The 72089-nt window shown below is 34.3% G+C and overlaps 1 protein-coding gene across 1 annotated transcript; it reads right to left on the bottom strand.

Annotated features, from left to right (window-relative positions):
* Positions 1-29347: 29347 nt before the first annotated feature.
* LOC139870852 (uncharacterized) lies at positions 29348-29891 on the bottom strand. The gene is made up of 2 exons (XM_071858621.1): positions 29835-29891; positions 29348-29665 (listed from the first exon to the last, which is right to left on the bottom strand). Exons 1-2 carry the CDS (start codon positions 29889-29891, stop codon positions 29348-29350), a joined length of 375 nt encoding a protein of 124 aa, XP_071714722.1.
* Between the last annotated feature and the right edge of the window lie 42198 nt (positions 29892-72089).

Genomic DNA, 72089 nt, shown 5'->3' with positions numbered 1-72089 from the left:
AAGACACACAGTTCTGCTTTTTGGATGACCAACAAACCAGCCTATTCCCTAACATCTGAATTGATCCAGATGTGCTTTTTCTATCAACATGGCAACCGCCATGATCCGCATCAGTATAAGCAGTGAGATTGAAATTGGATCCATGAGGATACCAGATTCCAAGGTTAGGTGTACCTTTAAGGTACTGGAAAATCCTAACAACCGCTTTGGAGTGGGATTTCTTAGGGTTTAAAGAGCCAACCATGCTTTGATAAAACGTAACGTCAAAGGGTTCCCCATTAGCATCCGCATCCAGTAAAATTCTCATTGGGGTTGTCACTGGTTTTAAAGCAGTCATTTTAAAACGTTTTAGCATATCATTGATATACTTTGTTTGACTGATAAAAATCCCATTTGGCAATTGTTTTACTTGTAACCCCAGAAGAAATTAAGCTGGTCAAGCATGCTCATTTCAAATTTGTTGGCCATAAGGTCACCAAATTCTTTGCATAAGGCCGGGGACGTGGAACCAAAAATAATATCATCAACGTAAATTTGAACTAAGAGAATGTGACCGTGGTTTTTACGGATGAATAGCGTTGTATCAATTGTTCTACGAGAGAAGCCATTATCCAGCAAATACTTTGTTAAGGTCTCGTACCATGCACGCGGTGCTTGCTTCAGACTATACAAAGCTTTCTCCAAGTAATAGACGTGGTTGATCAACATAAACTTCCACTAGAAGATGACCATTCAGAAAAGCAGTTTTGACATCCATTTGAAACACCGTGAACTTTATATGAGAAGCAAATGCAAGGAAAAGATGAATAGCCTCAATCCTAGCAACCGGAGCAAACATTTCGTCATAATCAATATCCTCTTGTTGTCGATATCCCTTGGCCACAAGATGTGCCTTATTTCGAACCACAATTTCATCAGAATCCTTCTTGTTCTTAAAAATCCACTTAACCCCTATTGGTCATTGACCTGTTGGTCTTGGAACTAAAAGCCATACTTTCAAACGATCAAACTGATTGATCTCTTCTTGCATTGCTACCACCCAGTTCGGATCTAGTAAAGCTTGAGCAACCATTGTTAGTTCAATCTTACTAAAAAAGGCAGTGTATAGACACATATTCCGAGTAGCCCTTTGAGTTGAGACTGGAGCAGATGCATCACCAATAATAAGATCTATTGGATGACTTTTAGTCCATCAGTTATTATATGGAAGAGGTTGTACATCAGTGGTATCCATGGAAATATCAACCGTTGTTGACGTTGAGACTTGATCCGCTTGTGCTGATGTAACACTTTCTAATGGATTCATTTGAGTATCTGGATAAACAACTGGAGTTGTATTAACAGATGTATCTTGAGTTGGTTCAAGATTATCATCAGGAGGTGGGAGGGAGGATGAAGAAGCAACAGGTGAATCAGTTGGTGTTGTATCTTCATCAAAGAGACTTGGTTGAGTCTCCACAGTAGTTGACTGTGATGGTGTAACCGGTACGGTTTAAACATTTAAATTCTGTTGAGGAGCATAAAAACTATCAAACAAGATATCCAGTTCCTCTATTGTAACCGTCGGAACACCCTTCTTCAAGAAAATTGAATTATGTGCAGAAGAAGTAGTAGCCAGGTTAGGATCGGGTTTTGAACTGAGTTGTTCAAAAGCCATTCCCGAAAATTCATCGAACTTGACATTGATGCTTTCCTTGATCGTCTTTGTCCGTTTGAGATAGACACGATAGGCAACTTTGTTCGAAGAATAACCGAGAAGTATAGCCTGATCGCCATGAGGATCAAATTTTCCGATGCTGTCAAAATCGTTAGGCACATAGCGTATACAACCAAATACACGGAAATATTTGACATTCAGACGTCTACCATGTAGTAACTCATCAGGAGTTTTATCAAAGCGTTTATTAATGATGCAGCAATTTTGGGTATAACATGCACTTGAAATGGCCTCCCCCACATTTTTAGAGGTAGTTTGGAGTAGGTAAGCATCGTTCGAGCTGCCTCGCACAATGTACTATTACATCATTCAACTACTCCATTCTGTTGAGGGGTTTGTGCAGCAGAGAACTGATGTTTAATGCCTTGGTCTTTCAAATAACTATCAAGCAGGTTATTCTTAAATTTCGTCCCATTATCAGTTCGGATGCTCTTAACATATTTGTTAAAGTAGCGTTGAGTCTTTTTGATGAACTCAATGATAATGGCGGGGGTTTCAGATTTGGTCCTCAAAAGAAAAATACATGTAAATCGTGTATAGTCATCTACAATGACAAGCACATGTTTCCGGCCACCGAGGCTAGAAATTCTCATGGGTCCACATAAGTCCATGTGTAATAGTTGCAAAGACGATGAAGTACTAGGGTTTTGCTTAAGTGGATGATTAGTCCGTTTCAGCTTACCCATCGCACATGATGGACACACATGATGCTTATCATACTGAAAGCTAGGAATACCATCAACTAAGTCTTTGGAGACCAGCCGATTAATACCCTTATAATTCAGGTGTGACATCCGGTGATGCCATAACCATGAATTTTCCTTCGTGGAACGAGTAGCCAAATACATGGTTTCATGTGATGGTGCATCATTGAGGTCAATAGTATAAAGTGAAGCACAACGTTTACCAACAAGGAGATCATTTCCATCGGTGGATTGCACCGAGCATTGACGACGTTCAAACAAAACTTTGAGATCTCCGTCACAAAATTGGCTGACACTAAATAAACTGCACCACAAACCCTTAACATATGAGACCCGTTTGATTGTTATGCCATTCTTCACAAAATCTCCATAACCCGTTATTGCTGCAATCTCATCATTTCTGAACCTAACCGTTCCTAGGAATTTGTCAACGAAATTGACAAGCAAGGATTTATCGCCGGTCATGTGTCATGAGCAACCGGAATCGATATACCAAACACATACGTCGAAACCCTATAAACGTTAATTTCCTAGTGTTTAGGTACCCAAAGTTTCTTGGGTCCTCTGCGGTTAGTACCAACAATAAACTTTAGATCAGCAATGAGATAATCACTAACAGCATCATGTAATTTAGACAATAAAGCATCATTTAAAACCACATTACATGAAGCATCATATGCAATATCAAGTTTTACATCATTATCAGAAGTCTTAACACACAACTTATTCCATGTAGATGTTTTGTTCACATAAGAAAATTGAAATACATGTGATGACTTCCTAGGTCGACTAGCAGATTTCTTTGGTTTGTTTGCTACTTTCTTAGTCAGTGACTTAGGAACCCATACAGATTTGTAATTCAAGTTTGAATTATGACCTGTGACACGAAAAACACCTTTGTTAGTTAGACGCCCAAACTTTTCAGTTGACACATGAGATGATTGATTTTGCAAAATTTCTAATTTGATTTTACGTTCTTTTGCATCATGCTCACTCAAATCAGATTTAGGACTTATGTGTTGTTTAGACTTAACTGATCTTGTTAAAAGACTCTCCTTTGATTTTTTTGACATTGGAATAACAAGAATCTTTTCAGTTGACACAGACCAATCTTGAGAATGAACCTTTTTGACAACAAATTGTGTTGAAGGTGCAATTTTTGAAACACGTTTACCAAATTGAGAACGTAGAGGATTTTTAAGAATGGTAATGGGTTTAGCATCATTAGATGTTGTTGTTCCCTTCCCCATCTTAGTAATCCCACCAACACATTCATATGCACTGGTTTCAACAGAAGATGATTACTTAAGTGTGTTAGCCTGTTTCAGTTGAATTATCTTTTGTTTTAAGCTTCTAATCTCAAGACATAATTCCTCAGCAGAAACTATCACTTCACCTTCCTTAAAATCATAAGTACATTCTTTCTTAGGAAGTGGAGGCAATTTATCACACAAAGCAAGCATTTGTTCTAATGATTGACACTTAAGTTGAGAATCAACATTTTTCCTTTTCCAGTATAGCTACTATACATTTCAAGTTTTGTATAGCAGGTATGTTTGTATAAAATTCATTCATAGGATCAATTGTTGCATTTAAGTCTATCAAATTTTCAACAAATGGTTCTTCTCGAGGTTCTACCTTTACATCTAAAGAAGTTTGACCTAGGGATTCTGTCTCAAAGAAGACAGTTAATTCATGTGCTAGGTCTTCACAGAAAACATCATCAGAAAATGAAAGTAAGGCCGGTAGAATTGGTTTCACATCAAAAGTTGGTTCATCAAACACCTCATCTATGGTAATAATGCTAGAACTAGGTTTGTTAAACACTTCATTCTCAAGCATTAAAATGTATTTCTCTAGCATGAGTGTAGGGATATAAACCAGTCTACGCTTAGGCATATATTTTTCATGTTGCATATTCTTTTTAGTTTCAACAAGTTCCTTTCAGAAATCAGGATTTGATTTACCCATTTTAGCATTGATTTTCTCATACATTAAGCTAATTTGATGGTATTTTCTAGATTTGCGATTAACAATAATATCATCAAAATCAGCATCATAAGCATGCACAAAATGAGATGGTAAACCAGCTTAAAAGTAATCAGAATGATATAATCCTGGAATCATTTTGGAAGCATTATCTAAAATCTTAGGATCTTCATAACCCAACCCCCACTTTTCACCATGAATCGTTTTTGGTCTATTCATGAAAATTGTTTGTTTTGAAAGTTCCATATCAATGATAGCTTTAGATTGCTCTGTACGATAGAGTTTTTCCTCATATCGAGCAAGTTGAGCTTTCCTTTGAAGAGACTCTTTTGACAATGAAGAAATTTTAGTGTTCTTCTCAATTATGGTGTTTTCCAATTGAATAATTTTCTTGTTTAGCTTTGAAAGTGTGGGTTCATGTTGAGTTTTCAAGTAAGAAAGATCTTTTTCTAAAAATTGAACTTTTTCTTCAAGTCATTCCAATTTTAGAGGATAATCAGTCCTTTCGACTTTAATCGGATGAATTGTCTTTTTGAGATCTTCCGACTCAGTTTCTGAAGAGCTGAGTTGGACTTTCAGTCTTTGCAACTCCGATTGTAATTTAGATGAAGAAGGTTTGGTCTCATTTAGTTTGATTTTATCTTTCAAAACCTTGTTTTCAGATTTTAAACATTTAACTTCTTTTGACATTGAGACCAAGTTCTTCATCAGGTCATTTTACATTTTGATAAAATCAGTTGAGATTTCATTTGATTGTACCTCATCATCATCAGATGTTGAGTCAGAATTCTCCATTGCTTCCTTTGCTTTGATGAGCTTGGTCACCTTGCAAACATTTGCATATTCCACCTCTGAATCTGAATCATTAGTCCAGTTAAACCAAGTATCATCAACCGATTTCAGCTCTCCTCCAGTTTCCACAATCTTTGCCATCAACATTTTCTTCTTGTAGTAAGCTGCATCCTTTTTCTTAGGCATCTTGCACTCACGAGAGTAATGACCAGCTTTGTCACAATTGAAACAGATTGAATTATCCTTCTTGGAATCATTAACACGTTGTTGTTTTGATTGATCAGGTTTCTTGTAGTAGGATGATGAAGATGAGTTCTTAAGTTGATTGCTTGATTTTCCTTTGAACTTGTATTTGTTCAAGGCTTTGGTGAACATGGCTGCCATCTTGACTAATTCAAGGTGAGAATCATCAATATCAGAAAGATTCAACTCTTCAGAATCAGTTGATTCGTCAACAAGCACTTTCTTGATCAAGCTTTTGGAAGTTATAAATGATTTGCTCTTCTTTTTGGCAATGAGAGCAAGAGGATCACTTGGAGATGACTCTTTCCTTCTCTCTTGAAGTTCAGACACCTCTGGTTGATAATGCATAAGAACTCCAACAAGCTCATGAATAGTCATCTTATCAATCTCTTTGGTAGATCGAACAATGGTTCCATAAGGAAGCCAATCATCATTGAGTTTTTTGAGGAAATTCATGTTGACTTCAGCATTCACTTTTATGATCTTGCACCTTTTCAACTCATTGAGAACACCATTGAAATGACGATAGGTATCCTTGAGTTGTTCTTCGGGTTCCTGCTTAAAATCTTCATAAAATCCAAGAGCCTTATTCAGTTTAGTAACATCTGACATGTCATAACCTTCTTGTCGTCGTTTGATCTCATCCCATATGTCTTTTTCTGTAGTGTTGCTATCAACATTTTCAAACAACTCATACGGGATGGCTTGCAAAACAATGTTCTTTGCCTCTATGTCACCCTGAGCTCTCTCACGTCTATCACCAGAAAGTTCATAGACTGGAATTGGCATACCAGTATCTGGATGATACTCTACAACTAGACCATCTCTCAGAGAAGCCCATATGTACTTTTCTTTCTCACCCTTGTAGTCTATGTACTGAGTGATACAATGAAGCCACTGAGTGTACTTGCCATCAAACAACACTGGAGGTCGGGAATCTGATCCAATGATCAAAGTATCTTGTGTAGACATCTTGAAATTGAAATAGATTCGGTAAAGATTCGGTATTACACAAATCTAGAATAAAGATTCACAAAAATCTAACAAAATGTCAGATTCGGTATCTGGTTTGGTACTGTAGCAGATTCGGTAAACCAGATTCTGTATCAGAAACTGATCAGTAACACAAGTAACACACCCAGATTCGGTAAAGATTCGGTAACCACAAGATTTGAAGCCTTAGAACACTTAAAACCAATGAATTAAGTGATACCGAGACTCTGGTTTGGTATTTGACTCGGTAGTCAAATTCTGTAAACTTATGAATGCAAACACAATCCAATTCCTTTGAATTAGATTCGGTAACCTTGCTGCACAAGGAAACAAGTTAGTAATGTGATGACCCAGGAATTTCCGACCAAATTTAAACTTAATCTTTATATGTCTACGGCACGATAAGTAAAGTCTGTTAAACTAAATCTCAAAAACTTTGAACTGTGTTCATGTATACATTTGACCTTTGACCATGTCCGATGATTCACGACCAATTGTGTGTAATTAAATATGTAAAAAATAATATAAATGTATATTTTAAATTGAATGAAAATAATACCATTCAATCATCTGAATTAAATGAGTAAAGTAATATACAAAATAAATAAGATATTATTAAATATATATATATATATATATATATATATATATATATATATATATATATATATATATATATATATATATATATATATATATATATATATATATATAAATATTAAATATGTTATCATATAATAATAAGTATTATATAATTAATACTATGTAATATTATTATGTTAAATTTAATTACAAGTTAAAATGTAGTTATTATATTACTTTTATTATTATTATTATTGATTTCAGAATTTTTAATATTATCAATACAATATATATCTATATACATGAGATTTGATAAGCATAATTAGTTATATCAATCTCATTACAATTATTAATAGTAATATTATTATTATAGATATAAAAATTTAAACATGTAAATTGATATTACTAGTATTATTATTAAGTATTATCTTGAGAATCAATATTTTTAATCTAATTATTGTTATTATTAATATTAATATTTTTATTATTAATAACATTATCAAAATTATTAATATTATTAACTATTATTATCAATAATATAATTACCAATTTTATTATTAATATTATTAGTAATATCATTATTACTAAATTTATTATTATTTTTTTTATAAAATTGTTATTGTTATTACAATACAAATAATTATCATTATCCCTAATAAAAATTATTACTACGTATTATTATTATTAATATATCAGTATTTTTATTATAATTATTAGTATTAATAGTATTATTATTATTAACATATTTATAATTGTTAATTATTAATATTAATTCAATATATATAATCAGACAAGTGTGTGAACTGTTTTAAAATCCCATCAGCTTTATTTTTTTTCCTGCTTTCTGTTTTGTTCGTGACTCTGTGTCGACAACACTATATATATATATATATATATATATATATATATATATATATATATATATATATATATATATATATATATATATATATATATAACAACACACCTTCCTTATCAAACGATCAGTTCATGGTATTGCTAAGAAAAGGTTTCTTCGATTTTCCATTGTATATATTAAATTTAATTACTTTGTATTATCTGTTTTATTTAATTAAAAGATTAGGAACATGTCTGCTCTTCTGTACCGTCGGGTGTTGAACAATGAATCGATTTTGGATGAGTTTTAAAAATTTAAAAGTGCAGATAGGTTAGAAATCAACTAGTCAGTCTTTCTGTAAAGTCTCGTCTTTCAATTCTTCAAATCAAAGACAAATTTCGAAGTCAAAGTTATTGTTTAAAAAGTTAAACATTATGTTCATCAAGAAATTCGCGTTCATTGTTGTGTTTTAGATCAAATTAATGATGAGGAAAGTTTCTAGGAAGGATTTAACACCTAATTCATGTAGTAATTATGATGTGAAACTGTCCAAATTTTTAAATTGAGGTTTGAGTTCATATGTCATCGTCGATACTATTTTTGCTGCAGTTATTTCCTTTTTTTTATCGCTCAATATAACCCACAAGTTGATCGTTTATATTTCATTTGAAATACCAAAAAAAAACACTCCCAACTACGTTCGTTATTGCTTTGAGGTCTGTTTGATTTTGTGAAGATGAAGAGTCAGAAACTCGGTTTAAATAAATTTAAGTTAATAGATAAAACAGAAAGACAGCAAACGGAGTGATGGTTAAGTTGTTAAGCGGGTGAGCGGGAGGTCGCGGGTTCGATCCCTGTCCATGGCATTTTTTTAAGAAGGCTTTTAAGGTAGTATTCATTTATATTTATTATTATTATTATTATTATTATTATTATTATTATTATTATTATTATTATTATTATTGTTGTTGTTGTTGTTGTTGTTGTTGTTATTATTACTATTATTATTAGTTATTGTTATTTTTACTAGTGTTATAATTATTATTATTATTATCATAACACTAGCTACAATAATGATTATGATTATTATTAATGTTATTACTAATATTATTATCAATAAAAGTATTATTACTAAGTAAAATGACTATTAATATTAACATTATTAATAAGATTTCTATTATTATTATTATAAGGACCAGTATTCACATAAATATCATTCTTAACACTATCATTATTAGTATTATCATTATCACTAATATATTTAGTAGTAAAATTATTATAGTTATTATTATTATCAATATTAGTATTATTAGTAATACCATTATTACTAAAAATAACATTATTCCCAAACCAGTCTTTTTTTTTTTTTTTTGTTAAAACTAATAGTTTCATTAAAAGTAACATCTTCACTATCATTATTTTTTTTTTATTATTATTATTAGTATCATTATTATCCACATTATAAGTAATATTAAAAATTATCATCTTATATAAAATTTTCATTAGTATTATTGTTATTAAAACTAATAGTATTATTATTCTTATCCTAATATTTTCATAACTAACAAATGATATTCATATAACAATATACTTAATACACATAAGTAAACTATATTAATATCTTATCTATTAAAATATATAAAATTAATATATGTAATAAAACAATGAAATATATATAAAAACTATATCACTAATAATAATAATATATATATATTTGTTCGATTACAAGAATATGTTTTAATATATAAATAAATGATATAGGTTCGTGAATCCGAGGCCAACCATGAATTGTTCAGTATCATCATATGTATTTTTACTACAAAATACAGTAGAGTGAGTTTCATTTGTCTTTTTACCCTTTATATTTTTGGGCTGAGAATACATGCGCAATTTTTATAAATGTTTTACGAAATAGACACAAGTAATCGAAACTACATTATATGGTTGAATGATCAAAGCCGAATATGCCCCTTTTTGCTTGGTAGCCTAAGAATTAGGGAACATCACTAATTTTGAGAATTAGTGCACGCCTAATTGACGCGAATCCTAAAGATAGATCTATTGGGCCTAACGAACCCACCGGATGCTTTAGTGCTTCGAATTCATTTTTATCATGTCCGAAGGATTTCCCGGAATGATAGGGGATATTCTTATATGCATCTTGTTAATGTCGGTTACCAGGTGTTCAATCCATATGAATGATTTTTGTCTCTATGCATGGGACGTATATTATGAGAAATGGAAATGAAAATCTTGTGGTCTATTAAAATGATGAAAATGATTGATTATGATAAACTAATGAAATCACCAACCTTTTGGTTGACACTTGAAAGCATGTTTATTCTCAGGTACGAAAGAAATCTTTCGCTGTGCATTTGCTCATTTTAGAGACATTACTTGGAGTCATTCATGACATATTTCAAAAGACGTTGCATTCGAGTCGTCGAGTTCATCAATATTATTACTAAGTCAATTATAGTTGGATATATTAGGAAATGGTATGCATGCCATCAAATTTCGATGTAATGAAAGTTTGTCTTTTAAAAACGAATGCAATGTTTGTAAAATGTATCATATAGAAGTCAAGTACCTAGCTATGTAACCAAATGTAATGTATTCGTTCGGATGGATTAGGACGGGTTGTTAGAGTTGGTATCAGAGCTGGTTTAAGCTGTATCATCGGCTTAATCGTAGAGGGGGTTCTCACAGTGTTACCTGACGAAGCATTGGCTCTTACTCCTCGCGGTTCGAATATGGTTGGTTTTGCCGAAAGGCAGGGCTGTAAAATCCATGTCTGAGGTACACTCAGTGGTCGCCAGGCAGTTAGCTGGGAAGGCACTGAGTGGGGTGCGTCCCCACTGTGTTAGAGTTGGTATCAGAGCGATGGTCTTAGCGAACCAGGTCTTGCATTAGTGTGTCTAACTGATAGTTGTTTAGATGCATTAGTGAGTCTGGACTTCGACCGTGTCTGCATGTCAAAAGTTTTGCTTATCATTTCTTGTCGAAAAGTATCTGCTTATAATTCTTAGAAAATTACCTACTTATCATTTTTAGTCTAGGCACTTCTTACTGCAGTTAGTGCATCGATAGTGTATAGACAAAATTCATATCTTAGCGTATCTGTTACTATAGACTTTACCTAACAGCTTCTGTAGATTCATCCGTAACTTATGGGATTTTAGTATTATATATGCATATGTAAATTAGGTATTGCTGGGTACTAATCTATATCCTATAATCTATTTCTTATCGAAAATCCTTCATCTGATCGTAAGAGATGAATCCCTCAACCAGTTAGAATTCCTCGGATTCCGAAAACTATTCCGATATGGAGTTTCACCTAAGCTCCGAAAGCAGTATCACCAGAATGAATCAACCAATCATCCATCCCCAATTCATCTGATGGGTTCGTAGTCGACTTAATCAATGGAGACACGAAGAAGGCGATCCCTTCCACCAACCGAATTCACCTCTTGACAATGAACCTGAAGCGTTTACCGGCGAACCGGTTCGAGACACCATTTTCTCTCTCATTTCCAGAATATCTCGCCACGATTATATTCTATCTAAAATTCTAAACCTTATTCATCCGCTCGTTCCAACCGACAATCATCCCGGAATAATAGAAGAAGTCAACGAATTTCGCGCTCGGGTAGTGACTTTGGAGAATATGATGCAAAATTTTCCAGCTTCAGCAACATCACCAGCACCAACATCAATACCAGTACCACCAACAACCCAAGTTCAACATCACACACCTTAACATCTCATTATGTACCTCGAGCATAATCATCAATATGTGAATCATTCTACATCATTTATCTTCGTTCGACATGGCGATTATGTAATCTCTAATATTTTAGAGATTATATATTCTTGTTCTAACGGTAAATCAAATGAGTTTAATTTCATATTGACTCATTAAATCCATGATTACATCTGAAGAAAATATATAAGTATATATTTTTTCATAAAGATTGTAATTAAAAATTCTTTCGTACAAACTGTTAATGGTGAAAATATTTTAACGGGTAGGTAATACCTGAGGAATATTTAGATTTCACATTAATAAGTACACTGTACATTCTTTCAAATCTAATTCAACAGTCATTTACACTCCCAGCTACGATCGTTATTGCTTTGAGGTCTGTTTGATTTTGTGAAGATGAAGAGTCAGAAACTCGGTTTAAATAAATTTAAGTTAATAGATAAAACAGAAAGACAGCAAACGGAGTGATGGTTAAGTTGTTAAACGGGTGAGCGGGAGGTCGCGGGTTCGATCCCGGTCCATGGCAATTTTTTAAGAAGGCTTTTTAAGGTAGTATTCATTTATATTTATTATTATTATTATTATTATTATTATTATTATTATTATTATTATTATTATTATTATTATTATTATTATTATTATTGTTGTTGTTGTTGTTGTTGTTGTTGTTGTTGTTGTTGTTGTTATTATTACTATTATTATTAGTTATTGTTATTTTTACAAGTATTATAATTATTATTATTATTATTATTATTATCATAACACTAGCTACAATAATGATTATGATTATTATTAATGTTATTACTAATATTATTATCAATAAAAGTATTATTACTAAGTAAAATGACTATTAATATTATCATTATTAATAAGATTTCTATTATTATTATTATAAGGACCAGTATTAACATAAATATCATTCTTAACAATATTATTACTATTATTAGTATTATCATTATCACTAATATATTTAGTAGTAAAATTATTATAGTTATTATTATTATTATCAATATTAGTATTATTAGTAATACCATTATTACTAAAAATAACATTATTCCCAAACCTGTCGGGTTTTTTTTTTTTTTTTTGTTAAAACTAATAGTATCATTAAAAGTAACATCTTTACTATCATTATTTTTTTTTATTATTATTATTAGTATCATTATTATCCACATTATAAGTAATATTAAAAATTATCATCTTATATAAAATTTTCATTAGTATTATTGTTATTAAAACTAATAGTATTATTATTCTTATCCTAATATTTTCATAACTAACAAATGATATTCATATAACAATATACTTAATACACATAAGTAAACTATATTAATATCTTATCTATTAAAATATATAAAATTAATATATGTAATAAAACAATGAAATATATATAAAAACTATATCACTAATAATAATATATATATGTGTTCGATTACAAGAATATGTTTTAATATATAAATAAATGATATAGGTTCGTGAATCTGAGGCCAACCCTGCATTGTTCAGTATCGTCATATGTACTTTTACTACAAAATACAGTAGAGTGAGTTTCATTTGTCTTTTTACCCTTTATATTTTTGGTCTGAGAATACATGCGCAATTTTTATAAATGTTTTACGAAATAGACACAAGTAATCGAAACTACATTATATGGTTGAATGATCGAAGCCGAATATGCCCCGTTTTACTTGGTAGCCTAAGAATTAGGGAACATCATTAATTTTGAGAATTAGTGCACGCCTAATTGACGTGAATCCTAAAGATAGATCTATTGGGCCTAACGAACCCCATCCAAAGTACCAGATGCTTTAGTACTTTGAATTCATTTTTATCATGTCCGAAGGATTTCTCAGAATGATAGGGGATATTCTTATATGCATCTTGTTAATGTCGGTTACCAGGTGTTCAATCCATATGAATGATTTTTGTCTCTATGCATGGGACGTATATTATGAGAAATGGAAATGAAAATCTTGTGGTCTATTAAAATGATGAAAATTATCGATTATGATAAACTAATGAACTCACCAACTTTTGGTTGACACTTGAAAGCATGTTTATTCTCAGGTACGAAAGAAATCTTTCACTGTGCATTTGCTCATTTTAGAGACATTACTTGGAGTCATTCATGACATATTTCAAAAGACGTTGCATTCGAGTCATCGAGTTCATCAAGATTATTACTAAGTCAATTATAGTTGGATATATTAGGAAATGATATGCATGCCGTCAACTTTCGATGTAATGAAAGTTTGTCTTTTAAAAATGAATGCAATGTTTCTAAAATGTATCATATAGAGGTCAAGTACCTCGCGATGTAACCAAATGTAATGTATTCATCCGGATGGATTAGGACAGGTCATTAGAAGTAACACACAGAATATCAAAGATACCGAATGTATAGGATACTGAATTTCAACTGTAGCAGTTGACAATATTGAGTCTAAGTATAGAATCTTAGAAAACAATCGAATCCTTTCTCAAACCACACCAATTAGCTGCGTATGATCAAACCGAATGTAATAAAATCACAAACACACCACAATCTGAAACACTTAATGAGAATTATTAACTTTGAAGCAGACTCGGTATGGCAGTTAAGATACCGAGAGTTGATCGAATCTTTAAAACTTGAAGAATTGATGAAATTGAACCTTCAAAACTTGATTAATCACCTCACGAACACAACTGAAACCTCAAATCTTTACTAAAATACAGAATCAAGCTTAAATTGATCAATACCGAGAGTTTTAGCCACGAACTCTAAAAATCAACTTGATTCTTCATAATTGTTGTTCAAAAGTTGTAATGATGATCGAAACTCTTTCTAATCAACCTAATACACCTTCGCTGAACTTATCACAAGAATCTGAAAGTCAGATTATCAGATTCGAATATATCGAATCTGATTCAATATACCGAGAGTGTACAGATTCTGTAATCTTCAATCTCTGGATCGATCTAGTGATGTAATATCACTCCCTGGAAGCTCTGATACCAAATGATAGGTCATATCATGTTGAGATTGGAAGATGAGACAAGTTAGAATGAGATTCGGTAAGTAAGAAGGAGACACGGTATGAGAGAGAATCGCTATAATTTACATTCCACAGCTTCTAGAACTCAGTTACAATACAATGGCTATCTTATTAGGACTACATAGGTTCCTTATATAGCCCTCTTCTAATGAACCTTCATTTATGCATGTTTCACATTATCACTATACAACTTCGGGGTCCTAACAAATTCGCTTCTGAAAAAATGGTAGATGAAACTCTTGAGAAAAGTTTATCTGACAATGAGCCCGTGGATGAATCAGCCCTGCTTCGATTTCAAATTCACATAAACGCCATGCAGCTGGTAACCTTTCTTTTCAATCCATAGCGGAAGAAAACCTATTTTGCTTTTTACGCATGCCCAGTAATGGTGGCTATTACTGTGACGACCCGGGAATTTCTGACCAAATTTAAACTTAATCTTAATATGAATCTGACACGATAAGCAAAGTCTGTAATATTGAGTCTCAAAAACTTTGAGCTGTGTTCCTGTATTCATTTGACCTTTGACTATGCCGACGATTCACGAACAATTGTTTGTAAATAAATATGTGTATAATTATATATAAATGTAAGTAGATATAATATATTGAAATTATAAAATATAATCTAAACATTTGAATTAGATATGTAAAATATGATACATAATAATTAAGGATTAATAAATGAATATATATGTATATATGTGAATTCAATACATAAGTAATATTATATATATTGTAATATATATAATTTATAAAGATTAAATATTCTTATTAGTAGTATTATTTTTATTGATATTATTATTATTATTGATGTTATTATTATAAATATTATTATTAGTAATTTTGTTATTTAATTATCAGTATTTTTATTAATAACATATTAATATTTATAAATTAGAATCAGATGGAAACAAATGGTTAGGAAGCAAATCGTACGAAATCTGTCATCCATTATTATCTGCCTTTTTATTTTCTTCCTCAAATTTCTTCTCTGATTGAAACTACCTGTACTTCCTGTCTTTAGTTTGTTACAAGTCGATTTCATACATCAATTATGAACCAATCTAGCTATTGATTTATTTACTCAACCACCTTATGCATATCTGTTATTGTATTCATGAAGAAAAACAGAAACAAAAGAAAACCCACTTTGATCACGCTAATATCAATCACCACCTTCATCATGTTATCAACCCAAAACCACCATAATCAAAACCTTTGAAAAGCAGTTTGTGATTTGCAGCCATCCATCGAACCAAAAATAACCAATACCCTCAATTGACTTCATGAAATCCAAGACTCAAACTTCTCTCTTCTTGTTCTTCCTTGTGAACCCGATCACCATCTATTATTTCTCATCTTCTTCTATATCTCTCTTGAAAACAACCACCATCAATCGAACACCCTATTTCCAAACCACCTTTCCTCTCTCTACTCTCTCTCTATACACCTTCTCCGTGAGCACCCATGAATAACCCGTCACTTAGATCACCACCATGACCCTTAAAACAACTGTTGCAAATTTTATCTTCTCGTTAATTCTTTATTTTCATAAATTATCATCTTCACCACCTCAACGACAATCATCACCAATATTATTGATAGATTACACGTTTATTCTCCTATTTCTGTCAAGCCCTTGATTACAACCAAACCCACCTTTTATACTCGATATTGCTATTTTTTTTTATTGGCCGACACTTATAAAGAAAAGAACACCAATTGATAAAGTTTATTAAGCTGTTGGTCACACTTGATTTATTTATCCCTCACCACCGAAATTTTTGTGCTTTTTCTTTTATTTTGGGGGCCGACATCTTTATTCAAATATAACTCCACTTGATTTTTTTTAGACATAAAGTAATAATGAACTGTATGATTTTGTTTTGGGGTCAACTTCTACTATCGTTCAAAGATTCCTTTGCCAACCTTTCCCACTTATTGCTTGTTAACTTGGAACTCCCCCTCGAACTGGTTTTTGAGTAACAGCAGCCACGAAAAATCTAAGTGGACATCCACAAACACATAAAATATGAAAAAGCACATGATATACATTGTATATTATTAGTTGTATTGGATGAAGCATGATACAAGGCTTTATCAATCAATATTAATCTTCAAACGGGTAATAGGTAATTTGTTGAGCTACTAGGCTATGTGGACTCATTTAATCTTTTGGGCTTGTGAGGAATATTGGGCCGAAATCCAAAGTGTAATAGGTATTGAGTGATGATGAAAATAGTTTTGGCGATTAAGTTATAAAGATGATGATACGATATGTTGATGCATACGATGATGATAAATAGATGATGATAGATGAGGTTATGATCATGAATTTATATGATACATGAAATTACGATGAGATTTAATGAGGTAATTATGATCATGAAACAATGATGATTTGATAAATGATGAATGGTCCTGGGTATCGGTTTTGATGAAGAAAAGGAAACAGATTTATAAGGTTTATATATAATTAGGATGGGATAAAAATCAAAAAAAATTGAAATGGCTGAATGGTTAAGGTTGTTTGCGGGTAAGCGGGAGGTCGCGGGTTCAAGCTCGGGCTGTGGCGTTTTATTTTTAGGGGCTTGTTTTCTTCAAAGGTTGTATTCTAAAAATTACTTTTATTATTATTATTATTAATATTATTATTATTATTATTATTATTATTATTATTATTATTATTATTATTATTATTATTATTGTTATTATTATCATCATTTACATTTAATACTATTAAATATTATTAATAACTATTATGAGTATTAAGAATTAGGATCAAAATTATATAAGTTTATTATTTATTATCTTTTTCATTAAAATTAATATTTTTATTATCATTATTAATATTTTATTATTAATATTAGTATTAACATTATTAATAATATTTTTATCATTTTTATTATTATTACTATCATGATTATTACTTTTACCATTATTATTATCACAACTATATTATTATTATTATTATTATCAATATTACTATTAATATTATTATTATTACAATAAAAGTTAGTTATATAAAGATACTCTTAAGAAAATTACCTTTTTATAAATTATTTATTTAAAGTATATTAAGTAAATATATTTTAGTTAATAATGAAACACATGAATTACTAAAAAAAATAACAGTTATATTAATAATAATACATAAATTTATTTAACTTCAATTATATGTGTTAATATATATATACATGATATAGGTTCGTGAATCCGAGGTCAACCCTACACTTGTTAAATGACGTCATATGTATTTTTACTACAAAATACAGTATGGTGAGTTCATTTAATCCCTTTTTACTCATTACATTTTTGGGCTGAGAATACATGCAAATGCTTTATTAACTGTTTTACAATATTTATATGTGTGAGTTTTATTTGCCCTTTTTTTTTACTCTTTATGTTTTTGAGCTGAGAATACATGCAAATGCTTTATTAACTGTTTTACAATATTTATATGCGTGAGTTTCATTATTCCCTTTTTAAATGCTTTCGCAATATATATTTTTGGGACTGAGAATATATGCGCTGTTTTTATAACTGTTTTACGAAATAGACACAAGTAATTGAAACTACATTATATGGATGAATGATTGAAATCGAATATGCCCCTTTTTATTAAGTCTGGTAATCTAAGAATTAGGGAACAGACACCCTAATTGACGCGAATCCTAAAGATAGATCTATCGGGCCCAACAAGCCCCATCCAAAGTACCGGATGCTTTAGTACTTCGAAATTTTATATCATGTCCGAAGGAGGATCCCGGAATGATGGGGATATTCTTATATGCATATTGTGAATGTCGGTTACCAGGTGTTCAATCCATATGAATGATATTTTTTTTGTCTCTATGCATGGGACGTATGTTTATGAAAAATGGAAATATGAAATCTTGTGGTCTATTAAAATTATGAATTGATTATTTATGATAAACTAATGAACTCACCAACCTTTTGGTTGATACTTTAAAGCATGTTTATTCTCAGGTTTGAAAGAAGTCTTCCGCTGTGCATTTGCTCATATTACATGGAGTCGTTCATGACATATAGAAGTCAGAACCTCGCAATGGGACCAACTGCTGAAGACTTCGTCCAGATGGATTAGGACGGGTCCTTTCAGTTGGTATCAGAGCTGTGGTCTTAGCGAACCAGGTCTTACATTAGTGTGTCTAACCAGTAGCCGTTAGGATGCATTAGTAAGTCTGGACTTCGACCGTGTCTGCATGTCAAAAGTTTTGCTTATCATTTCTTGTCGAAAATCATCTGCTTATCATTCTTAGGAAATTACCTGCTTATCATTATTAGTCTAGACACGTCTTGCTACATTAAATGCTTGAGTAGTGTATAGATAAAATTCATATCTTAGCGTATATGTTATTGTTACCTTTGCCTGACAGCTTCCATAGATTCCTCCATTACTTATGGGATTTTAGTATTATATATGCATATGTAAATTATGTATTGTAGAGTGCTAATCTACATCCTATAACCTATTTCTTATCGAAAATCCTTCATCTGATCGTACGAGATGAATCCCTCAACCAGTTCGAGTTCTCAGATTCCGATAGCTATTCCGATAGTTATTCCGGCAGCTATTCCGACATGGATGTTCACCTAAGCTCCGAAAGCAGTGTCACCAGAATGGATCAATCAGCCATCCCTAATTCATCTGATGAGTTTGTAGTCGACTTAACCAATGGAAATGAGAAGAAGCCGATACTTTCCATCAACCAAATTTCCTCTTAACGAAGAACCTGAAACTCTTACCGGCAAACCAATCCGAAACACCATTTTCACCCTTATTTCCCGAATATCTCGCTACGAATATATTCTATTTAAAATTCTAAACCTTATTCATCCGTTTGTTCCAATTGACAATTATCCCGGTGTAAAAGAAGTAGCCAACGAGCTTCGCACCCGAGTTGTAGCCTTGGAAAATATGGTGCAAAATTTACCAGCTTCATCAATATCACCAGCACCAACAGTACCATCAGTAACAGCACCAATACCATCAACAATCCATGCATCAACATCTCATTCTATACCTTAAAGTATAATCATCGTTCTACATCAATTATCTTCGTTCTTCATGACGATTATGTAATCTCTAATGTGATATAGATTATGTATTCTAGTTTTGACGGTAAACCAAATGAGTTTAATACTATATTAACTCATTAAATCCATAATTACATCTGAAGAAAATATATATGTATATATGTTTTCATAAAGATTGTAATTAAAAATTCCTTTGTATAAACTGTTAATGGTGAAAATATTTTAACGGGTAGGTAATACCCGAGGAATATTTAGAATTTCACATTAATAAATTACACTGTACATTATCCGAAGCTGATTCAACAGTCATTCACTATCCTACATACAACCACCAATATACGTATCCATTCACCGCAGAATAACCCATTTCATTCAATTTCATATTTGGATTTTGACCTATCAGAATCCGACAAGTGGTATAATGAAGAAAACATTGGACAAAATAAAATTTGTTAGAAACAAACAAATTAACTATGAGAAATTTTGTTAAGAATCCACGCAAACAAAATCCTAGCTAACTATTCCTAGCTAACTGTTAATTCCTTATTACATTTTATTATCGCAATTTATTTATCGCATTTTATTTATCGCAATTTATATTCTCGCAATTTTATTTATCATCATTTAATTTCTGTTATTTATTTTACGCACTTTAAATATCGGGACACGTATACAAGGTTTTGACATATCATATCGACGCATCTATATATATTATTTGGAATAACCATAGACACTCTATATGCAGTAATGCTGGAGCTAGCTATACAGGGTTGAGGTTGATTCTACAATAATATATATAGTTTGAGTTGTGATCGAGTCTGAGACATGTACACGGGTCACGATACTTGTTAATTAATTTGAATATTATATATTAAATTATATATGAATTATTGGACTGTTAAACTGTGGACTATCGACTGTGGACTAATGACATTGGACAATTAAAATGAATTAAAATATTGATTATAACATATGAAACTAAACATTTCTTCAAGTTTGCCACTTGATTTCATCTTAAACCTCATTTGTATCTCGACGATTACAATCTGCGTTCAAACCTTTCATGATTCTTGAAAACACCTCAATCGAGAGGATGAACCAATCACACTTCATCTACAGAAAGAAAGATTTATGCATATAGTTATACACCTGAAAAACTCTCGGAACCTGAGTAAACGTCTAACATTTATCTGTGTTAATTTCTTTGGCATTGTTATTACTGAAAATAACTTTGCATTTCCTTTTCAAATTAGCTAAATTTGTCACAGCTCCAGCAAGTCAACTTCGAATTTTCAGATGGACTAGCCTTACTATAACCTTGATATATATGCGTACTCTTTTATTGTTACCGGAGAACCATTTATATTCCAAAATATTACCAGCAGATGTACCAGCAACCTCGTCGCTCCTTGGTTTAAATCTCTTCGACAAATCACTATATTTATTTATTGAAGCCTCATCATGTACTCATCCGCATCTTGTAACAAGAATTGCCATACCAATTAACGGAAATCAACAAATCTGTATTGTGAGTCTTGCAACGTTTCCACAACAACAGATATATGTATCCATCTAACATTTATCTCTTAGAACTATGATCTTCCATACTGAAATTCTGAAAAGCACCCATTCTGCAAATTAATACTCTGAATTTTGAAAAGTTGAATGAATCAACAAAAACTGTAAACGACCTCAACAGCCAAAAGTTGATGATAAAGAGTTGTATGTTGGCAAAGCTCAGAAAAAGTTTGAAACTGAAAAACTGATTGAGCAAACTGCGAAGAAGTCTCTGAACGAATCACAAGGACTAAACTTGTACATTAAGAATCCCGATGATTCTGTTTCTGATGAAATCTTTAGCGAATACCTTGCTTCTTACTCCAAACTCTTGCGGGCAAATTTTCTTCACCATCCTTCGATATTATAAATTCTAAGATATCATCGTATCTTTCATTATAAATATCCTCCATATTTCTGAAGATATTTTCATAACTATTCTTATCTAAAATCATTAATCTATTAGTGCTATCAGTGTTACATCATATAGAAATTATTAGTTTCTATATTCTGTAAACTTTCGAGCTTAAAATATGAATGTTATTGAAGTAATGTTGGGAACTGATGCATGAATTAGTATAATATAATGACACTTGATCAACGCGATTATATTACAGTAAGTCATGCTGAGTTTCTAATGGAACGTGATGATTCACAGATCATAATGTCATCATGTGCCATGTTACATAACTCTTTCATCCTGCTTAACTTCTGAACATATCAAGAAAGTATATTCTTGATAGTTCTATTCTCAGTGATACTGGTAATTTGACAAATCAAATCGTGCTATTACACTCTTTCCTGTTTAGAATATTAAGATCATTTGAAACTCCATACCTACGAATTCTGGACCATTATTCGCTTGATTTAAAGTCAGGAAAAGAAAACAAAAGAATGAAGATCTGAAATAAAAATGGGAGTATAAATCATAGTAAATTGGAGAGAGTATTAACTGTGGATGTCAATGATTACAGAAGGACGGAAGCAGAGACATCGAAATATAAGGGAAGATATAAAACCCAACAACAACTCAGAAATCACAAACCGTGGATATTAATACGAATAGCAATATAAAGACACGGTATAATTAAGAATAGTATCACCCCAAGGTAATAGTAGAAGCGAACAGATTCTTCTGGTGGAAGATTGAAAAGAAGGATGACAGAAATGATAATTAGGAAAATATCAAGGATTAGAACTGGATTAAGCATTTTCACAATCTTTTGGATGTATGAACTAAGAAAGAAAGTATAGGAATGGTGAGTATAATGGAACAGAAAAGTTTAATTTATAATGGAAATATCAGACAGAGTAATCGAGGCAGATCACCGTATTTAATTATAGAGATCTTAATCTTCTCATTCGCCGAAGAAACAAATCTCTTAGATTTCGAAGATTTTCTTTAAATTCCTTGAATTCCGAAATTCAACCCCCTACGTCAAAAGTTAGGACGCACCTTATTTTCTAAATTCAAACGTGACTACGTCAAAAGCTAAGGCAAATTTTTATTTTCTCATTTCACTCTTTTGTGATAGCTTCATTTGTGCTCTTCGAATAATCGAATTATTTTATCCATATTACTCGATGATAATAAAACTCTATTTATCAACTCATATTCGTCGTGAAAAACAATTGTATTGTTAGCCATAACCACTTCACTCAAATTTCGGGACGAAATTTCTTTAACGGGTAGGTACTGTGACGACCCGGGAATTTCCGACCAAATTTAAACTTAATCTTAATATGAATCTGACACGATAAGCAAAGTCTGTAATATTGAGTCTCAAAAACTTTGAGCTGTGTTCCTGTATTCATTTGACCTTTGACTATGTCGACGATTCACGAACAATTGTTTGTAAATAAATATGTATATACTTATATATAAATGTAAGTAGATATAATAAATTGAAATTATAAAATATAATCTAAACATTTGAATTAGATATGTAAAATATGATACATAATAATTAAGGATTAATAAATGAATATATATGTATATATGTGAATTCAATACATAAGTAATATTATATATATTGTAATATATATAATTTATAAAGATTAAATATTCTTATTAGTAGTATTATTTTTATTGATATTATTATTATTATTGATGTTATTATTATAAATATTATTATTAGTAATTTTGTTATTTAATTATCAGTATTTTTATTAATAACATATTAATATTTATAAATTAGAATCAGATGGAAACAAATGGTTAGGAAGCAAATCGTACGAAATCTGTCATCCATTATTATCTGCCTTTTTATTTTCTTCCTCAAATTTCTTCTCTGATTGAAACTACCTGTACTTCCTGTCTTTAGTTTGTTACAATTCGATTTCATACATCAATTATGAACCAATCTAGCTATTGCTTTATTTACTCAACCACCTTATACATATTTATTATTGTATTCATGAAGAAAAACAGAAACAAAAGAAAACCCACTTTGATCACGCTAATATCAATCACCACCTTCATCATGTTATCAACCCAAAACCACTATAATCAAAACCTTTGAAAAGCAGTTTGTGATTTGCAGCCATCCATCGAACCAAAAATAACCAATACCCTCAATTGATTTCATGAAATCCAAGACTCAAACTTCTCTCTTCTTGTTCTTCCTTGTGAACCCGATCACCATCTATTATTTCTCATCTTCTTCTATATCTCTCTTGAAAACAACCACCATCAATCGAACACCCTATTTCCAAACCACCTTTCCTCTCTCTACTCTCTCTCTATACACCTTCTCCGTGAGCACCCATGAATAACCCGTCACTTAGATCACCACCATGACCCTTAAAACAACTGTTGCAAATTTTATCTTCCCGTTAATTCTTTATTTTCGTAAATTATCATCTTCACCACCTTAACGACAATCATCACCAATATTATTGATAGATTACACGTTTATTCTCCTATTTCTGTCAAGCCCTTGATTACAACCAAACCCACCTTTTATACTCGATATTGCTATTTTTTTTATTGGCCGACACTTATAAAGAAAAGAACACCAATTGATAAAGTTTATTAAGCTGTTAGTCACACTTGATTTATTTATCCCTCACCACCGAAATGTTTGTGCTTTTTCTTTTATTTTGGGGGCCGACATCTTTATTCAAATATAACTCCACTTGATTTTTTTAGACAGAAAGTAATAATGAACTGTATGATTTTGTTTTGGGGTCAACTTCTACTATCGTTCAAAGATTCCTTTGCCAACCTTTCCCACTTATTGCTTGTTAACTTGGAACTCCCCCTCGAACTGGTTTTTGAGTAACAGCAGCCACGAAAAATCCAAGTGGACATCCACTAACACATAAAATATGAAAAAGCACATGATATACATTGTATATTATTAGTTGTATTGGATGAAGCATGATACAAGGCTTTATCAATCAATATTAATCTTCAACTCGATTACATGTGGAGTAGTATGGCCGACAGCCATTTTTTTTTTTTGCTGTTAACCAATTGTATTTTAAATCACAAACGGGTTCATCAATTTGGGCCGTAACAAGTTAATTTGTTGAGCTACTAGGCTATGTGGACTCATTTAATCTTTTGGGCTTGTGAGGAATATTGGGCCGAAATTCAAAGTGTAATAGGTATTGAGTGATGATGAAAATAGTTTTGGCGATTAAGTTATAAAGATGATGATACGATATGTTGATGCATACGATGATGATAAATAGATGATGATAGATGAGGTTATGATCATGATTTTATATGATACATGAAATTACGAAGAGATTTAATGAGGTAATTATGATCATGAAACAATGATGATTTGATAAATGATGAATGGTCCTGCGTATCGGTTTTGATGAAGAAAAGGAAACAGATTTATAAGGTTTATATATAATTAGGATGGGATAAAAATCAAAAAAAATTGAAATGGCTGAATGGTTAAGGTTGTTTGCGAGTAAGCGGGAGGTCGCGGGTTCAAGCTCGGGGGCTGTGGCGTTTTATTTTTAGGAGCTTGTTTTCTTCAAAGGTTGTATTCTAAAAATTACTTTTACTATTATTATTATTATTATTATTATTATTATTATTATTATTATTATTATTATTATTATTATTATTGTTATTGTTATTATTATTTACATTTAATACTATTAAATATTATTAATAACTATTATGAGTATTAAGAATTAGGATCAAAATTATATAAGTTTATTATTTATTATCTTTTTCATTAAAATTAATATTTTTATTATCATTATTAATATTTTTATTATTAATATTAGTATTAACATTATTAATAATATTTTTATCATTTTTAATATTATTACTATCATGATTATTACTTTTACCATTATTATTATCACAACTATATTATTATTATTATTATCAATATTACTATTAATATTATTATTATTACAATAAAAGTTAGTTATATAAAGATACTCTTAAGAAAATTACCTTTTTATAAATTATTTATTTAAAGTATATTAAGTAAATATATTTTAGTTAATAATGAAACACATGAATTACTAAAAAAAAAAAATAACAGTTATATTAATAATAATACATAAATTTAGTTAACTTCAATTATATGTGTTAATATATATATACATGATATAGGTTCGTGAATCCGAGGTCAACCCTACACTTGTTAAATGACGTCATATGTATTTTTACTACAAAATACAGTATGGTGAGTTCATTTAATCCCTTTTTACCCATTACATTTTTGGGCTGAGAATACATGCAAATGCTTTATTAACTATTTTACAATATTTATATGCGTGAGTTTTATTTGCCCTTTTTTTTACTCTTTATGTTTTTGGGCTGAGAATACATGCAAATGCTTTATTAACTGTTTTACAATATTTATATGCGTGAGTTTCATTATTCCCTTTTTAAATGCTTTCGCAATATATATTTTTGGGACTGAGAATACATGCGCTATTTTTATAACTGTTTTACGAAATAGACACAAGTAATTGAAACTACATTATATGGTTGAATGATCGAAATCGAATATGTCCCTTTTTATTAAGTCTGGTAATCTAAGAATTAGGGAACAGACACCCTAATTGACGCGAATCCTAAAGATAGATCTATCGGGCCCAACAAGCCCCATTCAAAGTACCGGATGCTTTAGTACTTCGAAATTTTATATCATGTCCGAAGGAGGATCCCGGAATGATGGGGATATTCTTATATGCATATTGTGAATGTCGGTTACCAGGTGTTCAATCCATATGAATGATATTTTTTTGTCTCTATGCATGGGACATATGTTTATGAGAAATGGAAATATGAAATCTTGTGGTCTATTAAAATTATGAATTGATTATTTATGATAAACTAATGAACTCACCAACCTTTTGGTTGATACTTTAAAGCATGTTTATTCTCAGGTTTGAAAGAAGTCTTTCGCTGTGCATTTGCTCATATTACATGGAGTCGTTCATGGCATATAGAAGTCAGAACCTCGCAAAGGGACCAACTGCTGAAGACTTCGTCCAGATGGATTAGGACGGGTCCTTTCAATTACGATGTTGACCCAGTTTGATATCCCTTTTTGAATTTCGAATCCTCATGTCTCGACTAGAAAATTTTTACAAATAATAAATTCTATCTTGATTCAGCTGCACCTTCTGAAGGAGAAGCACAAAGTGCTCTTCCGCCTTCCGTTCAGCGTAACACCATAGGTGAACGTAGCTCACAAATCAGCCTTCCGAATTTGGATACAGCCAGCCTATCATCATTTATTTCGGGTCCTCCGGGTAGTTATGCAGATTTTATGAAATATCTTGAAGCAATGGTATCTCCATCGGTCGTCAGCTTTTTTGAAAACTTAACTAAGAGTGATGCTCGCAAATCTCGAGCACAAGGCATTATCTGGAACATTACCTCTGAATTTGACAAATTAAAACGTTTGGAACATTCTGATCAAGTGCACCAAGACAAATCAGATAGGATTGAAAAGGGGGCTGAATTGGCAAAGACTGCTAAACTTGACCTAAATGCTGCTATTTCCGCTAAGCTTGCTACTGAAGCTCGTGCTATTGAGCTAGCATCAAAAGAGAAATGGTATCTGCACAAAATTGAAACGTTGACCAACTCCGAGACAGTCTTAAAAAACAATTGCAGGCGAGCCAAAATGAGACTAGGCGACTTGCTATAGGCATTCCAAAGATTGTGAACAATGCTTTTGCTTCTAAAACTCTAACTAAACCATTTGATGAGTTCATTACCGTTGCGCTAGACGCTGAACGGATAAGGTTTTTGGAAATACTAAAGAAAAATGTGCCCAACTTTCCTAACCCGCTGCCAGATACTTTTACGTCTGAATTGAAACCAGATGTTATTGATAAGGTTAAAGTAATAGGTGAGCAAATAGAAAATTTAGCATTTCCTGAATTGGAAAATGTGTGCAACAATCCTGCTGCATCCGTGGACGACATTTTAAATTTGAAACTGTGATATGTAACATTGTACTATGTTTTGAATATTAATGCTTAAATAGAGATATATTTTATTACTTTGCATTATTTATGCCAAAGCTTTATATGCTTGATTTGTAACAATCAAATATGGTGGCTAGCCATGTATTGTTTTTAGTGTTTTACGTCATGACGGTCGTAGATACAATCTATTGGTTGGATGCTCAACGGAGTTCTACGTCATCCGTTGCCATTTCAACCTTTTGTTTATGATTTAACTTCTGCCACCGAGAACAATCTTCTCTTCTGTGGGCTGGGATAACACACAACTTTGTGACAATTGATTAAAAATCCTTGGTCAGATAGAAATTATGAACATTATGTTATAAGAAAAACTGCTTGAATTCTTATTACTTAAAGATATTTTTACATTTATGATTGCATCTCATATTCATAGTAGCTGATCAGACTACTTGAATATGCAATACTACGCATAAAATTTCTTTAAACTCATTGTGTTCCATGTTCTCTACATCTCCTCGCCGGAGGGCGCTGCAAGGGTATATGACCTATTAGGATGTGCTTGTATGATCTTGTATAGTCCTTCCCATCGTGGCCCTAACTTCCCCTGCTTTGCTTGTCTGCTTGCTTCATTATCCCTTAACACCAAATCTCCTTATTTGAATTGCACATGCCTTACCCTTTTGTTGTAATATTTTTCCATTCACTGCTTAGCGTCCGCTTGACGGATAGCGGCCATAATACGTCTCTCTTCCAACAAATTCAGATTGTCACTCAAAACAGATGAATTGTTCTCAACATCAAATGCCAAAACCCTATGTGTAGGCATACGGATTTTAGCTGGAAATACTGCTTCAGTACCATACACCAAGCTAAACGGCGTTTCACCTGTGCTCCATTTTGGTGTTGTACGGTGAGCCCACAAAACATATGGTACTTCATCTACCCATTTAGTTTGACTTAAAGCCAGTCTAGCCTTTATGCCAGCTACAATTTCTTTGTTTGTTACTTCAACTTGGCCGTTTGCTTGTCGGTGAGCAACATAAGTGAATTTTTGTTTAATGTTTAAATCTTCACACCAACTTTCGAACAGGTTGTCTACAATTTGTTTACCATTATCACTTACAATTTCGTGTGGCAAACCATACCTACACACAATATCATTCCATACAAACTTCTTTATGTTTTCACCCGTTATCCGTGCTAACGCCTTTGCCTCAACCCATTTAGTGAAAAAGTCAATTGCAACCGCCAAAAATCTTGCATTGCCCACACTCCTGGGGAATGGTCCCACTTTGTCAATTGCCCACTTACAAATTGACCATGCAGATGAAACTGAAATTAAATCATATTTTGGCAAAAACTGGACGGTCCCATGCCGCAGACATGCATCACATGCTTTAATTGTTTCTGTTGTATCCCTATAAATTGTTTGCCAATAATACCCTTGCCTCATGATTCATGCCACAATGGTTCTATAACCAGAATTATGTGCACACAAACCTTCATGCATCTGTTTCACCACATCTACAGCTTTTTGTGGTGCTAAACACCTCAAATTAGGACCATTAAAAGATTTTTTGTAGAACACGCCATTCTCCACTACGTAGAGCGGAGCACTTACCTTTATCCATCTTACTTATGTGATGTCGTCTGGTAGTGTTCCGTCCTGCAAATACTTAATATAAGGAGTCATCCAACATGATCCTCCTTCCTCAACGGTTACTATTACTACATTTTCATCAATTGATTTATCCTTCAAAACCTCCATCAAAACTTTTTTATACAAATGGTCAAACGTTAACGTTGCTAATTTGCTCAACACATCTGCTTTTTTGTTCTTATTTCTTGATATCTGCACAACCTCTAAAGTTTCAAAATTCTTGGAAATCTTTTCAACCAACTTTAAATATCGCTTCATTGATATATCTTTTGCTTCAAACGCCCCATTAACTTGCTGTGAAACAATTTAAGAATCCACATAGGCACGTAAATGCTTTATTCCCATCTCAGACGCTATGCGGAGGCCGGAAAGCAATGCCTCATACTCTGCTTCATTGTTAGATGCATAAAAAACAAAATTTTAGTGCACATGTATGTTCTTCTCCTTCTAGATTTGTGAGCACCAATCCTTCTCCTACTCCCTCTTCACTTGATGCTCCATCAGTATGTAACTCCCACATGCAATTATTGCTTTTATCTTATCACAAATAATCTACTTTTTCAGTCGTTTCTAAAAGAAAATCTCCTAAAATTTGCCCTTTGACTGCATGTCTGGGTGAAAAATTAATTTCATACTCCCCCAATTTGATTGCCCATTTTGCTAAACGCCTTGATGATTCTGGGTGTTTCAAAATTTTCTTAATTGTGAAATGTCCCGTTCATATGGATTATAAATGTTTCATATTAATTGGTTTCGTTGCGAGGATTTTGACCTCTATATGAGACGTTTTTCAAAGACTGCATTCGTTTTTAAAACAAACCATAACCTTTATTTTATCGACAAAGGTTTAAAGGATATAGCGTAGATTATCAAATAATGATAATCTAAAATATAGCGTTTACACATGACCATTACATAATGGTTTACATTAATATGTTACAACAAAAGGTAATTTCGAATGCAGTTTTTAAACAATATAATACAAGCATGCTGACTCCAAATCTTGTCTTTAATTAGCATGCAACAGCGAAAGCTCTTAATAATCACCTAAGAATAAACATGCTTTAAACATCAACAAAAATGTTGATGAGTTATAGGTTTAATCTTTATCATAAATCATAATAATAATAATAGGCCACACGATTTCAATTATAACCGAACACGTAACCCGTGTACAAAATAATACGCGTAACCCGCGAATTAAAAATCATTCATATAGTGAACACCTGGTAACCAACATTAACAAAATTGCATCTAGAATATCCCCATTGAAATGTCCCGTTCTTATTGATTAAAAACGTTCCATATTAATTGATTTCGTTGCGAGGTTTTGACCTCTATATGAGACGTTTTTCAAAGACTGCATTCATTTTAAAACAAACCATAACCTTTATTTCATCAATAAAGGTTTAAAAAGCTTTACGTAGATTATCAAATAATGATAATCTAAAATATCCTGTTTACACACGACCATTACATAATGGTTTACAATACAAATATGTTACAACAAAATAAGTTTCTTGAATGCAGTTTTTACACAATATCATACAAGCATGGACTCCAAATCTCGTCCTTATTTAAGTATGCGACAGCGGAAGCTCTTAATAATCACCTGAGAATAAACACGCTTAAAACGTCAACAAAAATGTTGGTGAGTTATAGGTTTAACCTATATATATCAAATCATAATAATAGACCACAAGATTTCATATTTCAATATACATCCCATACACAGAGATAAAAATCATTCATATGGTGAACACCTGGTAACCGACATTAACAAGATGCATATATAAGAATATCCCCATCATTCCGGGACACCCTTCGGATATGATATAATTTCGAAGTACTAAAGCATCCGGTACTTTGGATGGGGTTTGTTAGGCCCAATAGATCTATCTTTAGGATTCGCGTCAATTAGGGTGTCTGTTCCCTAATTCTTAGATTACCAAACTTAATAAAAAGGGGCATATTCGATTTCGATAATTCAACCATAGAATGTAGTTTCACATACTTGTGTCTATTTTGTAAATCATTTATAAAACCTGCATGTATTCTCATCCCAAAAATATTAGATTTTAAAAGTGGGACTATAACTCACTTTCACAGATTTTTTTACTTCGTCGAGAAGTAAGACTTGGCCACTGTTGATTCATGAACCTATAACAATATATACATATATATTAAAGTATGTTCAAAATATATTTACAACACTTTTAATATATTTTGATGTTTTAAGTTTATTAAGTCAGCTGTCCTCGTTAGTAACCTACAACTAGTTGTCCACAGTTAGATGTACAAAAATAAATTGATAAATATTATCTTGAATCAATCCACGACCCAGTGTATACCTATCTCAGTATTGATCACAACTCAAACTATATATATTTTGGAATCAACCTCAACCCTGTATAGCTAACTCCAACATTCACATATAGAGTGTCTATGGTTGTTCCGAAATATATATAGATGTGTCGACATGATAGGTCGAAACATTGTATACGTGTCTATGGTATCTCAAGATTACATAATATACAATACAAGTTGATTAAGTTATGGTTGGAATAGATTTGTTACCAATTTTCACGTAGCTAAAATGAGAAAAATTATCCAATCTTGTTTTACCCATAACTTCTTCATTTTAAATCCGTTTTGAGTGAATCAAATTGCTATGGTTTCATATTGAACTCTATTTTATGAATCTAAACAGAAAAAGTATAGGTTTATAGTCGGAAAAATAAGTTAAAAGTCATTTTTGTAAAGGTAGTCATTTCAGTCGAAAGAACGACGTCTAGATGACCATTTTAGAAAACATACTTTCACTTTGAGTTTAACCATAATTTTTGGATATAGTTTCATGTTCATAATAAAAATCATTTTCTCAGAATAACAACTTTTAAATCAAAGTTTATCATAGTTTTTAATTAACTAACCCAAAACAGTCCGCGGTGTTACTACGACGGCTTAAATCCGGTTTTACGGTGTTTTTCGTGTTTCCAGGTTTTAAATCATTAAGTTAGCATATCATATAGATATATAACATGTGTTTAGTTAATTTTAAAAGTCAAGTTAGAAGGATTAACTTTTGTTTGCGAACAAGTTTAGAATTAACTAAACTATGTTCTAGTGATTACGAGTTTAAACCTTCGAATAAGATAGTTTTATATATATGAATCGAATGATGTTATGAACATCATTACTACCTAAAGTTTAGTAGGTAAACCTACTGGAAGTGACAAGAAATGATCTAGCTTCAAAGGATCTTGGATGGCTTGAAAGTTCTTGAAGTAGGATCATGACACAAAAACAAGTTCAAGTAAGATTTTTACTCGAATTAAGATAGTTTATAGTTCTAGAAATTGAATCAAAGTTTGAATATGAGTATTACCTTGAATAAGAAAGATAACCTACTATATATAACAAAGGTTTCTTGATCTTAGATGATTACTTGGAATGGATTAGAAAGCTTGGAAGTAAATTAGTAAACTTGAAGGGATTTTTGAAGTGTTCTTGAAGTGTTCTTCCTATGATGATTATAGCTTGATTCTTGAAGTGATTTTTGATGAAGATGATGATTAACTACTGGAAAAATACGTTCATAATAGTGTGTGTGTGTGTGTGTGTGTGTGTTGAGAGAGAATTAGAAAGAGAATTGGAAGTGAAATGGAGTGAATGATGAGTGGTAATTGGTGAGTGGTGAGTGGGGTTAAAAGGAGTTCTAGTTAGTTGACTAGCTCATGGTAGAAGTTAAAATTGATTAGTCAAACATGACATAATCAAGAGTGGAATCCCATGCTAGTTCCTATTGGTATATACCCATAGTAAGTACGTTTTGAAGCTGTGTATAATACGGGTAAGAATACGACTAGAATTCTTGATGAAAGAAAAGAATGGGAAAGTAACTGTAACCATTTTCGTTAAGTATGAGTGTTTTGATATATGTCTTGAAGTCTTCCAAAAGTATTTTAATACATCTAAATACACTACATGTATATACATTTTAACTGAGTCGTTAAGTCATCGTTAGTCGTTACATGTAAGTGTTGTTTTGAAACCTTTAAGTTAACGATCTCAATTAATGTTGTTAACCCATTGTTTATTATATCTAATGAGATGTTAAATTATTATATTATCATGATATTATGATATATTAATATATCTTAATATGATATATATACATTTAAATGTCGTTACAACGATAATCGTTACATATATGTCTCGTTTCGAAATCCTTAAGTTAGTAGTCTTGTTTATATGTATATAACTCATTGTTAATATAGTTATGGAGATACTTACTTATCATAATCTCATGTTAACCATATGTATATCCATATATATATCTTCATGTCATTTTTACAAGTTTTAACGTTCGTGAATCGCCGGTCAACTTGGGTGGTCAATTGTCTATATGAAACATATTTCAATTAATCAAGTCTTAACAAGTTTGATTGCTTAACATGTTGGAAAAATTTAATCATGTAAATATCAATCTCAATTAATATATATAAACATGGAAAAGTTCGGGTCACTACAGTACCTACCCGTTAAATAAATTTCGTTCCGAAATTTTAAGCTGTTGAAGGTGTTGACGAATCTTCTGGAAATAGATGCGGGTATTTCTTATTCATCTGATCTTCATGCTCCCAGGTGAACTCGGGTCCTCTACGAGCATTCCATTGAACCTTAACAATTGGTATCTTGTTTTGCTTAAGTCTTTTAACCTCACGATCCATTATTTCGACGGGTTCTTCGATGAATTGGAGTTTTTCGTTGATTTGGATTTCATCTAACGGAATAGTGAGATCTTCTTTAGCAAAACATTTCTTCAAATTCGAGACGTGGAAAGTGTTATGTACAGCCGTGAGTGGTTGAGGTAACTCAAGTCGGTAAGCTACTGGTCCGACACGATCAATAATCTTGAATGGTCCAATATACCTTGGATTTAATTTCCCTCGTTTACCAAATTGAACAACGCCTTTCCAAGTTGCAACTTTAAGCATGACCATCTCTCCAATTTCAAATTCTATATCTTTTCTTTTAATGTCAGCGTAGCTCTTTTGTCGACTTTGGGCGGTTTTCAATCGTTGTTGAATTTGGATGATCTTCTCGGTAGTTTCTTGTATAATCTCCGGACCCGTAATCTGTCTATCCCCCACTTCACTCCAAAAAATCGGAGACCTGCACTTTCTACCATAAAGTGCTTCAAACGGCGCCATCTCAATGATTGAATGGTAGCTGTTGTTGTAGGAAAATTCTGCTAACGGTAGATGTCGATCCCAACTGTTTCCGAAATCAATAACACATGCTCGTAGCATGTCTTCAAGCGTTTGTATCGTCCTTTCGCTCTGCCCATCAGTTTGTGGATGATAGGCAGTACTCATGTCTAGACGAGTTCCTAATGCTTGCTGTAATGCCTGCCAGAATCTTGAAATAAATCTGCCATCCCTATCAGAGATAATAGAGATTGGTATTCCATGTCTGGAGACGACTTCCTTCAAATACAGTCGTGCTAACTTCTCCATCTTGTCATCTTCTCTTATTGGCAGGAAGTGTGCTGATTTGGTGAGATGATCAACTATTACCCAAATAGTATCAAAACTACTTGCAGTCCTTGGCAATTTAGTGATGAAATCCATGGTAATGTTTTCCCATTTCCATTCTGGGATTTCGGGTTGTTGAAGTAGACCTGATGGTTTCTGATGCTCAGCTTTGACCTTAGAACACGTCAAACATTCTCCTACGTATTTAGCAACATCGGCTTTCATACCCGGCCACCAAAAATGTTTCTTGAGATCCTTGTACATCTTCCCCGTTCCAGGATGTATTGAGTATCTGGTTTTATGAGCTTCTCTAAGTACCATTTCTCTCATATCTCCAAATTTTGGTACCCAAATCCTTTCAGCCCTATACCGGGTTCCGTCTTCCCGAATATTAAGATTCTTCTCCGATCCTTTGGGTATTTCATCCTTTAAATTTCCCTCTTTTAAAACTCCTCGTTGCGCCTCCTTTATTTGAGTAGTAAGGTTATTATGAATCATTATATTCATAGATTTTACTCAAATGGGTTCTCTGTCCTTCCTGCTCAAGGCATCGGCTACCACATTTGCCTTCCCCGGGTGGTAACGAATCTCAAAGTCATAATCATTCAATAATTCAATCCACCTACGCTGCCTCATATTCAGTTGTTTCTGATTAAATATGTGTTGAAGACTTTTGTGGTCGGTATATATAATACTTTTGACCCCATATAAGTAGTGCCTCCAAGTATTTAATGCAAAAACAACCGCGCCTAATTCCAAATCATGCGTCGTATAATTTTGTTCGTGAATCTTCAATTGTCTAGACGCATAAGCAATCACCTTCGTTCGTTTCATTAATACACAACCGAGACCTTGCTTTGATGCGTCACAATAAATCACAAAATCATCATTCCCTTCAGGCAATGACAATATAGGTGCCGTAGTTAGCTTTTTCTTCAATAACTGAAACGCTTTCTCTTGTTCATCATTCCATTCAAATTTCTTCCCTTTATGCGTTAATGCAGTCAAGGGTTTTGTTATTCTGGAAAAGTCTTGGATGAACCTTCTGTAGTAACCAGCTAGTCCTAAAAACTGGCGTATGTGTTTCGGAGTTTTTGGGGTTTCCCACTTTTCAACAGTTTCTATCTTTGCCGGATCCACCTTAATACCTTCTTTGTTCACTATGTGACCGAGGAATTGAACTTCTTCCAACCAAAATGCACACTTTGAAAACTTAGCGTACAATTCTTCCTTCCTCAATACTTCTAACACCTTTCTCAAATGTTCACCGTGTTCTTGGTCATTCTTTGAGTAAATAAGTATGTCATCAATGAAAACAATGACAAACTTGTCAAGGTATGGTCTACACACTCGGTTCATAAGGTCCATGAACACAGCTGGTGCATTAGTTAAACCAAACGGCATGACCATAAACTCGTAATGATCGTAACGTGTTCTGAAAGCAGTCTTTGGAATATCATCTTCTTTCACTCGCATTTGATGATACCCAGAACGTAAGTCAATCTTTGAATAAACAGACGAGCCTTGTAGTTGATCAAATAAGTCGTCGATTCTCGGTAGTGGGTAGCAGTTCTTGATGGTAAGTTTGTTCAACTCTCGGTAGTCGATACACAACCTGAATGTACCATCTTTCTTCTTGACAAACAAAACAGGAGCTCCCCACGGTGATGTGCTTGGTCGAATGAAACCACGCTCTAAAAGTTCTTGTAATTGGCTTTGCAGATCTTTCATCTCGCTGGGTGCGAGTCTGTAAGGAGCACGAGCTATTGGTGCAGCTCCTGGTACAAGATCTATTTGAAATTCAACGGATCGATGTGGGGGTAATCCCGGTAATTCTTTCGGAAATACATCGGGAAATTCTTTTGCATTGGGAACATCATTGATGCTCTTTTCTTCAGTTTGTACTTTCTCAACGTGTGCTAGAACAGCATAGCAACCTTTTCTTTTTAGTTTTTGTGCCTTCAAATTACTAATAAGATGTAGCTTCGTGTTGCCCTTTTCTCCGTACACCATTAAGGGTTTTCCTTTTTCTCGTATAATGCGAATTGCATTTTTGTAACAAACGATCTCTGCTTTCACTTCTTTCAACCAGTCCATACCGATTATCACATCAAAACTCCCTAACTCTACTGGTATCAAGTCAATCTTAAATGTTTCGCTAACCAGTTTAATTTCTCGATTCTGACATATATTATCTACTAAAATTAATTTACCATTTGCTAATTCGAGTAAAAATTTACTATCCAAAGGCGTCAATGGACAACTTAATTTAGCACAAAAATCTCTACTCATATAGCTTCTATCCGCACCCGAATCAAATAAAACGTAAGCAGATTTATTGTCAATAAACAACGTACCCGTAACAAGCTCCGGGTCTTCTTGTGCCTCTGCCGCATTAATATTGAAAACTCTTCCGCGGCCTTGTCCATTAGTGTTCTCCTGGTTCGGGAAATTTCTAATAATGTGGCCCGGTTTTCCACATTTATAACAAACTACATTGGCATAACTTGCTCCGACACTACTTGCTCCGCCATTACTCGTTCTGACACCATTTGTTCCTTTCGTTCTATTAACACCTGGTCCGTAGACCTCACACTTCGCCGCGCTATGACCATTTCTTTTACACTTGTTGCAAAATTTGGTGCAGAACCCCGAGTGATACTTTTCACACCTTTGGCATAGCTGCTTCTGATTGTTGTTGTTGTTGCGGTTATTATTGTTGTTGGGATGATTGTTGTAGTTGTTGCTGCTGTTGTTGTTGTTGTTGTTGTTGTTGTTGTTGTTGTTGTTGTTGTTGTTGTTGAGCCGTTTGTTGTAGTTGCGATTGATGTTGCGATTGTTGGGATAATTGTTGCGATTATTGTTGTAATTGCTGTTGTTGTTGTATTGGTGATTCTTATCACCGTTTTCCTCCCACTTTCTTTTGACTTGCTTCACATTGGCCTCTCCAGCAGTCTGTTCTTTAATTCTTTCTTCAATCTGGTTCACTAGTTTGTGAGCCATTCTACATGCCTGTTGTATGGAGGCGGGCTCGTGTGAACTTATATCTTCTTGGATTCTTTCCGGTAATCCTTTCATAAACGCGTCGATCTTCTCTTCCTCATCTTCGAATGCTCCCGGACACAATAGGCACAATTCTGTGAATCATCTTTTGTACGTGGTAATATCAAATCCTTGGGTTCGTAACCCTCTAAGTTCTGTCTTGAGCTTATTGACCTCGGTTCTGGGACGGTACTTCTCGTTCATCAAGTGCTTGAATGCTGACCACGGTAGTGCGTACGCATCGTCTTGTCCCACTTGCTCTAGATAGGTATTCCACCATGTTAACGCAGAACCTGTGAAGGTATGCGTAGCGTACTTTACTTTGTCCTCTTCAGTACACTTACTTATGGCAAACACCGATTCGACCTTCTCGGTCCACCATTTCAATCCGATCGGTCCTTCGGTTCCATCAAATTCCAAAGGTTTGCAGGCAGTGAATTCTTTGTAGGTGCATCCTACACGATTTCCTGTACTGCTAGATCCAAGGTTATTGTTGGTATGTAGCGCAGCCTGTACTATGGCTATGTTTGAAGCTAGAAAAGTACGGAATTCCTCTTCATTCATATTCACGGTGTGTCGAGTAGTCGGTGCCATTTCCTTCAAAATAGTCAAATGGAACAAGTTAATCATACAGAATATTAAGAGTAGTTAATAGTATTTCGTAGCATAATATGAACTCATTTATAAAAGCTTTTTCTTCATATTAGCGTTTTATAAGTTTAAATTCGGGTAGTACCTACCCGTTAAGTTCATACTTAGTAGCTAATATACAATTCAACTACTACAATTCTATATGAAAAACTGATTATAATAATATTTCGCGTTCAAACTTTTACACAATATTTTACAAACTTACAATATCGCTTATTTTACATATAGCATGAAATATAGCACACAATAAATTTGATACAGGATGGTTGTGAAGATAATTCTAGCTAGTACACAAGTCGTTCAGCAAAGGCAATAAAGACACGTAATTCATACGTCCAGAAACAAGTCATACATTCTGGTTTTACTAGGATTACTTCCCATCCTTGGTCTTGTGGAACATAACCGTTATGGCCGTTGATAAGATAGCGTGTTGTAACATCGTCAAAGGGACGAGGGTTACGTAATGTCCAACAGTCCCGTAACAATCTAAAAACCTCATTTCTTACCCCAATTACCGACTCCGTCACTTGTGGAAACGTTTTGTTTAATAGTTGTAGTCCGATGTTCTTGTTCTCACTTTGGTGAGAAGCGAACATTACTAATCCGTAAGCATAACATGCTTCTTTATGTTGCATGTTAGCCGCTTTTTCTAAATCACGAAGTCCAATATTCGGATATATTGAGTCAAAATAATTTCTTAACCCATTGCGTAAAATAGCATTTGGGTTCCCCGCAATATATGCGTCAAAGTAAACACATCGTAACTTATAGATTTCCCAATGTGATATCCCCCATCTTTCGAACGAAAGCCTTTTATAAGCCAAGGCATTCTTGGAACGTTCTTCGAATGTCTTACAAACTGATCTCGCCTTAAATAGTTGTGCCGAAGAATTCTGACCGACTCTAGACAAGATTTCATCAATCATGCCTCCGGGTAGGTCTCTTAAAATATTGGGTTGTCTATCCATTTTGTGTTTTTATACTGTAAAATAGACAAGAGTTAGATTCATAAAAAAAAATACTTATTAATACAAGCAATTTTTACATATATCATAAAGCATAAGCACACTATATTACATATATTACACCACACGAATACAACTATCTTATTCCGACTCGCTTGTTTCTTCTTCTTTGATGTTGGTTCGTTTTGCCAAGTTTCTAGGGATATATGATGTTCCCCTAATACGAGCCGTCGTTTTCCACATTGGTTTTGAAAAACCTGGTGGTTTAGAGGTTCCCGGGTCATTGTTACAACTTAAGGACTTCGGGGGTTGACGATACATATAAAGTTCATCAGGGTTGGAATTAGATTTCTCTATTTTTATGCCCTTTCCCTTATTATTTTCTTTTGCCTTTTTAAATTCAGTTGGGGTAATTTCTATAACATCATCGGAATTCTCGTCAGAATCCGATTCATCGGAGAATTGGTAATCCTCCCAATATTTTGCTTCCTTAGCGGAAACACCATTGACCATAATTAACCTTGGTCGGTTGGTTGAGGATTTTCTTTTACTCAACCGTTTTATTATTTCCCCCACCGGTTCTATTTCTTCATCCGGTTCCGATTCTTCTTCCGGTTCCGATTCTTCTTCTGGTTCCGACTCTTCTTCCGGTTCCTCTTCGGGAACTTGTGAATCAGTCCACGAATCATTCTAATTTACATTTGACTCTTCATTATTATTAGGTGAGTCAATGGGACTTGTTCTAGAGGTAGACATCTATCACATAATATCAAACGCGTTAAGAGATTAATATATCACATAATATTCACATGTTAAAAATATATAGTTTCCAACAAAATTTGTTAAGCAATCATTTTTCAAGTAAACACGGTCGAAGTCCAGACTCACTAATGCATCCTAACAAACTCGATAAGACACACTAATGCAAAATTCTGGTTCTCTAAGACCAACGCTCGGATACCAACTGAAATGTCCCGTTCTTATTGATCAAAAACGTTCCATATTAATTGATTTCGTTGCGAGGTTTTGACCTCTATATGAGACGTTTTTCAAAGACTGCATTCATTTTAAAACAAACCATAACCATTATTTCATCAATAAAGGTTTAAAAAGCTTTACGTAGATTATCAAATAATGATAATCTAAAATATCCTGTTTACACACGACCATTACATAATGGTTTACAATACAAATATGTTACAACAAAATAAGTTTCTTGAATGCAGTTTTTACACAATATCATACAAGCATGGACTCCAAATCTCGTCCTTATTTAAGTATGCGATAGCAGAAGCTCTTAATAATCACCTGAGAATAAACATGCTTAAAACGTCAACAAAAATGTTGGTGAGTTATAGGTTTAACCTATATATATCAAATCATAATAATAGACCACAAGATTTCATATTTCAATATACATCCCATACATAGAGATAAAAATCATTCATATGGTGAACACCTGGTAACCGACATTAACAAGATGCATATATAAGAATATCCCCATCATTCCGGGACACCCTTCGGATATGATATAATTTCGAAGTACTAAAGCATCCGGTACTTTGGATGGGGTTTGTTAGGCCCAATAGATCTATCTTTAGGATTCGCGTCAATTAGGGTGTATGTTCCCTAATTCTTAGATTATCAAACTTAATAAAAAGGGGCATATTCGATTTCGATAATTCAACCATAGAATGTAGTTTCACGTACTTGTGTCTATTTTGTAAATCATTTATAAAACCTGCATGTATTCTCATCCCAAAAATATTAGATTTTAAAAGTGGGACTATAACTCACTTTCACAGATTTTTTTACTTCGTCGAGAAGTAAGACTTGGCCACTGTTGATTCACGAACCTATAACAATATATACATATATATTAAAGTATGTTCAAAATATATTTACAACACTTTTAATATATTTTAATGTTTTAAGTTTATTAAGTCAGCTGTCCTCGTTAGTAACCTACAACTAGTTGTCCACAGTTATATGTACAGAAATAAATCGATAAATATTATCTTGAATCAATCCACGACCCAGTGTATACGTATCTCAGTATTGATCACAACTCAAACTATATATATTTTGGAATCAACCTCAACCCTGTATAGCTAACTCCAACATTCACATATAGAGTGTCTATGGTTGTTCCGAAATATATATAGATGTGTCGACATGATAGGTCGAAACATTGTATACGTGTCTATGGTATCTCAAGATTACATAATATACAATACAAGTTGATTAAGTTATGGTTGGAATAGATTTGTTACCAATTTTCACGTAGCTAAAATGAGAAAAATTATCCAATCTTGTTTTACCCATAACTTCTTCATTTTAAATCCGTTTTGAGTGAATCAAATTGCTATGGTTTAATATTGAACTCTATTTTATGAATCTAAAAAGAAAAAGTATAGGTTTATAGTCGGAAAAATAAGTTACAAGTCATTTTTGTAAAGGTAGTCATTTCAGTCGAAAGAACGACGTCTAGATGACCATTTTAGAAAACATACTTCCACTTTGAGTTTAATCATAATTTTTGGATATAGTTTCATGTTCATAATAAAAATCATTTTCTAAGAATAACAACTTTTAAATCAAAGTTTATCATAGTTTTTAATTAACTAACCCAAAACAGCCCGCGGTGTTACTACGACGGCGTAAATCCGGTTTTACGGTGTTTTTCGTGTTTCCAGGTTTTAAATCATTAAGTTAGCATATCATATAGATATAGAACATGTGTTTAGTTAATTTTAAAAGTCAAGTTAGAAGGATTAACTTTTGTTTGCGAACAAGTTTAGAATTAACTAAACTATGTTCTAGTGATTACGAGTTTAAACCTTCGAATATGATAGTTTTATATATATGAATTGAATGATGTTATGAACATCATTACTACCTCAAGTTTAGTAGGTAAACCTACTAGAAATGACAAGAAATGATCTAGCTTCAAAGGATCTTGGATGGCTTGAAAGTTCTTGAAGTAGGATCATGACACAAAAACAAGTTCAAGTAAGATTTTTACTCGAATTAAGATAGTTTATAGTTATAGAAATTGAATCAAAGTTTGAATATGAGTATTACTTTGAATAAGAAATATAACCTACTATATATAACAAAGGTTTCTTGATCTTAGATGATTACTTGGAATGGATTAGAAAGCTTGGAAGTAAATTAGTAAACTTGAAGGGATTTTTGAAGTGTTCTTGAAGTGTTCTTCCTATGATGATTATAGCTTGATTCTTGAAGTAATTTTTGATGAAGATGATGATTAACTACTGGAAAAATACGTTCATAATAGTGTGTGTGTGTGTGTTGAGAGAGAATTAGAAAGAGAATTGGAAGTGAAATGGAGTGAATGATGAGTGGTAATTGGTGAGTGGTGAGTGGGGTTAAAAGGAGTTCTAGTTAGTTGACTAGCTCATGGTAGAAGTTAAAATTGATTAGTCATACATGACTTAATCAAGAGTGGAATCCCATGCTAGTTCCTATTGGTATATACCCATAGTAAGTATGTTTTGAAGCTGTGTATAATACGGGTAAGAATACGACTAGAATTCTTGATGAAAGAAAAGAATGGGAAAGTAACTGTAACCATTTTCGTTAAGTATGAGTGTTTTGATATATGTCTTGAAGTCTTCCAAAAGTATTTTAATACATCTAAATACACTACATGTATATACATTTTAACTGAGTCGTTAAGTCATCGTTAGTCGTTACATGTAAGTGTTGTTTTGAAACCTTTAAGTTAACGATCTCAATTAATGTTGTTAACCCATTGTTTATTATATCTAATGAGATGTTAAATTATTATATTATCATGATATTATGATATATTAATATATCTTAATATGATATATATACATTTAAATGTCGTTACAACGATAATCGTTACATATATGTCTCGTTTCGAAATCCTTAAGTTAGTAGTCTTGTTTATATGTATATAACTCATTGTTAACATACTTATGGAGATACTTACTTATCATAATCTCATGTTAACCATATGTATATCCATATATATATCGTCATGTTGTTTTTACAAGTTTTAACGTTCGTGAATCGCCGGTCAACTTGGGTGGTCAATTGTCTATATGAAACATATTTCAATTAATCAAGTCTTAACAAGTTTGATTGCTTAACATGTTGGAAACATTTAATCATGTAAATATCAATCTCAATTAATATATATAAACATGGAAAAGTTCGGGTCACTACACCCATCATTCCGTGACTCTCATCGGACATGATAAAATCGAAGTACTAAAGCATTTTTAACCCGGATGGGGTTTGTTAGGCCCAATAGATCTATCTTTAGGATTCGCGTCAATTAGGGTTTCTATTCCGTAATTCTTAGATTACTAGACTAAAAAGGGTGATATTCAGTTTAATAATCCAACCATAGAATGTTGTTTCAAGTACTTGTGCCTATTTTGTAAAACATTTATAAAACTGCATGTATTCTCATCCCGAAAATATTTGGTAGTAAAAATGGGACTATAACTCACTTTCACAGATTATCAATTCGTTGAGAATTAGACTTGGCCACGGTTTGATTCATGAACCTATAAAAAATATATACATATATATTAAAGTATGATCGAAATATATTAACAACATTTTTTATTACTTTTTAACGATTTAAATTTGTTAAGTTAACATTCCAACGTTAGTAGTCCACAATTAGTTGTCCAAAGTTAGTAGTACAGAAATAAATCAATATTTATTATCTCGAATCAATCCACAACCCAGTGTATACAACTCTCAGACTCGATCACAACTCAAAGTATATATATTATTTTAGAATCAACCTTAACCCTGTATAGCTAACTCGAGCATTACCGCATATAGAGTGTCTATAGTTATTCCAAATAATATATATAGATGACGTCGATATGATATGTCCAAACATTGTATACATGTCTACGGTCTATCAAGACTACATAATATATGTTAGATTACATGTATAATACAATATAAGTTAGTTAAGTTATGGTTAGTATAGATTTGTTATAAAATTTTCATAGCTAAACTAGTAAATCTATCCAATTTTGTTTTACCCATAATTTCTTCGTTATAAATCCGTTTTGAGTGAATCAAGTTGCTATGGTTTCATAATGAACTGAAATTTATGGAACTAAATAGAAAAAGTATAAGTTTATAGTCGGAAATACAAGTTACAAGTCGTTTTTGAAAGAGGCAGTCATTTCCGTCGAAAGAACGACATCTTGATGACCATTTTGAAAAACATAATTCCATTTTGAGTTTAACCATGATTTTTGGATATAGTTTCATGTTCATAAGAAAAATTATTTTCCCAGAAGAACAACTTTTAAATCAAAGTTTATCATAGTTTTTAATTATCTGAAACAACCCAACCCGTAACCAACACGACAATTTTTTTTTTTTTTTTGTAATTAAACATATACTCGCCATTCAAAAGGTGTAACCCATTCAATACAACCCTTTAAAACATACAACAAGTTTAATGTTTACAAATGGCACAAGGTCCTTAACAAATGTAATACAAGTTCGACCCATTCAAAATGATAGTTTTAATCCAAACGACACTTGAGCATGGTTTGGGGCTAAACTACCCAAAACTCTAGGTCGACTTCCAAAAAGCTCCAACAAGCAACCAACGAGGGCTAACTAGTGCCCAATAACCCCTTTCCCCTTCTCCGCACCTGCATCTAAAAAGATAAACAACGAGAGGGGTAAGCTAAAGCTTAGTGAATGCAATAATTATACACATACATATATAACCTACTTACATGCAATCACTTACAACAATTACCGCATACACACTAGCAATATAGTTAGCATACCGTCGCAAAGTATAAAGCTAAAAACTCCAACACGCAGGCTAGCACAACAATAGCATATACTCGGACAATAATATGCTACGCTACAACACATAATCATGGTTAACCAATCGTACAAAAGGGAATGGTCCTCGCGAATGAACCGCTAGCCACGCAGACGCCACTAGTATGCATCACTAGTCCCTTGGGTGGTATCGCATACCCGAACTTAAAACCCACCCGTCACGTGAAATGTGGTATCGCATACCCGAACTTAAAACCCACACTTCACGCCCGCACACACATATGATGATGAGGTATCGCGTACCCGAACTTTAAACCCTCATCCCATGCCAACACGATGTGGTATCGCATACCCGAAATTAAAACCCACATCGCATTTCGCACAATTAAATACATTACATAGACACATGTATAATTATTCCACTCACCTTATCGCCTTTGGTGAACTAGGAATCAAGCTCGCAACCTTCAATGTAATACACCTATCACATTATGCATTTAATTAACATACAAACTAGTGGAATTTACCACCAACACTTAACTCTTGAGCATTTAATGACCCAAACGCATTAAATGACTCACTTACACCAACACCGCCCATTAATGGCCATGACTCATCATAAATCACTAAGAGTTAGTGATTAGAGTCTACTAACACCAACTAACACAATTTATAGGCATTTCATACCCACCTCACCCAACTAGGTCAACAATCACCCATGTAACCCATTTTAAATACTTATACTTACAACTTTGGTCAAACTTAACCCATTAACAATCTTCCATCATTTTATAAGTGTTTTAGTGACTAACAAGTCAATTAACACTTACAAATCTCACTTTACATGACCAAACCCTAGATCAACACCATTTGGGTTTCCTTGCTTCAAGTTAACCCAATTTTACCCTTTAAACCCCCAAATGGGTCTTACAATTTTCAAATGACCAAACCCGAGCCATAAATTAACTAAAACTCAAAACACGGAGTTAAGACTTACCAATACTATCTACTTGTAGCTAAGAACGAGGAGAACAACTTTACTCTCGAACACAAAAAGACGAAATTACCCTCGAACTACTCATTTTAAAAACTGAATTCGGAACCAGCTGCACAGGAAGGTCGCGGCACGACCCCTTTCTCGCGGCGCGACAAACAACATGAAATTCAGGCTGTCTTGATCGACTGCTGATTCTGATCTGTATGTAAATTCGTGGCGCGACACCACCCACCGCGGCGCGACATTAGGCGTGGCCTGACCAGTTTCTTGACAACTAAACTAACTATTGATTTTGCGATTCGTACACCTCAATCTTACTTCGTATATGCAACTAGACTTCACAATGAAGTCTTACACGACTTATTACACCCTTAAGCCATGCGCACACTCATACATGTACACATTCTCAAGTATATATATATATATATATATATATATATATATATATATATATATATATATATATATATATATATATATATATATATATATATATATATATATATATATATATATATATATATATATATATATATATATATATATATATATATCACGTACGCACCGAATTAACACTTTTAAAACATTTAAACACATATACAAATGAACTATAAATGTTCTAATGATTAAATATGTACCTTTAGACATGTACAGAAAACGGGATGTTACAACTCTCCCCCACTTGAATCGGTGCGCGTCCTCGCGATCCAAACTGCATGACAAGCCGGAAGATAAACCAAAACAAACTCTTTGGACTCCTACGTAAACTCGGAACCCTTTCGATGTCTCCATTGCACCTTGTAAGTTCTAACTTCTTTGTTACGCAACAATTTAACCTTTTCATCAAGTATGGCTATCGGTTCTTCAACGTACTCTAGCTTGTTGTTCAAGGTAATCTCATCTAATGGCACCCAAGTTGAGTCATCCGCAAGACACTTACAGAGATGGGAAACATGAAACTTGTTATGGATTCTCGCAAGCTCTTCGGGCAACTCTAGTCTATAAGCAACCTTACCAACATGAGCCAAAACCTTGAAAGGACCAATGAACCGAGGAGCTAACTTTCCTCATTTTCGAAACCGAATAACACCCTTCCATGGCGAAACTTTAAGCATCACCATGTCACCCTCTTGAAACTCGATTGGTCGCCTTCCTTTATCGGAATAAGATTTTTGTCTATCTTGCGCCGCCTTAAGTCGTGCCCGAATCATCTCAATCTTACTATTCGTCTCTAAAACCAATTCGGTACTCCCAATTTCTCGTTGACCCACTTCACCCCAACAAATAGGAGTTCAACACCTACGCCCATAAACCATCTCATAAGGTGGCATCCCAATACTAGTGTGGTAACTATTATTGTACTAGAATTCCACCAATTCGGACTCCCACGTAAACTCGGAACCCTTTCGATGTCGCCATTGCACCTTGTAAGTTCTAACTTCTTTATTACGCAACAATTTAACCTTTTCATCAAGTATGGCTATCGGTTCTTCAACGTACTCTAGCTTGTTGTTCAAGGTAATCTCATCTAATGGCACACAAGTCGAGTCATCCGCAAGACACTTACGGAGATGGGAAACATGAAACGTGTTATGGATTCCCGCAAGCTCTTCGAGCAACTCTAGTCTATAATCAACCTCACTAACATGAGCCAAAACCTTAAAAGGACCAATGAACCGAGGAGCTAACTTTCCTCGTTTTCGAAACCGAATAACACCCTTCTATGGTGAAACTATAAGCATCACCATGTCACCCTCTTGAAACTCGATCGGTCGCCTTCCTTTATCGGAATAAGATTTTTGTCTATCTTGCGCCGCCTTAAGTCGAGCCCGAATCATCTCAATCTTACTATTCGTCTTTAAAACCAAATCGGTACTCCCAATTTCTCGTTGACCCACTTCACCCCAACAAATAGGAGTTCGACACCTACGACCATAAAGCATCTCATAAGGTGGCATTCCAATACTAGTGTGGTAACTATTATTGTACGAGAATTCCACCAATGGTAAGTGCTCATCCCAACTACCACCAAAATCAATTACACACGCCCTCAACATATCCTCCAACGTTTGATTCGTACGTTCGATTTGACCGTCCGTTTGAGGATGATACACCGTGCTCATTTTCAATTGAGTACCCATATCTTCATGAAACTTATTCCAAAACTGAGACGTGAAACGAGTATCTCGATCCGAAACAATAGATATAGGAACCCCATGCCTTGATATCACCTTCTTGATAAATAACTTGGACAAAGCCTCCGACGATATCGTTTCTCGAATGGGAAGAAACAAGGTACTCTTCGTCAATCGATCAACTATCACCCAAATTGTATCAAATTGGGTTCTCGCCGTCTTTGGTAACTTGGTAATGAAGTCCATGGTAATGTGTTCCCATTTCCATTTTGGAGCTTCCAACGGTTGTAACTTACCATACAGGTTTTGGTGCTTGGCCTTAACTTGCAAACACGTGACACATTGTTCAACATACTTTAAAACATCACGTTTCATGCCGGGCCACCAATACTCTTTCTTCAAGTCAAGATACATTTTCGTCGCGCCCAGATGAATGGAATACTTTGACTTATGTGCTTCGTCAAGTAGCACTTGTCGGTAACCACCCATTTTAGGCACCCACACTCTTCCTTGAAAAGACAACAAACTATGCGGGCCTAAAGTAATAAACTCCGTTTGCCCCACGATTCGCTCTTCATGTTTGTTGTGAACAAAAGCTTCAATTTGAACCTCACCAAGCTTTACAAGAAAATAGTTAGTAATAATCATGTGTAACGACCCTACTCGTATTGCCGGATGTTGACTCTTTCTACTAAACGCATCCGCGACCAAATTTGCCTTGCCCGGATGATAAAGTATCTCACAATCCTAGTCTTTTACCACATCCATCCACCTACATTGACGATAATTCAAATATCATTGATTAAAGAGATGTTTCAAACTCTTATGATTCGAATAAATCGTACACTTGACACCATACAAGTAGTGGCGCCAAATTTTCAATGCATGAGCCACCGCCGCCAATTCAAGATCATGAGTCGGGTATCTCTTTTCATGTTCCTTTAATTGTCGAGAGGCGTAAGCGATGACTTTACCTCTTTGCATTAGAACACACCTGATTCCATTTAATGAGGCATCACAATAAACCGTCATATCTTCAATCCCCTCCGGTAATACCAACACCGGAGGTTGAAAAAATTTCTCCTTTAACAATTGGAAAGCAATTTCTTGCTCGTTTTCCCAATTGAACCTCACGTTCTTCCTCGTTAACTTCGTCAATGGAGAAGCAATTTTAGAAAAGTCTTGGATAAACCGACGATAATAACTGGCCAATCCGAGAAAACTTCGAATTTCCGTAGGCGTGGTCGGTTTTCCCCAATTCTTCACCGTCTCAATCTTCCTCGGATCTACTTGAATACCTTCTTTATTCACAATATGGCCAAGGAATTGAACCTCCCTTAGCCAAAATTCACATTTGGAGATTTTTGCATACAACTTCTCCTTTCGCAACGTCTTCAATACTTCACGCAAATGGTACTCATGCTCCTTCATACTCTTTGAATAGAAAAGTATGTCGTCAATGAACACAATTACCGAATTGTCCAACATAGGTTGGCACACTCGGTTCATAAGATCCATGAATGCCGCCAGTGCATTCGTAAGACCAAAGGGCATGACTACAAATTCAAAATGCCCGTAATGCGTTCGAAAAGCAGTTTTCACTATATATTCCTCACGGACCCGCACTTGATGATAGCGGACCGTAAGTCAATCTTAGAAAAATACGTTGCACCTTGGAGTTGGTCAAACAAATCGTCAATTCGAGGCAATGGATAACGATTCTTGATCGTCACTTTGTTCAACTCCCGATAATCGATGTACATCCGCATACTACCATCCTTCTTTTTCACAAATAAAACCGGAGCACCCCATGGCGAGGAACTCGGTCGAATAAAACCCTTTTCAAGGAACTCTTGGGTTTGATTTAACAACTCTTGCATTTTCGTCAACGCCAAATGATAAGGAGTTTTAGCAATGGGAGTAGCTCCCGGAACCAACTCAATGCGAAATTCAACTTGTCTTTTCGCCGGAACACCCGGTAATTCATCCGAAAAAATGTCTTCGAATTCACTAACCACCGGAATTTCACGAATGGATGGTGGCTCTTCACGAGTATCAACTACATGAGCAAGAAAAGTCATGCCACCACTAACAAGAAAACGACGTGCACGTGCATAAGTGCATAATGGCACAAGTCTTCTTCGTCTCTCGCCGTGAATAATTAACTCTCCCCCACTTGGGGTCTTCACACGAATAGATTTTTCATGGCATGCAATATCGGCTCTATGACGATCGAGCCAATCCATACCAACGAAAATATCGAATTCACCCAAGGTCATCGGGATAAGATCAATTTTAAACGTTTCGGAACCAAACACAATTTCACAATCATTACAACATCAACCTCCTAGCACCGTCTTACCATCCGCTATTTCAACTTCTACCGGATGACTTAACTTAGCTAGCGGTTTATCAAGCTTAGACACAAATCTTGGAGAAACAAACGATAAGTTAGCACCACTATCAAATAGGATCCTTGCCGGATTAGAGTTAACCATGAAAGTACCTGAGACAACTTCATTGGATTGCTTGGCTTCGTCATTAGTCATCAAGTAGTTGCAACCCCTAGGCGTACCCGCCGCTTTCTCTAACTTTTTCACTTGATCACCATACAAATCGGGACACTCCGACTTTCGGTGTCCTTGCTTCTGGCAATTAAAACATGTGAGCGTGTTCGTAACCGTCTTTGGGCATTCACGCGAGATGTGACCCTTTTGCCCACAATTATAGCAATTAGGGAGAAAACTTCCGGAACCACTCTTCTTAACGCTGTTAACACTTTCGGAGCCCCTCTTGCTCTTCTTGTTAGAAAAGTTCGATTGGCTCGAACATTCGAATTTTCTCTTAGAAAAAGAGAAATCACTTCTTTTCGGAACCTCCAGCTCAAAACCTCGGGCTAACTCAAACAATTCATCAAAAGACTTAGCCATTCCCCGACTAATCTTGTGTACGATAAAAATTGTGCAACATACTCCGGACAATTTGTGTACGATAAAAATCTAGCATCAATTTGTGGTCATCACCAACATACTCCGGACAAAAACGAGTCTTTGCCAAGAAGGTAGACTTGAGATTAACTAAGTCCATTGAACCTTGTCGCAAATTGTGCAACTCGTCCAGGATTTTATCAAGGTCGGAAGGAGTTCGGTATTCTTTGAAAAATTCCTTTTTGAACTCTTCCCACGTCAAGCTCATGCATTGCTCTTCACCATAAATCTTAATTTATCATCCCACCACAACTTAGCCTCCTCACGCAACATACTAGAACCGTACCTCGTCTTTTTCTCGGGAGGACATTCCGCGGTACCGAAAGCCCCCTCGATGTCGAAAATCCAACATGTGCTTTTCAATGGATCCCTCACTCCATTAAACATAGGGGGTTGAGCATCCTTGAAATTTTTGTAATGGAAGTCTCGCCTTCCATATCTACCATTACTGTCACTCCCTTCACCACGAGGATAAATGTTTCTAGCTTCTAATGCCTCTTCGATCGCGGCATTCATGTAGCGACCCGAAAAAATCGTCATTGACGGCGCCGTATACTTAGGTCCCGTTACGTGGTCATAAGTCTTTAAAATAACGTTTGACCAAAGATATGTCGCATTCATTTCAAATGTAAGAGTGTTTCAAAGTTTACAAGAATTGTTCGACCAAAAGTTACGTTACTAAGTTATAAGTACAATTGAAACCTATGCGACACAATTTTAGATATAGTCAAAAGACGCTCCATGTATGCATGTATACTCGACATCCAAGCAAGTATCAAAAGTAATGAGCGGAAGCATGTATCACAAAACATTCAAGGACCTGAGAAAAACATAGAAATCTGTCAACGAAAACGTTGGTGAAATCATAGGTTTAAGTAAGTAAGTACAAATGAACCACAAGATTTATATCATTGAAATAATAGTTATCCATTCCAAAAATTGTTATCACGAGCACCCAATTATCAAGGGTTAACTTTCCATCCACAGAACCCCATCACAATAGTGTTAGAACATACACTGTTTCTCGAAAATATATTTCATCCGAAGTAACGGTAGCGAACCGTCCGAATGAGGGTTTGTCAAACCCATATGGATCTATACAACATAAGTTCTCACTTACACCCGGCAAGTGTAACTAATGATAATCGAATTGAGGATTTTGTTCTAAACTCGTATGTAGAATGTTTGTTTTCTTGTACTTGTGTTCACTTAGTAAAAAGAAACGTTTATGTTTTCTCATCCCAAATGTAAGTTCAAAAGAGTAAAAGTGGGACTATGATCTCACCTTGAGTGCACGTATGTAAAAGTACTTCAACAAGTAAACGTGTGCAAAAACGAATGCTAGTCTTGACCTAAACAAATAGGTTTGTATCAATATCGGTAAACACGGTCCGTCAAAGTGGTCAATTATTCCTATGGCTCGTTACGACTCGATTACTATAGCATGTGAGTCAAGTTGTCACGTTTCATGCAAGATACAAGTATAAAAGCATGTTAGAACGATTGCACAAACATTTGGTTAAATTTGATTAAAAGTCAACTTGGGTCGGGTCAAAGTCAATGAAAAAGTCAACACATTCGGGTCGGGTCTCGAACTATTTTTCTGAGGTTTTTAATCATATATGAGCATGTTAGAACAAGTTACATGTGAATCGGAGGTGTGTAGTATAGCAAACATTTTTCGTAAAATGGCAAACCAAAACAGTCCCTGGCAGTGCATCTGGAAGGCGTCTAGATTTGCTGGACGGCGTCCAGCATTGAAGGACTGGATGGCGTCCAAGAATCTGGACGGCGTCCAGATCAGTATCCAGTTCCTGTTTTGCTGCAACACATAAATGCACGAACCAAAACTCAAACAATCCCAATTTATGACCCGCAAACAACCAAAGCATGTATCTTATATCATCGGAAAGGTATTTTGACGAGGAAAACAACTAAGCATATTTCATCAATCAATCTACCACTTACAACAACTAAAATCACATTGAATGCTTAACATTTTACATTCAAGTTCATAAATGCGGTTTGGTGATTCGGGAACTTACTACCTACATATAATACGCCGTTTCGTAGGTAATCAAGCATACAATCCAACTAAACACTTACCAACAACAATTCATGGCATTCAATGCATCAAATGTTCACATTTAGTTCTACCAAACCCTAACCAACATCACTAAAATCAATAATCAAGTTTATGAAGTTTTCTAAAATAACCTACACATCAAATTGAAGCTAGTGATACTAGTAACACAATTAAAACACGAACTTTTAATATCTAACAACTTTTAAGCAACTAAATCTCAAGAACAACACACCAAAATTTAAGTTCATGCTAGTTACTTCAAAACAACAAGATCGAGCATACAAATCATATATTCATGTTAGACTTGAGCCATAGACACTAATTAACACTTTTATAAGTTAAAAACATCAAGAACACAAAATCTAGTGATTTTAGAAAGTTACCCAAATGTAATGAAATCGTTATGGAATCGAAGAGGAAGATGCAAGGATTCCAAATATGTAATTTGTTTTGCAAAACACTTGCTAGATTTGATTTAGATGATGATTCTTTGGTTTTGAGTTTGAGAGAGAAATGTTGAAGTAGTAAAAGAGAAAGAGATGGATGAATGGATGAGAGTGAATGTTGACCACTTTGACCTAATAACATCTTTGGTCATTTGGCAAGTCTAGTCCCTCAAGTTTCATTCGGGTGCGTGAATTACCTAAACGAGATAATTTAAACGCGTATCAATGGGAGATGTTATAAATATAAAACGGACTTCAAAATAGTTAAACGGAAAGTAAATGGAAAAGGTGGGATGTTACATTACCTACTCCTTAAAAGAAATTTCGTCCCAAAATTTAAGTAGGCGTAGTAGTCATTGTTTCTTCCTCGAGACCTTGCGTTTCCGCATCCGCGAATAGATGAGGGTACTTCCTTTGCATTTGGTCTTGTCTTTCCCAAGTAAACTCGGGTCCCCTTTTGGCGTTCCAACGGACCTTGACAATTGAAATTCTGCTTTGTTTTAACGTTTTGACGGAGGTGTCCACAATTTCAAACGGTTCCTCCACGAAATGAAGTTTTTCATCAATGGTAAGCTCCTCGAGAGGGATGACGATATCGGGTTCGGCAAGGCACATTTTCAAGTTGGATACATGGAAGGTAGTATGAATGGAGCTCAATTGAGGTAGAAGATCTAAACGATAAGCAACGGTTCCAACACGCTCCAAGATTTTGAAAGGACCAATATACCGCGGATTTAGCTTCCCGCGTTTCCCGAAACGGATTACACCTTTCCAAGGTGCGACTTTTAACATTACGCGATCACCGACTTGAAATTCAAGGTCGTTGCGTCGTTTGTCGGTATAGCTCTTTTGACGACTACGGGCCGTCCTAAGCCTAACTCGGATTTGAACGATCTTATCGGTTGTTTCATGAATGAGTTCGGGTCCGGTGATTTGTGTGTCGCCTACTTCGGCCCAACAAAGAGGTGAACGGCATTTTCGGCCATATAAGCTTCGAATGGTGCGGCGTTAATACTCGCGTGATAACTATTGTTGTAGGAGAATTCGGTGAGAGGCAAGTGCTTATCCCAAGCTTTACCAAAGTCAATAACACAAGCTCGTAGCATGTCTTCCAAAGTTTGAATTGTGCGTTCGTTTTGTCCGTCGGTTTGTGGATGATATACGGTGCTCAAGTCTAAACGCGTTCCCATCGCTTCTTGTAAAGTACGCCAAAATCTAGAAACAAAACAGCCATCTCGGTCGGAGATAATCGATAAGGGTACACCGTGACGGGCTACGATTTCTTTAATGTAAAGTTGTGCGAGTTTCTCCATGTTGTCGGTTTCCTTCATGGCTAGGAAGTGCGCGAATTTGGTGAGGCAGTCAACAATAACCCAAATAGTATCATAACCGCCCACCGTCTTTGGTAGTTTGGTGATAAAATCCATCGTTATCCTTTCCTACTTCCATTGCGGGATCTCGGGTTGTTGAAGTAGTCCGAACGGTCTTTGATGTACGGCTTTGACTTTGGAGCAAGTTAGGCATTTTCCAACATAACTAGCGACGTCCCTTTTAATGTTCGGCCACCAATATTGTTCTTTGAGGTCGTGGTACATCTTATTGGCGCCAGGGTGAATCGAGTATCGTGACTTGTGGGCTTCATCTAGAATGAGGTTTCGTAAATCCCCATAACTAGGCACCCAAATCCTTCCGGCGAAATATCGGAGTCCGGTCTCCTTAACTTCGAATCGAGAGGTGAGGACGTTCAAGTGTTCGAGAGAGATGTTTTCATCCTTGAGAGCCTCGTCTTGGGCTACACGAATTTGACTATTGAGGTTGGTGTGAATGGTGATGTTTAAAGCTCGGACACGAAGAGGCACCACCCTTTTTTCGACTTAAGGCATCGGCTACTACATTTGCCTTTCTCGGATGGTAACGAAGCTCACAATCGTAATCGTTCAAAGTTTCAATCCACCGTCGTTGTCTCATGTTTAGTTGCTTTTGATCGAAGATGTGTTGAAGGCTTTTGTGATCGGTGAAGATAGTACTCTTGGTTCCATAAAGATAGTTTCTCCACATTTTAAGTACGAAGACAATGGCTCCGAGTTCGAGGTCATGTGTCGTGTAGTTCCGTTCATGGATTTTCAATTGTCGAGAGGCATAAGCAATGACTTTCTTTCGTTGCATCAATACACACCCAAAACCATGTTTTGAGGCATCGTAATATACAACAAAATCATCATTGCCTTCGGGAAATGACAAGATAGGAGCGGTGGTTAGCCTTGTTTTCAACATTTGAAATGCGGACTCTTGTTCGATCGCCCAAATGAATTTCTTTCCCTTGTGAGTTAACGCGGTTAGAGGACGAGCAACCAAAGAGAAGTTTTCGATGAATCTACGATAGTACCCGGTGAGACCAAAAATTGACGAATGTGAGTAGGAGTGGTAGGAGTCTCCCATTTACTAATGGCTTCGATTTTCGTGGGATAGACTTTAATACCTTGATCACTTACAATATGACCAAGAAATTGAACTTCCTTCAACCAAAATTCACACTTGGAGAATTTGGCATAGAGTCGTTCTTGTCTCAAGAGTTCAAGCAAAAGTCAGAGATGTTGTTCGTGCTCTTCTTCGCTTTTAGAATAGACCAAGATGTCATCGATGAACACAATAACGAATTTATCGAGATTCGGTTTTCACACGCGGTTCATAAGGTCCATGAACACTACCGGTGCGTTAGTGAGACCAAATGGCATAACAAGAAATTCATAACTACCATAACGAGTCCGGAAAGCGGTTTTGGAGACATCTTCCCCCTTAACCCTTAATTGATGATAACCCGAGTGAAGATCGATTTTCGAATATACACGAGATCCTTGTAGTTGACCAAAGAGATCATCGATGCGAGGAAGAGGATATCGGTTCTTAACCGTCAATTTATTTAGTTCCCGATAATCAATGCACATTCGTAGGGATCCATCTTTCTTCTTAACGAACAAAATCGGAGCGCCCCATGGTGAATGGCTAGGTTAGATAAAACCACGGTCAAGTAGTTCTTGGATTTAACTTTGCAATTCTTTCATTTCGGATGGAGCAAGTCTCTACGGTGCACGTGCTACGGGTGTGGTGAAAGGACCCGTTCATATACATTATAAACGATTCACAATAGTTGATTACATTGCGAGGTATTTGACCTCTATATGATACATTTTACAAACATTGCATTCGTTTTTAAAAGACAATCTTTCTTTACATCGAAAATTGACATGTATGCATACCATTTCATAATATCCAAACTATAAATGACCTAATCTGTCATTTACTTAATAATAATCTTTAATGAACTTCAACGACTCGAATGCAACGTCTTTTGAAATATGTCATGAATGACTCCAAGTAATATCTTTAAAATGAGCTAATGCACAGCGGAAGATCTCTTTCAAACCTGAGAATAAACATGCTTTCAAGTGTCAACCAAAAGGTTGGTGAGTTCATTAGTTTATCATAATCATTTATTTCCATCATTTTAATAGACCACAAGAATTTCATTTCCAGTTCTCATAAATATACGTCCCATGCATAGAGACAAAAATAATCATTCAAATGGTGAACACCTGGTAACCGACATTAACAATATGCATATAAGAATATCCCCTATCATTCCGGGATCCTCCTTCGGACATGATATAAATTTCGAAGTACTAAAGCATCCGGTACTTTGGATGGGGTTTGTTAGTATAACGACCCTCATTTTTCCATTATATATTTTTCCAATATTAAATGCCCAAACAATATAATCAAAACTTAATGATTAAACTTAATCAACAATTGTTAAGTATTAAGAGTTAGAAAACATATTAATTAACTTTGTGCAATAATTAACAAGTTAATAAAAGATGAAAATAATAAACTGTTAGTCGACACTCACTGCTAATTAAAATTTATGCATTTATGTAATATTATAACTGATAACCTATAAGTAATAAATAAAAATTGACATTTATATAAATAATAAAACAATTGAGAACTAAATATATACAAGTCATGAATTAGTAAAAAGAAAATAATACTTATCATGTAGTAAATGTAAAAAATAATAATAGTAATAATAGTAATAATAATGAGACTAAAGAATCTTAAACAATTACATCCTTATGTTGACTAAAAATTAAAATAATATATATATAAACTAGTACCACCTATTGTTGACTAAAAATTATAAAATAAAATAAAATCATTAATTAGAACATCCTTATGTTGACTAACACTCTAATACTTGCACTATATAAACTCCTAGTTTCTCATTCACAAATCACACCAAAATCCTCTCTCAAAAACAATCTCTCCCTCTCCCTCTCTTGTGGTATTCGGATCTTCAAGCTTGTTCTTCGTGTTCTTCAAGAATCTTCAAGGAGTTCTTCAAGATTTTTAAGGCTTTGATCTTCCATCTTCATCGTGTTCATCTTTTCTTTGTTAATTATCTTGAATCTTCAAAGGTATAACATAAACCCTAAACTATTTACATAAACTTTAATCTTTGTTAATTCATATTCATATTATAAACTTGTTATTCATAAGTATATACATAAACACTCCTAGATTTATATATACATATATACATGTAAAAAAAAAAATATTTTTATGTATATATACGAATTATATATACATATACATATTAAAACCTTAAACCCTAATACTACTTATACTAGTACTTAACATGTATACACTATTACTATTACTAGCACCTATAACCTACTACTTATATTGTAGCACAAAAATATTTTGGGATATGTATTAGAGATGTATAGATCTTCGAACTTTCTTGACGAATGGTTTCTACGAGATTCTAGGCAGAGGGTTTGGACTTCCGATTTAAAGGGTCCTATGGCTCAAGCCCCTAGATCTAAATTAGCCATTCGAAGGGAAAGGGGTGATTGGAAGCTTATCTAATACGGCAAGTATCCTAAAATGAAAAACACTCATAAAAGTAGAAACTCTATAGTCATAGAAACTTAGTAAAATAAGAAACTTTCTAAAAATGGAAACATTATAAAAATAGTAACTTACTAGGAATAGAAACTTAGTAAAACAAACTATACTTAAACACATACTTAAACTTAAACATGGGCAAAACACTTAACTACTCTTAAATGTCAATAGGTTGACTTTCCTGCTCACTCGTTCAACTCTTTATTCCGAGGAATAACTCTCTCTCTACTTACTAAGGTGAATTCATAGCCCCACTCTTTATTGCTAGCAAACTTATTTAATTTATTTGGGGTGAGACACATGCTGCTTTTACTATTTACAATTTAGACACAAGTACCAACTGCTAAAACTATGCTATACCCGGCTATGTCCGACTAAGTCCCTACAGTGATATTTTTAAGTGCTGCGGCATGCTTATTTATTGGGGGTAGGCCTATCGGGAGTAACGTCCCCGATACATTTGACTCAGTCTTTGTATTACTTGATAATGAAATTTAAACCGACAAGGACAGACACAACTTGTCATGGGGCAAACTTGAACGTTTAGTCTAAATATCACGCACTGGCATAACTTTTTGATCCTGCGGGAGATCAACCTTACAAATTAAATCTTGTGGTCTAAAACAAACGGTCAAACTTATTTGTTAAACCTATGAACTTCACTCAACCTTTTGGTTGACACTTTAGCATGTTTTGTCTCAGGTGCTGTTTGATTCAAGCTCTTATACTTACTGCTTATGTGATGCTACTTGGACATAGGATCAAGAGATATCGCATTTATTACTTCTGCATGTGAACATTTCCATTATTGTTATTCCTATCATTGTAACTACGTTTCATATTCCGCTGCGTGCTCAATAAAGTTTGTTTTATCATTTAGTATTGTTCTCGTATATTATAATATGTTGGTTGATTTGATATTAAGTCACATTTCACCCAGGCCCTAACTGGGGGTGTGACAGATTGGTATCAGAGCAAACCAGGCTGTTATAGAGAACCAGGATTGCATTTTTATGTGTGCCTTACTTGTTAGCTAGGGTGCCTTAGCAATCTAGGAAACTATAACCTTTCCTGCCTTGGACTTAAAGCACTTAGGATTGTCGTATAATCTTAACAATTATGCTTTAATAAACTTGACTCAAAGATTCTAATCAAGGTCTCTTTCCTAATGATAGGATGTCAAGCTCAAGCGTTAACAAGTCCAACAAAGCAACTCACAACCCTACCACCGAAGTAGGTGTTGGACACTCTTCAACTTCGAGACCAGTTCGAAGTCCTCTTTATAATCCTGCTTCACCACCGCTGAATTATAGCCCGAATACTATTTTAGATTCACATGGGTCTCCTCAATACTACCCAACTCCGAGAACCCAAGATAAGGGAAAACGGCATGAAGAAGTTGGTCCATCAAGGAAGAGAGCCCGATCTCCTTTTTATGATGGTCCTAAGTATGAAATCATGAGATTACGAAACGATACCGAGAGAAACATTGGAGGTCTACTTCGCCACATGGAAAGAGCGGATCGTCGAATGAAGAAACTTATGAAAGAAAACGTCGAGCTAAGAAAGGAGTTGCTGATGCTAAAGTGCGAGGAAGAACGCAACACTCGCTGGGGAAAGCAATCACTTGCTTACCTCAAGGAGGATGTTGATGTCCGAATGAAAATGGAGAAAGGTCGAGTCGACGAACAACTTGCCATAAGAGAGTACAACACTAATGCCGTAAACAGTCGTGTTACCAACCTTTATGACAACTTCGAGTATCTCTATGAGAAACAAAAGTCGAAAAATGAGAAAGTTGAGGAGTTTATGAAGAAGGTTGGAGACGAAATATGAAGACTACTTCAATCTTAATATTTCCTAGTTATTTTTCCTATTTTCCATCTATGTAAAGGCTGTGCCTTAAACAATTTCTATTTCCGAATCGTGTAATAAAGGCTTATTTAATGCCTCGTTCTAATAATATAAAGTGTTTTATTAATATCATGCGATATCAATACTTTAGTTTATTCATACTTGTGATTACTCAAACTTATAACTTGTTAAACTTATCAAATATATGTTCACTTTTATGTAGTGACATCATGGTTCGTCCAGCTGCACCTACCGTTAACAACGTTGTGTTAACTACTGAGCAATTCCAACAGTTACTCGCTGCTGCCCAAGGCAACGCCCAAGCTAATCATGCTAATACTCAACCAAAACCTTGTTCCTACAAGGACTTTACAAACTGTCACCCTCCCGCTTTTAAGGGAAACGAAGAAGCTGTCGAACTAGTTCGTTGGTTCGAAAAGATGGAATCTATTTTCCGTATTTGCAACTGTGGTGATGATGATCGAGTAAAGTATGCCACTAGCTCGTTGGGTGGTAATGCTTTAACTTGGTGGACTGCTTATGCCAAGTCCGTAGGAATTGATAATGCTAATGCAATTCCATGGGACGAACTCAAAAGTATGATGGTCAACAAATTCTGCCCAAGGAGTCAAGTTCAGAAGCTTGAAGCTGAGTTCTGGGAACTCAGGGTCAAGGGTACTGACATTGAGAATTATACCAATCGTTATCTGGAGCTTTCTACTCTATGTCCTGAAATGTTTCCTACTGAAGCTAGAAGAATTGAGCGGTATATTGAAGGTCTTCCCGAGGATGTTCAAGGGAATGTTATTGCTGCTGAGAAGGTTACTTTGGATGCTGTGATTCTCATGGCACAAAATCTCATGTTGGCCAAGAGAAGAAGGGCGTCGGCCAATAAGCAAGTTGAAACCAAGGGTAATGATGGTAAGAGGAAGTTTGAGCCGTCTCAAGGTTCAACTCAGAATGTTAGTAAAAAGCTTATGGATAGTACAAGGACGAATTATAAGGGCACTTATCCTTTTTGTGTTCGTTGTGAAAGGCATCACCCGGGGCAGTGCACTGCCACTTGTTCGTTGTGTAAGAAAGTGGGACACGTAGCTAAGACGTGTAGGACTCCTCCAAAGAATAAATCTATTGTTCCTGCCAAAGCTCCTCCTACTTGTTATACTTGTGGGGAAAAGGGACACATTAGTCCAAATTGCCCTAAGAAGAGAGATAATCCTGCTACTGGAGCCAATACTACTGCTGCAAAGGGTCGTGCATTTGTTATTACTGCTGCTGAAGCCCGAGATGAAGATGAGGTCATCACGGGTACGTATCTCGTCAATAATTGCTACGCAACTATTTTATTCGATACTGGTGCCGACCGAAGTTACGTATCTAATGAATTTTGTACCCTATTTACTGAAAAGCCTCAACCCTTAGAAACTAAACGATTAGTAGAAGTAGCCAATGGAAAGATCATGAAAGTTGATAAAATTTATAAAAACTGCAACCTAATCTTAGCCAGCAAAGAATTTAAGATAGACCTTTTGCCGGTCGAGCTAGGAAGTTTCGATGTCGTAGTTGGAATGGATTGGTTACGTCCATTAAGAGCTGCGATCATGTGTTACGATAAAACCGTTCATGTTCCATTAGGAAATGGAGAGACTCTTATTATCCAAGGTGAAAAGAGTGGTTCCAATCTCAATATTATCTCCTGTATTAAAACCCGCAAATACCTTATGAAAGGTTATCCAGCTATTCTAGCCCACGTTAATCTGATTGAATCGAAAGAGAAGCGAATTGAAGATGTACCAGTAGTTAAAGACTTTCCCGATGTGTTTCCCGAAGATCTTCCGGGTATTCCACCTCCTCGACAAGTTGAATTCCAAATTGATTTAACTCCTGGTGCTGCTCCTGTTGCTAAAGCACCATACCGTTTAGCACCTTCCGAAATGAAGGAATTATCCAACCAACTCCAAGAACTATTGGATAAAGGTTTCATTCGTCCAAGCTCGTCCCCTTGGGGAGCTCCTATTCTGTTTGTTAAAAAGAAGGATGGTACATTAAGGATGTGCATTGATTACCGCGAACTTAACAAGCTTACTATCAAGAACCGTTATCCGTTGCCACGTATTGATGATCTATTTGACCAACTTCAAGGGTCAAGTGTTTATTCAAAGATTGATTTAAGATCCGGTTATCACCAACTCAAGGTCAAGGAATCCGATATTCCTAAGACTGCTTTTCGCACTCGTTATGGGCACTATGAATTCTGTGTCATGCCTTTTGGTTTAACTAATGCTCCTGCCGTGTTCATGGACCTCATGAATCGTGTTTGTAAACCGTATCTTGACAAATTTGTCATCGTATTCATTGACGACATCTTGATCTATTCGAAGAATGAGAAAGAGCATGAGCAACATTTGCGCATGATTCTTGAACTCTTACGAAAGGAACAACTTTATGCTAAATTTTCTAAGTGCGAGTTTTGGCTCAAAACCGTACAATTTCTCGGACATGTTGTTGATAGAAATGGAATACATGTCGATCCAGCTAAGATTACTGCTATTCAGAACTGGGAGATACCAAAGACTGCAAAGCATATTCGTCAATTTTTGGGACTTGCCGGTTACTATCGAAGGTTTATAAAAGATTTTTCTCTCATTGCCAAACCTCTTACAAAGCTGACTCAAAAAGGGAAGAAATTTGAGTGGTCCGAAGAACAGGAATCTGCTTTCAAGATTCTGAAGGAGAAGTTGACCACAGCCCCGATTCTTTCTTTACCTGAAGGTACCGACGACTTTGTTGTTTACTGCGATGCCTCAAAGCATGGCTTTGGTTGTGTTTTAATGCAACGAGAGAAGGTTATCGCCTATGCATCTAGACAGTTGAAGAAACATGAAGTAAACTATACCACACATGACCTAGAGTTAGGTGCCGTGGTATTTGCATTAAAGATATGGAGACATTATCTCTATGGTAATCACTTTACGGTGTACACTGACCATAAAAGTCTTCGACACATCTTTGATCAAAAACAGCTGAATATGAGGCAAAGTCGATGGCTCGAGACATTGAACGATTATTATTGTGAGCTGAAATATCATCCTGGCAAGGCGAATGTAGTTGCCGATGCCCTTAGTCGAAAAGACGATATTAAACGTGTTCGTGCTTTAAACCTAAAAATCAAATCGAATCTTATTTCACGAATCTGTGAAGCTCAATTGGAAGCTATTAGACCGACACTTATCGAAGGTGAAGGACCTATTGGTTTTGAGAACCAACTTCAAGTGAAAGCTAATGGTACACGGTACTTTGGCAATAGAATCTGGGTTCCTCGTTTTGGTAATCTTCGCGAACTAGTCTTGGATGAAGCACATAAGACTAGATATTCTATCCATCCCGGTTCCAGTAAGATGTATCACGATGTGAAGGAATTCTACTGGTGGCCTAACATGAAAGCCGATATTGCTACTTATGTTAGTAAGTGTCTCACTTGTTTGAAAGTCAAGGCCGAACATCAAAAGCCTTCTGGTCTGTTGACACAACCCGACATTCCGCAGTGGAAGTGGGAAGGTATCACTATGGACTTCGTTACTAAGTTACCTAAGACTTCGAACGGTAACGATACTATTTGGGTCATAGTTGATCGTCTTACTAAATCTGCACATTTCATACCAATCAAGGAAACCGACAAGATGGAGAGATTAGCACAGCTTTATATTAAAGAAATCGTCTCACGTCATGGTGTTCCTATCTCGATCATTTCTGATCGCGATAGTCGATTTGTTTCTAGATTTTGGAAAACTTTACAATCTGCTCTTGGAACTCAACTCGACATGAGTACAGCTTATCATCCGCAAACCGATGGTCAAAGTGAACGAACCATTCAAACTATGGAGGATATGCTACGTGCTTGTGCAATCGATTTCGGCAAAGGATGGGATAGACATCTACCTTTGGTTGAATTTTCTTATAATAACAGTTATCACTCCAGCATTAAGGCTGCACCTTTTGAAGCTTTATATGGACGGAAGTGTAGATCCCCTTTGTGTTGGGATGAACTTGAGGACAGACATTTAACTGGTCCTGAAATTATTCACGAAACTACCGAAAAGATCGTTCAAATCAAGCAACGTTTAGAAACTGCCCGTAGCCGACAGAAAAGCTATGCCAATAAGAAACGAAAAGACATCGAATACCAAGTTGGAGATAAAGTCATGTTGAAAGTATCCCCTTGGAAAGGTGTTGTCCGCTTCGGTAAGCGAAGTAAACTCAGTCCACGATATGTTGGACCATTCACAATCACTAAAAGAGTCGGTCCCGTGGCATACCGATTAGAACTGCCAACCGAACTTAGTCAAGTACATGATGTGTTTCATGTCTCAAATCTTAAACGGTGTCTTGCCGATGACACACTCGTTATTCCTCTGGATGATGTCCGCATTGATGAGCAAATGCACTTCGTTGAAGAACCTATAGAAATCATGGAAGGAGAGGTCAAACAAACGCGTAAAAGCAATATACCTATCGTTAAAGTCCGGTGGAATTCGCGTAGAGGCCCCGAATATACCTGGGAACGCAAAGACCATATGAAACGGAAATATCCCCATCTCTTCTCAACTGCTGATGCAAACGAGAAAACTACCTAAAAACTTCGGGACGAAGTTTTCAATAACGGGGAGGTACTATAACGACCCTCATTTTTCCATTATATATTTTTCCAATATTAAATGCCCAAACAATATAATCAAAACTTAATGATTAAACTTAATCAACAATTGTTAAGTATTAAGAGTTAGAAAACATATTAATTAACTTTGTGCAATAATTGACAAGTTAATAAAAGATGAAAATAATAAACTGTTAGTCGACACTCACTGCTAATTAAAATTTATGCATTTATGTAATATTATAACTGATAACCTATAAGTAATAAATAAAAATTGACATTTATATAAATAATAAAACAATTGAGAACTAAATATATACAAGTCATGAATTAGTAAAAAGAAAATAATACTTATCATGTAGTAAATGTAAAAAATAATAATAGTAATAATAGTAATAATAATGAGACTAAAGAATCTTAAACAATTACATCCTTATGTTGACTAAAAATTAAAATAATATATATATAAACTAGTACCACCTATTGTTGACTAAAAATTATAAAATAAAATAAAATCATTAATTAGAACATCCTTATGTTGACTAACACTCTAATACTTGCACTATATAAACTCCTAGTTTCTCATTCACAAATCACACCAAAATCCTCTCTCAAAAATAATCTCTCCCTCTCCCTCTCTTGTGGTATTCGGATCTTCAAGCTTGTTCTTCGTGTTCTTCAAGAATCTTCAAGGAGTTCTTCAAGATTTTTAAGGCTTTGATCTTCCATCTTCATCGTCTTCATCTTTTCTTTGTTAATTATCTTGAATCTTCAAAGGTATAACATAAACCCTAAACTATTTACATAAACTTTAATCTTTGTTAATTCATATTCATATTATAAACTTGTTATTCATAAGTATATACATAAACACTCCTAGATTTATATATACATATATACATGTAAAAAAAAAAATATTTTTATGTATATATACGAATTATATATACATATACATATTAAAACCTTAAACCCTAATACTACTTATACTAGTACTTAACATGTATACACTATTACTATTACTAGCACCTATAACCTACTACTTATATTGTAGCACAAAAATATTTTGGGATATGTATTAGAGATGTATAGATCTTCGAACTTTCTTGACGAATGGTTTCTACGAGATTCTAGGCAGAGGGTTTGGACTTCCGATTTAAAGGGTCCTATGGCTCAAGCCCCTAGATCTAAATTAGCCATTCGAAGGGAAAGGGGTGATTGGAAGCTTATCTAATACGGCAAGTATCCTAAAATGAAAAACACTCATAAAAGTAGAAACTCTATAGTCATAGAAACTTAGTAAAATAAGAAACTTTCTAAAAATGGAAACATTATAAAAATAGTAACTTACTAGGAATAGAAACTTAGTAAAACAAACTATACTTAAACACATACTTAAACTTAAACATGGGCAAAACACTTAACTACTCTTAAATGTCAATAGGTTGACTTTCCTGCTCACTCGTTCAACTCTTTATTCCGAGGAATAACTCTCTCTCTACTTACTAAGGTGAATTCATAGCCCCACTCTTTATTGCTAGCAAACTTATTTAATTTATTTGGGGTGAGACACATGCTGCTTTTACTATTTACAATTTAGACACAAGTACCAACTGCTAAAACTATGCTATACCCGGCTATGTCCGACTAAGTCCCTACAGTGATATTTTTAAGTGCTGCGGCATGCTTATTTATTGGGGGTAGGCCTATCGGGAGTAACGTCCCCGATACATTTGACTCAGTCTTTGTATTACTTGATAATGAAATTTAAACCGACAAGGACAGACACAACTTGTCATGGGGCAAACTTGAACGTTTAGTCTAAATATCACGCACTGGCATAACTTTTTGATCCTGCGGGAGATCAACCTTACAAATTAAATCTTGTGGTCTAAAACAAACGGTCAAACTTATTTGTTAAACCTATGAACTTCACTCAACCTTTTGGTTGACACTTTAGCATGTTTTGTCTCAGGTGCTGTTTGATTCAAGCTCTTATACTTACTGCTTATGTGATGCTACTTGGACATAGGATCAAGAGATATCGCATTTATTACTTCTGCATGTGAACATTTCCATTATTGTTATTCCTATCATTGTAACTACGTTTCATATTCCGCTGCGTGCTCAATAAAGTTTGTTTTATCATTTAGTATTGTTCTCGTATATTATAATATGTTGGTTGATTTGATATTAAGTCACATTTCACCCAGGCCCTAACTGGGGGTGTGACAGTTAGGCCCAATAGATCTATCTTTAGGATTCGCGTCAATTAGGGTGTCTGTTCCCTAATTCTTAGATTACCAGACTTAATAAAAAGGGGCATATTCGATTTCGATAATTCAACCATAGAATGTAGTTTCACGTACTTGTGTCTATTTCGTAAAACATTTATAAAAGTTGCGCATGTATTCTCAGCCCAAAAATATAAAGGGTAAAAAGGCAAATGAAACTCACCATACTGTATTTTGTAGTAAAAATACATATAACATCATTGAACAAGTGTAAGGTTGGCCTTTGATTCACGAACCTAAATTATTTATATATAATTATGTATTTGTCAATATTTGTCTAATACATTAAGTTAAGTCATAGTGTACCACAATCCTAATGCTCGAGTCTAGTATGCAAAGGTCGACAAAAATTAGTTTAACTCCAAATGATTTCAAAACTTTATAAATGTTTTATTATATAATTTAAATATCGTCGTTTTATATTTTTAAAATATTTTTTTTTTTAAAGATTTAATAAAGTAAATAATATAATTCGTTTATAAATAAAATTTTATATTAAAATATACTTTTATATATCTTAAGTAATAAAACTTATAAAGTTCATTTAATATCATAAAAATACTGCGATAGATTCTATTAAGGTAGTTATATAATTTGTATTACATTTCTAGTTAATAATATAGTATTGATAATAATAATAAGTAACAGTCGTGTTATTTTGGAATAATAACAATTTGATAAAAAAAATTAAGACAACGATATTAACGACGATAATAATCATTTTTACGAAATTTTAATTGACTATAACTTTTAATCCGTCCATCAAATCTATTTGGCATCTAAAGGAAAAGTTCTTAATTTTTTTCTAGCTTTTTAAGGACATGCAAATCTTATATCTTCCTTCAACTATAATATAACAACCTTTAAGATTCGGCATAACCTATCTAAGGGCACTATCAAATTTACAAGCATGCATAATCCTATTTTCTCGAGCACTAGTCAGGGATACACTATTAGTATGTAAAAATTAAATTAGGAGTACTCACGTATCAATATTGAGGTTCAATATTGTAGGAAAGGTACGTAGACGCAATGGAGGTGACAAACACTAGTTTAACCTCACAAGCATACCCATGAACAATACCCATCACCTCTATAACCATAACTCATAATTTCCTTAGCTCTATCCCGCTCATAAAACCCGTTTTGAAATAACTCGCCCATGACCTCGTCGTAGTATTTTATGTATAATAATACTAATAATAATAATAATAATAACACTAACAATAATAATAATAAATATAATTATAGAGAGAGTGTGAGAGATAGATAGTTAGAAAACAATTATGATCGATCCTATATATATAGATTTATAAATAATATAATAATATAATATAATATTAATAAAAATTAAAAACATGTTGCATAGTGAGCCGCCACCAAAATATGTCGGCACAAGATTACACGTTTCGTGTAGATAGGTACACGATTCGTGTATGGTGTCTTCATGAAAGTTGTAGATTTTTGAGTTACGGTCGTTTGGACACCGGAATCACCCTTTTTCGAGTCAGTATGATTTAGTTATGATTTTTCTCGTGCAAGTGCGCAGGTTTAGTGATTTCCAACATTTTAACTTTCAATCTTGTGATGAAATGTTGTAGTCTTTTGGTGCTCATTAGAAATCTTTATTTTATATTTATTTTTATTTTTATATCATTGAAAATCCATAAAAATATTTTATAATCAAATTCTATTATATCGAAAAAAAATGTGTTTGTACTAAATTGAATAAATATAATTTAGTTTTCCAGAATTAGTTATATTCAAAATCATTCTTTAAAAGGTTTCATCTATATCGTAAAACGTCTTCAATATTAAGAAAACTAAATAATTAACCTACCAAGTGACACAAGTCAATCATTGCAAGGTACGCTTTTGATAATTAAACGAGACTCTCCGCTAACCTCTGTCTAATCCTCAATAATAACACTTTTGTTCTTACATGGAATCACTTTACTAAATATTCCGAATACCGTTAAAAGTAAGAGTTTTCTAATTCAAGTGGACCTCATAACAAAGACTCGTAATTATAATTCAATGTACCTGATAAATCAATCACTTGATATTATCTTTTAATCTCATTGATAAACTTACATCGAACAAATACGTTCAAGTAAAGTATTATTCACTAACTACTGTGATAGCATTTCTATGTTCATAAAATAGATCTCGTAGCTTATATTCATATCAACTAATTCATTCAATGCTTTCAAGTCACATAATAATCTCATAATCTATTTTTGTATCACCAAGCTCTTAAATGTTTTATCAATATTTCTTAGCTTAAAAAAAAATACACATATGTACATACACATACATTTCTATTTACACATTTTTGTTCGTGAATCGTCAGACATGGTCAAAGGGTAATTGATTACATGAATATAGTTTTCAAACTTTTCGAGACTCAACATTACAGATTTTGCTTATCGTGTCGGATACATATAAAGATTAAAGTTTAAATTTGATCGGAAATTTCCGGGTCACTACAGTACCTACCCGTTAAAAGAAATTTCGTCCCGAAATTTGATAGAGGTCGTCATAGCTAATAGTAAGAATGTTATTATGACGAATATAAGCTGATACATAGAGTTTTATCATGATTAAGAAGTACGGATAAAATAATTCGATTTCTCGAAGCGTATGAGTGAAGCTATCGTAAAAGAGCGAAATGAGTAAATGTAGATTTGTTTTAACTGATGACGTAGCTATGATTGATTTCCGGAATTTAAGGGATTTAAAGAAAATTTTCGTAATAAGATTTGGTTCTTCGGCGACTTAGGAAATCAGGATCTTCTTTGAGTAAATGTAATAATCTGTTCCGATTGCTCTGTCGGATATTTTTCTATAAATCCACCCTCTTTGTTTCCTTACAACTCACACCTTCTATTCTTTCTCCTCAGTTCATACTTTAAAACATTCGTCAATATGCTCCATCCCATTTTGATCCTTGATATACTCTTAATTTTTACATCTGTCATCCTTCTCTTTCATCTACCACCGGAAGATTTTATTTACTTCTACTATTATCTTGGGGTTATAGTGTTATTAATTTTTCCGTGCCTTTACGTGGCAATACGTATTGATATGCACGGTTTGTAGCTTCAGGGTGGTTGTTGAGTTTTATATCTTCCCTTATATTTCGATGCCCCTGCATCTGTCTTCTATAATCATTGTCACCCATAATTAATATTCTCTTTTATTTGCTGCGGTTTATGCTCCAATTTCTAGTTTGGAGCTTCATTCTTTCGTTTCCTCTTCCCGTCCTCGAGTCAAGCGAGTAATGGTCCAGAATTTGCAGTTATGAATTTCGGAATGAACATAGTTAATGTTCTAAGAAGGAAATCTTAATGATGCGATTTTGACTTGTCAAATTACCAGAATATCCTGTAAAAGATCGAATCATCAAGAAATATTTTCTTGCTATGTTTAAGGATTAGATCGAATGTAAGAGTCGTGTAAATGGCACATGATGATGGTGCTGTGAATCATCACATCCCATTAGAAACTTAACATGACCTACTGTAATATAATGACGTTGATCAAGTGTCATTATATTATATTAACTCATGTATCAGTTCCCAACACTACTTCAAAAACATTCATATTCGAATTTTTCAGTATTTAGAAACTAACACAGTTTCTTTTTATGTTGCAGATATTACAGAGAGATAATTGATTTCAAATGAGAATACTTATGAAAATATCTTCAGAATTATCAAGGATATTTATAATGAAAGATACTATGATATCTTAGAATATTCAAGATATGATGATGATGAAGAATATTTGTCTGTGGAGATTTAGAATAAGAAATAAGGTGTTCGCTAACGAGTTCAGCAGGCACTGAATCATTTGGATCCTTTGAAGGCAGATTCAGTCTCTGTGATTTGTCCATGGCTTCCTTCATACTTTGCTCAATCCATTTTTCAGTACCAAATCCTTTCTTTTTCTGACCTTTACCAACTCACTATCTTTTATCATCAAACTTTTGACCGTTTAAACCATCTACCATTTTTATGTTTCCTCTGCATTTAATGCAATAATATCTGAATCTCTGGTTATCAATCTGAGGTGGGTTCAGAAGAATCGTGTTTTAGATGATTAAACGCTGGTGGTAATATGGTGGAATATGAAAGGTTCCCCAGTAATAATGACGAAAGGGCAACGTATCTATCAGGGTTATAATAAGACTGGTCCGACTGAAAAAATCGAAGTTGACTTGCTGGATCCGTGACAAAATTGGCTACTTTAAAAAGGAATCGAAATGTTG

This window comes from Rutidosis leptorrhynchoides, chromosome 10 (genome assembly GCF_046630445.1).
Source record: "Rutidosis leptorrhynchoides isolate AG116_Rl617_1_P2 chromosome 10, CSIRO_AGI_Rlap_v1, whole genome shotgun sequence".
Classification (NCBI taxonomy): Eukaryota; Viridiplantae; Streptophyta; class Magnoliopsida; order Asterales; family Asteraceae; genus Rutidosis; species Rutidosis leptorrhynchoides.
Note: the sequence above shows the minus strand (reverse complement) of the source record. Positions and strands in the feature narration are given on the sequence as shown.

Coding starts and splice junctions, on each gene's coding strand:
- LOC139870852 (XM_071858621.1), bottom strand. CDS start 29,891: ATGTGGGAGTTACATACTGATGGAGCATCAAGTGAAGAGGGAGTAGGA. Junction 29,666..29,834: donor AGGGAGTAGGAGAAGGATTG/GTGCTCACAAAT, acceptor ATTGTTTCACAG/CAAGTTAATGGGGCGTTTGA.